The following is a 72,089-nucleotide window of genomic DNA, read 5'->3' on the forward strand; positions in this document are numbered from 1 at the left end:
ATGGATAGCAGTGGGTTGAACGAGCGCCAAACGAAGATGGTTGCTTTATTGGCAAAGGTGAGTATTCCAACGTTCCAGAATTACTAAAGTATGGGAAAATATAGACAATGAAAGATGACATATTTTTGTGGTAGCAGGAAATGAGGCTGGCATCTATCGGTGAAAAATTGAGTGAGGGACGAGCAAAAATACTGAAGTTCTTGTTTGACACTCAGCTGTCGCAAGGGTATGTACTGGATCATGGATTTGTTAAATCAACAGTTCTATTTTGTTTTATCCTTTATTTGAAATTGCAATGGCAAAGGGGACAGAAAAGTATTTGCAATTATAAGGTTGACTAAATATGTAGTATGATTATCCCCATAGGGGAGAGGGCATAGCAACGAAAATGTTGGAAGCAGTTAAAATTGGTTTACAAGTGAGCATAAAACTTACAATTTGTGTGCTGTCAATCATGCCTGCTTATATAAAAAGCAAGGGTAGGTAACATGCTTGCATATAGAAAAAAAGGTGAGTATTCAAGAAGTTTGAGAATGGAACTACAATGATAACTCAATGACCCTTATGGTGAGTACATAACCGCCTTAGGCTAACTCAATGACCCTAAGGACTGATTGAGTCATTGAAACCGTGATTGCTGGTTGTATTAGTGAGGAAGAGCGAACCTACTCTGGCCGTTTTAACTCTCATCATTGAAAATGATAATATCAAGTTTGTAGATTATGAAACCGTAATACACATAGGGAAAAGATTAATGTACCCTGTTGTAATGACAGGGAAGTACTGGTGTCAATTAAGGGGCAGACAGCAAGCCGGGATGCAATGGGGTCCTTGCTTCCTGAAAAACCCATGGCATGCGATGTGAGTAAATCGAGGGATTGAAATTGGTGGTGTTATGTGGACTGTTTCATGGAGGACGAAGTGATGTGACTTGAGTTTGGTGCAGATAATAAATTGCTATTGTGCGATGAAAACAGCAAGGCAGCAAAGGCGTGCTGTAGATCAGTCTATTCGATGGTGGTTAATGCCAACTTGGTTTCAGGTACAAGTGTTCGGCCAAAGTTGGGGGATGTGAGTACGTACATTCATATTAAAATGTCATATTTTACTGTCGTGTTGTAGCAAGAGATTTTGGAGTTAAACAAATCAGCAGACGAGCTCTACTGTACATATCTACAGGAATGTAAAGTAGGAGGTAATATAAAAAAGTGTGAGAAGGTACGAGAAGCTGCCTGTTATGTAGCATAATGGAATAGATACAGATTCCCATGATGATGACCAACTAACCGCTGCTATGCTTCAGATATTCGTGCTAATGTGGCACAATGAGCATTGGTATATGTGTGTGGTGAACATGGCAAACGAAGAAGTATTAATTTATGATTCAATGAGAGGACACGAGCAAACGGATATGAATAGGCGCAGCTCCGTGGAGACAATGGTAAACTAAGTTGGTTTGTCAAATATTTCATGAACATGACCATCACCTTTACAATTGGTGGCAGTAAACTTAAAATCGTATATGTTTTTCTTGTATGGCCCTCAGATTGAAAGGTTGGAAGCAGCGCTGACTTATGGTTTGGAGGGGCAGTATTCGTCATGCCTTTGGCTGTACAAAATAAAAGCTGCAGCCACATGTCCACAGCAACGGAATGCGTAAGTTGCACGTGCATAGGTTTGGAAGTTTTTTCCATGGTTCAGCAACGGTTGTGTCTAAATTTGTGGTTATGGTTTGTAATGCAGGTGGGATGGTGGGTTATTCATGCTAAAGTACATGGATATGTTATCAAGTGGAATTGGAAGCTGGAAATGGAATGAGGCAAGCAAAAAGGAATGGCACCGTGTGGTGTAACAGTAGTGTTTGCTTGCTTTGGTTGCGAACGATGGAGATAGTAACAAATTTATCGGTGCAGTACAATTCGGAGCAGGAGCGGCGCAAAGTAGCACTGTCTTTGGTTCTGGATGATGCCAACGTTGTCCGTCATCAAATTATGCGAAAAGCGAACATGCACAGGAGGTTGGAGATGAATAAAGTTGAGGTTGGATGAAGGTGGCAAGATAGAGAGACAAAGTAACGGCATTTTGTGGAAAGGGGCATGTAATAGGGGCTGTCATACTCGGATGCACGTCGTCGTAGCCCAAAATGTAGAAGACGGAGACAGAGTGCAAAAGCTGCCATAGTAAGGCAAGCGGTTGGTGTGTATCTATGAGTTTCATTAGAGGAAGGGAAAGCAAAGTTCAACCGAGCAAACTCGCCGGCGGTGGTGTGGGGAGACCCTGCAATGGGGATAACGAGTACCACAATCTTCATGTGGTGGAGAGTTAAGAGAAGATTCGTGGTTGGTTATGACAAGCGTACAGTGATCCATGGTATGCACTCATTAGAAAGAAATGAAAAAAGATTGAAATATTTGATTTGTGGTAATTAATAATTAACGCGTTTAAATTTATGTTTCGCGAGAGTTTATGAATTAGGTGTGTTGACGTATCCGAAACAATTTGTCTTAAAACGGAGTTTAAACCTGCAATAGGTTAGTTTCTTGCTTTGCATTCTATGCTAACGGGTAAATGGCACTCAAGTATAATATCGCTCCGATTTTATCGAACAAGTAAGCTGGTGTTTTATTACAAACCGTGTTGAATTAAAGTTTATCCGATAAGTGAAATTGTAAGTATGGGATATTGGTACTCTGTTGTCATAGCGGAGGAAATCCATAAAGAGCTTATTGGAAAAGGGGTTTAATTTACATTTAGCCGATAAATGAATATTTTTTTTAACGGAAAATGGTTACCTAGTACGGAGAAAGCCATAAAGAGCTGCTCTTTTACAAAGAGCTGATCTTTATTCAACAACGGCTTTAACTATATTTCATCCGGTAAATACATTTGTGTTTAAGGCACCTGGATACTACTTTGTCAGTGTAACAGGGTCGCAAGCCATAAAGAGCTGATCGACACTTTTCAACAACGGCTTTAACAGCAATTTCGTCCGATAAATACATTTGTATTTGATGCACGTCGGGGACTGTGTCAGTTTAACGGAAGAAAGCCTTAAAGAGCTACTCTTTTATGAACAACGGGTCTATTTTTTTGCTTTTTGATAAATGAATTTGTAGCTGAGGAATTTTGGTAATTAGGTGACTGTATGAAGGAAGAAAGGCATAAAGAGGTTGACTTTTATAACACAACGCCTTTAATAAATTCGGAAATTTCCTAAATTTCCCACTATATCCTAAAATAAATTTCTAAATGCACTGCAAAACTTTCTCGGTGGCCCTGTCACTGTGTCATGTACTTTCTCAACTTCCAGCAAGTCGAGGAATCAGAAAACTGGGCTTTGTTCCGTTCGTCACCCACAATTCACCAATAACTAAAATTTTAACGTTCTTCACCTATAATTCACCCATAATTCTCTTGTTCCGTTCTTCACCCATAACTAATATTTTATATAATTATAATTATATAAATATTAATATTATATACACATATATATTATACGGGATAATTTCACAAACCTCCCCTGAATTAGCGTATGGAAAAATGGAAAACTGGATAATTTATGAACGAAAGCCATAAAGAGCTGGTGTTTTATTAGACAACTGATTTATTTTTATTCGATAAATAAATTCTTTTATGGAAAAGGGTACTGTGTTCTTATAATGGACAAAAGCCATAAAGAGCTGGGGTTTTATTGGAAAACGAGTTTTAATATATTTTATCCGATAAATAAATCCATTAATGGAAAAAGGGGTGCTTTATTCTTATAATGGAGGAAGATCATAAAGAGCTGGTCTTTTATGGGAAAGTGATACATTACGGAAGTGACCGCGATTTGGTTTATGAAATTATCCCAAAATATTTAGAATTAGTTTATTTATTTATTTAAATAATTATAATATATATTTATATAATACATTATGTAATTGTACTAATATTTTTTATAATTATAGAGAATATTATATATTAATTAGTATAACTTTTAGTATATATTAGTATATTTATAATAAAAAATATAAGTATAATTATATAATATATTATTACCACATACACATATATATTATAAATATATGCACATATAATATACATTTATAAATATATATGTGGAATGTCAATGAGCTGAAGGTTAACATTTTGAGTAAAATTGGGCAAATAGGTCAAGATGCAAGAAAAAAATAGCAACTTATTATTTGGAAACGCAACTTATTATTATTCACCTTGTAGGAATGCATATGCAATCGTTTTAGAAATTTGTCTTGCTCAAATATTCTATTTATTGGAACAAGAAAACTAATCTTTGGACTTTGATTTAAAAATTGAAAGGGCAAATATGTAAAGTTGCATTCTCATAAAATTCTGTCTTTCCACATCTCTCCAACTCATACAGATTTCGTGTTGGTTAACAGATTCCATTGCTGGACTTTATTTTGGTACAGACGCAAAGCAAGGAGCCTAGCTCAATTAATGTGAACCATTGCTCCCTGACCAACTGTTAGTATTGCACGTATCCGAGAGGTTAACCAGACGGACAGATTTAGTGTGTGACATTTAGATCCTTAATGTTTAGACGAGAAGTTGCCAACAAACAATTAGAATGAAAACAGGCTAAACTTACTACATGCCAACGTTTGTAGCAGGAGTGTATGGCTGACGCATCCTGCATTTGACAACAATTACAGCCATTATCTGATAATTTTTCCTGATGTGCATTCGGGAACCTGCAGACAATAGGGTGATTTCCAACTGCGACATTTTTAGAATTTGCATAAAAAAACTCAGCTTGTATCCTTTGCAAACAAAAATAGAAGTAGGGGAAGAAAGTAGTACCAACATATATGAATTAGACAGGCCCAGTGTCTCACTAAAGCACAACAGTTTTGCTTGTGTGTCCCATCAGAAGAGAGGTTCTCTCCTTCCAATGGTTTGGAGAAGCCTCCGTACAGTGAACGGTCCATAAACTGATCTTCCTCATGCTTTCAAACTTTCCTTTTTTTCTTGCTCTGTGCATATGATCAGACGCAATTTTAGCTATCATAACGAGGTGTTGAACTATTGTGAACATAGTCCTGAACATGAATGCAATGGATAGCTCCGGAGAATATCTGTTTGGGGCTTCCCGTTTGCGCGTCACTTGCTTTGTTGTGTTATGCAGTCCAAGCTTGCTGACAACATTAACATAAAAGTGCCAATCCACACTGCCTTCTGTTACAGGTGATTGTCCAAAACGGTTTCGCTTAATGAAATCTTGTACATTATCAGCACTAGCCAATTTCTTCAGGTGTCGTACAAAATCTCCTTCAGGATCTGCAAATATGTTTTGTGTCAGGCTAGCTGAACACGCTGTGCTTACCGTAGCAAAAGCCACATTTCAAAGCATCGCGAACCGCGTTTTACCCAAATAATTGTCTTCTACAGTGTAACATGTATAAGAGGTGGGGAAGATGGCATTGTACGGCTGAAGAATGAGTAATATGGAAACAGTTAGCCCTGATCATGTTATTTGTGCATACCGGAACATATACAACATAACGATTAGTGGGTATGGTGCACTTACAGAATTAAGGAATGATTTATACGGAGAATCATCGACTAATATCGTGTTAGAGCTGTTGTACGACTTATATTCTCCCCACACATGTTTCAGGTCCTTAAACATCACCGTTTTGTTCGGATTTTCCCTAAGGCTGGTTTGTGTCATAGTGCACCGCGACTGATCCTGCACAATATTGATTGTTCCCGACTTTCCTTTATCAGAAGTCTTGCACACGGACTGACTACACACAATCGAAATAATTTGTGAATTACATCTCACCCAAACAAATAACAGTCTCTGCTCCAAACGTTCATTCATTTTTTTGGATAGACTGTCCAACACTGGTTGAATATTGTGACTGCAGAAAACACAAATGTCTTCAATTTCGATGATAACACAAAAACTTGTATTGAAGTTCCAGTTAATGAAGTAATTCAAATATAGGTTGGCGGATACCTTAGCTTTGATGACCAAACAGCCACCTCAAAATATGACAGACAGACCTTCAAAAATTCAAAACAATGTGGTCTGAAGTTAAAGTCCCGATTTATGGTCGAATGGGGAAATGCACTGCCCAGAACCACTCCATTCAAATCAAGAATAAGAAGCTTCTTCTTTGAATCATTGGCGGACGCAAGTTCTGGCGGGTTTTTTGTTACCCTTGTACCTTCGACTGGGGAAAAATTGAAGGCATACAGCATTTCAACACATGGATTTTGCATGTGAGATCCAATTTGAATGTCATAATGCGAAATCAAACAAGAGGAATTGGAAAGTGTAAAGCAAAGATCTGGGGTCGAGAATTTATTACAATGTCGTAAGCAGCAGCCCTGCAATAATGGAATAGCGGGAGTAGAAAAGCAATTTGTGAATGCGATGGTCACGGGGAGATGCATCGGAACAGAGGTACATACACTTTTTATGGTTTCCTTTATACAAGATTAATTTCGTACCAATAATTTGCAAATGCCCTAAAGAATTTAAAATTTAATATTGCCTTCATATGCAACGAACCAATTACAGTAAAGGCGAGACATAATGTACCGTTCCCTGTTTCCTGATGCCCCACATCGTTGGTAGCATCATCTTGCAAATCTCCTCTGGTTATAGCCTCATGTGCCTGTTTATTTTCTATCAGGAAAGCAGCATAAGCGAACGGGTCCGCAAGTTTCGCCAAAGCGATCTCCCAGGCAATAAATTTTCTAGCAATGACAGCATCAAGCTGTACATACATTCAGAAATAATGTCAGACGCAATAAAGTGAGCTTGCCACAAGGGGTTGTCCATTTGTGCACTTACAAATTGTGGCCGACACCCCTTTGCCCAACATTGCGCAAACTTCAAGGTGAAAACCCCGCAACTTGCTGCGTCTATCTGTTTTAGTTTGTGTTTTACAAGAATAAATGTCCAGGGTTGATTTTCGTGGAAAATTTCCATCAAAATCCATTCCTAAAAAAGAAATAAATACAGCAAGTATCGAATGTTAGAAATATGTTACCTTCTTCGGAAATGAAGCTAAGGTACGATTTTGATGTTTACTCACCACAGATTGCATCAAACCTTGGTAGAAGGTTTTGTAATTGTCCATAGAATCAACAATGTACACTTCTTTGTCCTTGACATGTGCAATCATGAGCAACCAATGATTTGAATAAATGACTGGGAAAAAAATCTGCAATCGCATACAACAAGCAATGTCGAATGTGTTAAAAGCTAAGGCATATTAGGCTGAATCCAATTCCACTAACATGCAGCTGCTACTCATATTGTATAAGAATGTTAAGGCGAGAATGATAGCTAATGTTTACCTTTTCAGGATTTGTCATGGAGTCGTCATTGCTTTGATCAACGAATGGCTTTTTGGTTGCGGGAGATATGCATGGATAGTCTAACACACATTTCAACTACAACGAAGTGATTGAGAAGCAAGTATTAGTTCCACATTTTGCAAGGCACAACAGCACATACAATAATTTTCCTTACGTACCCAAAACATAGGATTGAAGAAAACAAATTGCTTATATTGTTTCTGGAGTAAGTGAAGGTACTGGGTCACAACCTTCACAGAATGGAACAAATTCAAACATTCAATAAGAGTGGAAATACAAAGCGAGATCAGTGAACAAGGTAGGCCTGTGCAATCGCATAAAAAACTTACTTTGTCACTGAGACATGTCTCCTGAAGCATCACTTGCTCCAGTTCTTCTCTAGTAATATCAAAGAGATGCTGCCTATCTAGTGTACTGACACAGCTGTGAACAATGATTGACATGATTACAATAAAGAGATGAAAGCGAGATCATTGTTAGCCATTGACAGTACCGATAGTTTAACATACATCTGCGGGACGAGTTCTCTGACATGAAAGCATACGGCTTCTTTCAATTCATCAGGTGGTACGCCGGAAGCTTGTGGTAGACACTGGACAATAAAGGTATTAGCATATATAAAGGGGATTACAGGAAAGCGCAAGAGCTTGTCTTACATCTCGTAGAAATGGCAATGTCTCAAATCCGCAGTCCTTCACTTTGATGGCACCAACCCCTTGTAAAATTTGTTTCACTTTATCCACAACCTAGTCATACAAATATTGGGTTATCCTCCTGTGTTGCCATCGAGAAGAAGAAACAAGGAGTAAAATAACAATGTCACATACAGTTGCCCCTTTTCTGGTCTGTTCATATAGTATGACAACATCTTCAAGGTGTGCCTTTTCCCCCACAATCGGCCGCACCTCGACCCCAGCACACTTCCCCTCCTTATCCATCTCTTTTATTTCTACAAGTTTTCTATTCGCGTCCCCAGTCTGACCAATGACAGCATCAGAGGTATAGGATTTCTTCCACATCCAACCACCATCTTCACCTTTGAATGCCAGTCTTTTGAAGTACGATACTCCCATTTTTTGGGCGTAAAATCCTTTGTCAACATGGTCAGCCAAGAATGGCACATTAAAGCGCCTAAAGAGCCTGGTCAGCAACATACCAAAAGGGAGATGTGTTCTCTTATTCTCCCTGCTCTTAATCTTCCTAATCCTGTTGAGCATAGTTACAATGATCAAATTGCCTATGTTGACTGGTTGTTTGTGTAACATATGCCACAATATAACTCTTTCTAATGCACTAACGGAAGTGATACTTCCGGCTTTAGGTACAATGTTATGCGTTATTATCAGATGTAACAGCCGTGGCAACACTTTCATATACGGCGCATAAAATTTATTCTTTTTGCCCAAGTTCATAACTCTGTAACCATTTAGCCGAATCTCTCCAAGAAATTCTAGGTCATTGTACCCCTTCACAGCAACCTTATCTACATTCTTTCCGCTAATCCGTTTATAGTCAACAGTGTATCCACTGTCAACCAACCCAAACTCTGAACACAAAACCTCAGCAGACAATTCCATGTGTACATTCCTAACCACTGAACGCAGAACAGACTTCTGCTTATTTGCCCTACAGTTAGCATAGAATTCCCTAACCATTGCATCATAGCACTTGTCATTATTTCCCAGCAAATTTAACAAATTTTGGGCATTAAGATATTCCGTGATATCGATACACTCACCAGCGAGAGCTTGTACATCGACCCACATGCCTGCATACACTAGAAGACTCATACAGGCCTCCATTTTACTGCCTATGCTTGCTTCGGGATGCGATTCAATTGTTGAGTATGTTGAGCAACACAGGAAGTGAACGCGATAAATCTGATTTATTTGGACCTTGCCGCCTAAAACTCTTCGAACTGCTCCAAATTTCAGAAGGGGGGAAAGTTTAAACCGAAGCTTTTCAAGTGTGTTTACACAACAACGGAGCTTTTAATGGGCTCAACAGGAGAAACGATGAGAAGTTCAACAAAGACGAGCTTTTTGTGGGATAATTGATCAGGCGGGGACGGGCGTGGAGGGGAGGCAAACCCGATTTCGTCAAATAAAGATCAACCCGATTCGGTATTCCAGCGTGTATTCCGAAGCGGGTTATGCGGAAACCAAATTACAAGGGGTTATATTACAATCTATTCATAATAACAAATGTAATTATATATTTATATAATTTATTAATATTATATACACATATATTATAAGGGATACTTTCACAAACCTCCCCTGAATTAGCTTATGGAAAAATCAGAAAACGGATAATTTATGGACGATAGCCAAAAAGAGCTCGTGTTTTATTCAGGAACTTGTTTATTTTCATTTAATCCCATAAATAAATTTGTTTACGTAAATCGAATTTATTGTTTCCACTACAGCCATAAAAAGCTCCGTCTTTTATTGTAAATCGAGTTTATTTTTAATTTATCCGATAAATAAATTTAGTTATGTCCGAGAGGGTACTCTGTTCTTATAATGGAGAAAATTCATAAAGAGTTCAGAAACATTAACCTAAATCGATTAAATTTTTATTTCATCGGAGTGAAAAATTTATTTATGAAAAAATGGGTACTCTGTTCTTATAATGGAGGAAAGCCATAAAGAACTGGTCAATTAACGTAAATCGATTTTATTTTATTTTTACCCGATAAAAAAATTTTTTTATGGAAAAAAGGGTACTCTGTTCTTATAATGGAGGAAAGAAATAAAGAGCTGGTCAATTAACGTAAATCGATTTTTTTTTTTTACCCAATAAAAAAATTTATTTATGGAAAAATGGGTACTCTGTTCTTATAATGAAGGAAAGTCATAAAGAGCTGGTCAATTAACGTAAATTGATTTTATTTTTTTTTTACCCAATAAAAAATTTTATTTATGGAAAAATGGGTACTCTGTTCTTATAATGGAGGAAAGCCATAAAGAGCTGGTCAATTAACGTAAATCGATTTTATTTTTTTTTTACCCGATAAAAAATTTTATTTATGAAAAAATGGGTTCTCTGTTCTTATAATGGAGGAAAGAAATAAAGAGATGGTCAATTAACGTAAATCGATTTTATATTTTTTTTACCCAATAAAAAATTTTATTTATGAAAAAATGGGTACTCTGTTCTTATAATGAAAGAAAGGCATAAAGAGCTGGTCAATTAACGTAAATCGATTTTATTTTTTTTTACCCGATAAAAAACTTTATTTATGGCAAAATGGGTAATCTGTTGTTATAATGGAGGAAAGCCATAAAGAGCTGGCCTTTTACGAGAAAGTGATACTTTACAGAACATACAAGGGCGAAGATAAGCTATTTAGCTTTTCATACCAGTAATATTAACAGAGTAAGAAGTAGCGGTCAATTTATTGAAAAAACATAATTAATTTGTATACCATGGTGACAAATTTGTGCAGTAAAAGGAGTTGTCAACATTCTGTCTTATGCACTAACGATAAGGTAGGGCAGCACAAATTGCTCCAATTTCTTCATCGCAAGCGCAGCCTTCACATGTACTTTCCTCCACGTCATCGGCATCCATAGGCCATGAAGATGTTTTCCTCTCATGTGTCATGGCACAACAAATGGGCGTTGGGTTTAGAAACAAATGCTTCTTGACCCATATCATTTTCAGCAGCGCTCGCAAATTGTCACGACAAAGTTACTTTCTGGCTTTCAGAATTCTGGATTTCTTCAACCCGCTCAGCAGTCGCATACCTTTGCGCTTTAACTCGTCCCCACCAACAAAGATGTAAATTATTCCCAACGCATATGCAGCATCGGCATGGCCTGAATTGGCAGCTTCTTCCAGGCATTCCAATGCTGAGCCCTCATGCTTGTCCGTAAAATAATCAACCTAAACAGTGCAAGGTTGATATTACACTCTTCCGTAAAAGTCATGAAATAGTAACGAAAAAATCAAAAAAGTCCAGGCGGAACAGTGGCGACGGGACAAGAATTATTTACTGGGGCAGAAAGCTGCAGTAACCTGTTGTATATATCTTTTTGGGGTAAAGTGTGCAGACCAAAATCACAATAAAATTCAAATGAAATGGATGACGTCAGCTTAGTCTAGAAATTTTCGAGCAAACGGGACATCGGCCCGATGCTTACCACTCCTTTTCGATACAAGGCTTCTGGATTTTTGCTTTCTCTACACTTCTTCAAGAACCTCGACACTTGGTCATTTTTTGACCACGGAACGATTTCAAACTTGTCGAGTGACACCCGGTGGTAAATGTTGTCTGCGTCCGAAACTTCGTAAAACAATTTACAGCTGCAAAATAAGAGAAATGATCCATTAAACGCAAACGATAAGCACATGTCAAACAAGAAAACGCCTCTTCCTGTTTGTATCACCAATAGCAGAACGAACCATAGTTTTGCCCGGAAAAGATCAGTGGATGAACAAGATGCGATACGTGCAAGCACCTCGGATAGCACCTCGGTCGGAAGGGAGAGGATGGAGGTTGTTGAACTCCCTTTTTGTTCGTTGGCCATGTCCGGTTAACTCCTTTTACTGGCCACAGTTGAGTGAATCCGTCAAACGCCCAAGAATGGAGTAAACTTCAAACAACACCTACTTCCTAATAAAATCCAATAATGATTGATAAGGTGTAATATATACGGAGTTTGTGGGAGACCGACTAACCGTAGCGATAAACGAACAGAAATGGGAAAGTGGCGACTTCTCCTGCAAACGACGCAACATTCTGTCGTCAAAAAACAGTCATCCGAAACAATTTTACAAACCGACCAACGTATCTGTCAATACGGTTATTTCATACGAACGGTAACAAAACACCGATAGCAAGGGAACATGAACAGTCACGATCTACACGTACATCGTAAATTGGCGGACGTTCATCGCAGAGCAAAGGAGCTTCCACAGTGATAAATAGGGAGGCTTAGTTCGTACCTGTAATGGGTCGTCAACCAGCAATTCATGTTAATGATCGCTAGCACAGATTTGGCAGAGAGGTCCGGCGGGTTAAATGGCAACCAAAAGGTCGCGTCCGATGCATATACTCCCGCAAGATTGACTCCTCGTATGCTGCCACGGATGTTCCGTTCAGTCTGTCACCCCTTAATTGAGAAGAGGCATAAAGAGCCGGTGTTTATTCGCCAAGTGGGTTAAAAGTAATAAAGAGTTGGTGTTTATCCTCTGTAAGCCTTTTCTCTATTATAATATGATTATGTATTATTTTTTGTTATAAACTAAAATTCATGAAATACTATAATTCAATTCAATTATGAGAGAAAATGAGTAGAGGATTGTACCTGTAATGGATTGTAACTTCTATACATAATATAGAAATATTTCATGAATTAATCCTCTTGGGAATACATAGGGACATCCACACTTTTAATTGTTTCATAACATTTTTTATTTTATGTAACTTTCACATATTTGATTTATGTTACACAGAAAACATACTAGGTTTCCTTTTGGCCGCTATTAAACCCATTTTCCCTATAAAGAGCTGGTATGTTTCTAGCAAAAAATCGGATACAAAACGTACTACAAAACATGCCAGATTCCCATTCAGCGCTGGTATAGTATGCGTTGTTTGTTCAATTTTTCCTAATAAAAACCATACTAGTTCTGTCTTGGCCAGTATTTGCTGCTATAAAGAGCTAGTATGTTGCCCATAAAAAGTTGGTACAAAACATACTAGTTTTCCTTTGGCCGCTATGTAACCAAATTTTTCCTATAAAGAGCTGGTATGTTTCCCATAAAAAACCGGTATTTTATAGATAAAAAACCTGTCAATTTCCATAAAGAGCTGGTATGTTATGCGTTATTTCTGTTTCTTTTTAACTTTCATATACTCTGGATTTATGTTAAATAAATAAATTTAACTTTCACAAATTGGCGCCAAATTACTTCTTCTATTGCCGCCTACGAGTAATAATTTTTTAATCACCTTCATTACATATTAAATTTCTGTTATTCTAGTTAAATGTAATTACCAACCACCAGATACATTTGGCAATTACTTAGCGTAAGTAAAATTTAAAAGGTGATATACTAATATTTTTACGAAAGGAAAAGTAATAGGTTTTGTATTTAACATAATTTAAATACGTGAAAGTAAAAAAAAAAAAAGGTGATTGCCCAGTAATATATCCATTTTGTATAGGTTTCCACTATTACGAGTTTCTTCCATTTAATTAGTCTAATTAGTTACTTATTTTATGTTAAATAGATAACCTACTAGTTGACTTAAAATTTATGAAAATCGGCATTTTTCCTGCCACATCTGGTGCTTACAATTTTTTGTATTATACTTATAACCCCTCAACTTCAGTAATCATTCCAATAATTTATTCTTCTTTCAATCTTCTACCAATACAAGGACCAAAGGGGCATACAAAATATATAAAAATACCTTCTCACAGATGAAAATAATATTGTAATCAGATTTGGACTGCATTGTTACAAAAAACTGAAAATTAAGGGAGGTCAGTGAAATTTTGAGAAGCTCAGGGGATGCCAGTGAAAGTGTCAGAAACCTCAGGGACAAATTTGTGAGATTATTCATATTTATTGTATTCGTTCCGAAACGTCAACTAAACAAGCAAACAAATGTGTTGACTACTGTGAAGTAAAACCTATTCCTTCCAACCTCCAAATTCTTGTTAAAGGCGCTGTCCGTGGACACCGTGGGAGCGCCGTGTCCTTGTGTTTGGCAGGGATAAAGTTAGGCGGTGTACCGGAGGAGATTAACCTTTGCGAATGGCTTCTTCGTCTTCAGCCGGGTCGGCCAATAGCACGGTCTGGCCTACATTATATTGCAATTGTGGTCGAAGCTGTGCAGTTCGTGTTGTCTGGAAGTCTGAAGCAAACAGGGGGCGCCACTACTATCGCTGCGCTAACGCCCTGGTAAGTTCCACGGTAGAACTGTTCCGAACAAATATTTCAGATTGCTAACGTAGTTGTATTGCAGAGGCCCTGTCAAATGTTCATTGGCTGGTGTGATGAGTTTGCACGAGCAACGGGGTTTGAAGTTCCCGATCCCGCCCCGTCAAGTACTGCCCCCGTCAGCAATACACCTGCGGCGAAGGTGTCTGCCATCATAGATGAACTGAGAAGCATGCAAAGGAATGTGACGATCCTTAACATTGCTGTGGTAGCTGTGGTGGCGGTAGTCCTTGTTCTGGTTCTAAAACCGTGAATTAATGTGTTGTCGTTGATTGCATTCCCTCCAACCCCTCCCGTACAGTACTATTTCTATGGTCTCCATAAGGATAGAATGGGCATTTAGGCTCGTTTACAGCCTCTTGTATTTTTGGTTGCTACTGCTGTGGCATTGCCTTTTGTCCGTATGAAGTTGTCAACCGGTGGTTGCCGCATGTGCGACTGAGTTGGCCCAACCGGCGGAGTGTTACTGTGTAAATGGTGATTTTGCGTTATATAACATACTAGGTTTCCGTATTTGGTTTTTGTTTACATTGTGCATGATATGGTTTTCCGAAATGCCTGTTCCCTTTGTCCCCCGAAATGTGTGTGCGGATGAGGTACTACGGATCGTAGATGGATCAATGAACGTCATTAGTCACTGCGATGGCAACCGCTGCATTGTTAAATATGAACTTCAGCTTAGCCAGCCAACTGAACAAGCTGAAGCTTACGTACAACCAATTGGGATGTGACACAGCATTGTTAGGTTTATCACAGCGAAATTTGTGGAGTTGAACGACGAAACAAGTTCTTACTTATATATTTGGATTTAAGTACATCCGCTTACTACTTACATATCCGACAATAGGGTGCACGCCTTACATTTTCAGGCCTTGCATATTATCATCCCCTAACCCCTACCCTTCATACGCTTACAATCAAAACCATGCATGGTACGCCCAACAACAGCAAGGGCCATGAACAAAAAACCGCCCAACCTCCAAATATGATGTTCAACAAAAAAAATTAAAAGCACACCACTGTAACTGCGAACGTTCACTCGAAACGCTCCACAATAAGACCAAACATAGGGTTTAAGGAGGCAACCGTGGTAGCTACCCTGAGAAAGCTGCGGTATTTTTTGCGCCACACAGTGAGAAGAAGGCTGTCAATAGCATCTCTGTCTTCAAACGTGATCTCTACAGCTGATGGATTCCAGCAAATGGTTGCGGTGTGAAGGTTGTCCGTAATGGCAACGTTGCGTGTCATACTGGCGGGATACCCCTGTTCAGCCAGAAACCGTGTTACAGACCAGTCTTCAAAGTTGGCGCCGAAGAGGATCCACACGTCGGTATGGAGCAGTGGTTTTAGACAGACGAAATGTACAACAAATTCCTCCTTGCCCACAAACCAGGCATTGTAGGTCATGATGTAAAACGCCTTCAGGTTCTGCATAAGGGGGAGTGGACGACGGCGCCACTTGACCAGCGAATGGAATATTTTCTCGTTCGCAATGGGGTTGTGAACGGGGATGCAAGACACCAGCATCGACTGCGGAAACTCCGCTCCGGGAAACCTATCTAACCGCACCAGCGCTTCCTCAACTATCCACTTCACGCCAATGTGGTGAAGTGGTAAGACCTCATCTTGAAAGTAGCCGACCATGCCTCCGTTGTTGAGGACATGTATTTCAGGAAGTCGTCCATACCCTGCCATGAGTCAGTCTGAAAAAGGATTATGTTACGAGGAGGCTGGTCGGTTCAGGAAAAAAAACATACAGAACGAAGACAATCTACCAGTACTTACATGTTACGGGTGGTAAAAGGAAGATGCGAAACTTATACAACGGGGTTGTATGAAGCTCAAGCGGCATGCAATAGGGTACTCTGTTGTGCGAAACCAACGCCGGGGTGAATGGGCATGCAAGGAAGAAGTTTAGTTGTGTGAACCTTTTATAGGAGGAGATATGGGTACGATGGGTACTCTGTTCTTATAATGGAGGAAAGCCATAAAGAGCTGGTCAATTGACGTAAATCGATTTTAATTTTTTTTTACCCGATAAAAAATTTTGTTTATGAAAAAATGGGTACTCTGTTCTTATAATGGAGGAAAGCCATAAAGAACTGGTCAATTGACGTAAATCGATTTTAATTTTTTTTACCCGATTAAAAATTTTATTTATGGAAAAATGGGTACTCTGTTCTTATAATGGAGAAAAGCCATAACGAGCTGGTCAATTAACGTAAATCGATTTTATTTTTTTTTACCCGATAAAAAATTATTATCACTTACTAAAATGGGTACTCTGTTCTTATAATAGAGGAAAGTCATAAACAGCTGGTCAATTAACGTAAATCGATTTTTTTTTTACCCGATAAAAATGTTATTTATGAAAAATGGGTACTCTGTTCTTATAATGGAGGAAAGCCATAAAGAGCTGGTCAATTAACGTAAATCGATTTTTATTTTTTTTTCTCGATAAAAATTTTATTTATGCTCCTTAATGGGTACTCTGTTCTTATAATGGCGAAAAGCCATAAAGAGCTGGTCAATTAACGTAAATCGATTTTATATTTTGTTTACCCGATAAAAATTTTATTTATGCTCCTTAAATGGGTACTCTGTTCTTATAATGGCGGAAAGCCATAAAGAGTTGGTCAATTAACGTAAATCAATTTTATAATTTTTTTACCCGATAAAAAATTTTATTTATGGAAAAATGGGTACTCAGTTTCCCTTCTACAGATACATTTAGTTGTGGGTCGAATAACAATGCAACCGTTTTCGAAGAAAATAGCAGCTGTTTACGACATTCCTCCATTACAACAAAAGAGTACACATTGTTCCATACACAACTTAATTTAAGGGATAAAATATAAATAAAAAAATATTTTTGAAGCGGTTGTACGAGTTAGTGGGTTAATAAGACCCAACTAGGTTCAACAACTGGTGTAAGGCACAACACTGGCTTTTTTTTAAGCCGGCAGAAAATTTGGCTCTCTTAATCATACGACTCACATGGCTTACAGGGAGCTTATGTTAGAGAGTTTCCATTAGCTCGGTTGGGGTGTAAATCTGGTGCGGACAAGACTGGCGCCAGTCTTGCTTATAGGAGAAGATGCAAAAGTTGTACGGTTGCCAGATAATGAACGGTCATACGTCAATGGTGGCCCACCTTTGCTTGTGTGAATTCCAATGTGAGATTTCACTACTGTGAAGCTTTTGAATGACTACTGCAGCATGGCCCTTCACATATGCTTTGAGGAGCAACACTGGCGGTCCCAACCCCGTATGGCGAAAGGACGAAACCATGTTCCCGCCCAAAAAATTAGTCCAATCTTTGCAGACCATATGCACTGTGCAGCCGCAGATATCAGTCATGACAAATCAGCAAAATTCACAGTTTTCTTTACATTTGATAAACTTAAGTGTTAGTAATTCACAATTCGCGGCTTGTGAAGATTAGCGAAAGAATTAAAGAGTTGGGTTCAGCAAATGGGTTGTTCATTTTATTTGTTTGCAACGGTAGAATAAGCGATGTTGTTCATTTTATTTTGTCATGGTCCCCTACGAGTTGATTGCGTAAATTGAAATTTACAAATTCGGCTGCTGAATCATCCAAAAAAAAGTTTCATTATGCTCCTTAATTATCTAACAATTATTCCATAATTTTTCCCCAAACGTATGCGTAGTTCGACACAGTAGTATTTTGACACATCCTAGGCCTGGGATTGTATTCAAAATGAAAATAATATCTTTACATCTTTGTATATTGTGGTACAGAATAATAAATAAAATATATATACATGTGTATATATGTATATATATACACAAAATTTGGAAAAAGTGATGCATGACATGCTAAAAAAAATGTATCTGCCATAATGATTTACATAACAGAAGGCTTGTTAAATACAGTGAATGAGAGGGTTAGGTTGGTTGGGAAGATTAGAAATAGTTTTTAAAAAATGTATCGATATCCGACAAATTATATTAAGAAATACCCATCTACCAGTACTTGCACTATTATAAAAAATTTATAACTAATTTGATCATTGCATTTCTTGACAAACAAGTGTAAGTGGTATGATGTGTAAAATAAAATTGTTGACTGTGAATATTTACGGTAGCAGTTCCGATAAATCTGAACACAAATTTAAAAAAAATGGTGTTGTTTACTGATATGTTCGGGTGAGTTTTCAAAAATGTGAAAACGCATCTTCATTTCCTTCTTCGTTTATCTGTCCCCTATCCATCAGACGCCTCCTAGTACATTCATATCTTATATCATGGTACAACTCTCTCTAAATATGCGAAGTTGGTATGAAGTTGACAAGTGGAAGGGTAAATAATAGGAGAGCATTGTCAAACTTATTAGTAACAGAAAAAACTTAGCTGTTAATATTTTATGAAGTTAACTTAATAATCTTAAGTAAAAGTGCAAGTTTAACTAGCAAATAAAAGGGAAATAATGTCATGCATTTAAAAGATCAACAAACATGGCAGTATTAAAAATCTAAACTTGCACTAGAGGTGATAGTACTACAATAGAGGACAAAAAAATCTAATAAATGAAAATCGAAGGTAAACGATGATCAGGAACAAAAATATGATGCTTATTAAATTAAAAATTAATCAGAATCTCTTAATTTATGGATAGGTAATTATATTTTAATTTATATAAAGTTTATTAATTGTGAAAAATGCTTAGAAAATGGATAAGGTGGATGACGTGTAAAATAATTGTTGGGGCTAGCAATTTAGAATGTGAAGATAATATTTTATATCTCTTCATTCAACATTTTGAATGACTAGCTTGTATCCATGATAAGTAGTTAATTTTCATGGTTTTAATTTTAGCAAATGATAGCTTGGAAATAAAAGAAGTGCAAAATTAGATTTCAGAATCTTTTACTGAAACTAGTTCTATATGACTTACTCTTATCCTTTTCTATTGCCCATAATGATAGATAATGTAATTAGAGTTTGAGCTGATTGTTAGGCATAGAAATGGACATATCATTACTATTTGGCTAAAGAAGTTAATAATAATTTGTTCATTTGACTAGCTAAAACAATTGCAGTTTTCAAAGGAATGCATTTGGTGGTGGAAGTTAGTATTCAGGCTTTTAGCTTAGAGTGTCACTCTACAAAATATTATTAGAAAATTCTATTTTGATTAAGAAGACATATTTGCAATCAAACAAATTGTTGGATTTTAATTTGCATATGTAGATTTACAAATATGGCAATTCATGTTTTTATTTAAACTTGCTATACATATTCTATAACAAGTTCAGCCAGAAATGTTTTCATCTATTTGTAATGCTATTAGACATGATTTAAATGGATAGCTTAACTCGCTATTTCTCTCAAAAAAGAAAGAAAAATATGCAAGTCTGTATTTTTTTTGATTGATGTTGAAGATAGTGACAGGTTTTTTGTGGCTTTCTATATTTTTTCTAATTATTAAAATTTTAGAAACATTATCACTACTCTTTATTTAATTACAACTAAAACTATGCTGCTATTAAACCGATAATGCACTCATAATGGATTTGCTTTCTTTTCTTTTTTGGTATCATTACGTGCACATAATAGTGGTTAAAAATTCTTTTTCCAAATCACAATAAATTGGGGTTAACTTTATATATGAAATTTCTTTTCACAGCAAATTGAAAAAGTGTTATATTAATATTTCTATGGAAGAAAAACTGGTAGGTTTTGTATTTAACAAAAATTAAATATTTGAGAGTAAATACAAATCTGTATTTGAGAATAAATATTTGTAATAAAGTAAATGTTTGAAAGTAAAATACCCGTAAAGATTTGGTACTTTAAATAAATAATACATATTTGCCTATAAACTAAGCTTTTTAAAGTTTATTAATTGTTAATTATTTTGTAATACTTTGTCATTCTTTGGACATGTAGCACAAAGGACAAATCAGGTACAAAATCCTAATTTCACTCTCTAAAATAATGTTTTAATCATTTGGACTGAATTTGTAAAGGATTAGTAACAAATGGAATGAGATCAGTGTAATTGGTCAAACCACAGGAGAGGTTAGTGTAAATGTCAGAAACCTCAAGGGAGGTTTCTGAAATTATTCCTTTGAAACAGAGCCACAAACACACATTTTTTGTGGGAGGCAAACCTCCCACCCCACCAAAGCCTTAAGGGCTCTGTGCTGGCCACCAGCCCAAGAGCTGGTGGTTTTGGCCTCTAGTATGAATATATGTGAAATGTTATTTTTATTTGAAATATTAACCCGTGTCAACATAGTAGTGTCATTGGAGTTGTGGCAACCCGTATTCGTTTATCGTCCGGACCATCCATTATAGTTGCTTTTCAATTTTAGCTGTTAATGTCCCGAAATTGAAATTTTTGTTTTTAAATTCAAATTTTTGCATCTTTTCTAATCCAATTTCCCCCCTTGCTATAATGAAACGTTCGGAGACATTTAATTGCTTACGACACGCAGGTTGGCCACAATACTGTTTCCGTAGTCGTCCAAGTAAAACTGAAAAGGGTATGTATGTAAAGGCCAATGAAAACATGCTATTTTACACGCGCCGACCGTCACTGTAACACATATTTCCCAATTTGCAACCCTACTTAGAAGGTACAAGGGCATTGCACGCCCAACCTGGCCACAGCCGTCCAAAATGTCTAACTATTCAAATTTCTGACCGAAGAAAGACGCCTACGCACATACAAGGCCGCAACACTTAACGGCAAAGCTGTTCATAATCGCGGGTGGGGCGACAGGGATTTTGTAATAGGCTGCGCCGTCACAATATTCGTCCAAAATCCAACTACAACAGCCGTGCGATGGGCAGGCTCCATCGCTACCGGCCACCGCGTGATGAAGAACACTCGCAAGAACTGCTGGTTGATCGGAAAAGCCACATATCACACATTTTCCTTGCACAGGGGGTAAATGTTGCAGAATCAATGTCGACAATTACTTGTGCTTATTTTGTCCTAAGTCCTCATTTGGTTTATACATATATAAAAATGGCTGAATTGGTTCTACATTAATGCACAGGAAGTCTATTCAATTTATCCTAGAGGGTCGTTAGTCGAAATTATGGAGTGGTGGAAGAGGCTGCCTCGTAAAGTGGCCGCGAAAGTTGTTAGTGCTGGGTTTGGGGATTTTCTGAGCCACTTGCCCGTGGCCGATAGAGATAGGAAGTTGTCTGTCGCACTTGCGGAGCGATGGTGGGACTCAACAAACTCCTTCCACTTGCCTTTCGGAGAGATGACACTGACACCCTTGGACTTCACCTGTATAACCGGTGTTGCAGTGGGCGGCTTGCCCATTCCGTGGGATTACAATGTTAGGGAAAATGCCAATTACATCAAGGAGCAATTGGGTTGGGTGCCAGCTTTTGCTTCTGCCGGTGCCATCAGAGTTACCGATATATTGTCATTCTACAAAGACAAGGCGATTGACGAGAACGACGACGTCCAACTGGCACATCTGACTAGAGTTTTCTTTCTATACATGCTTGGCCGCACTTTACTTAGCAACACGGCCGAAACAATTCACCTGTGCTGTCTGCCTGCGCTGGAGGACGTAGATCGTATAGGGGATTATAATTGGGGAGGGGCGGGGATGGCAACCTTGTACAGATTTATGTCCGCCGTCTCCCGACGCCTGACGAAAAGCCTAGGCGGCTACAGCTTCGTTTGGGAGGTAAGTCCAGAATTGCCTTCACTTTGTGTCAATTCGACATTTTCATGTTCCGTTTCATAAACTTTTCTGGCAGTTAGTGTTCATCTCGAACGGTGGACATAATTTGTACGATCACGTGTAGGTGTGGGCTTACGAAATTCTTCATTTAAGTCCGTATAAACTGAAACAGGACGAGAGGGACGTATTGCCCAGAATGTGGCGATGGCGCTCGTGTAATAGAGCCAACCGACTATCACCGTCTACGGTCGAACATTTTCGCCGCGCAATTGACACCATTAACCCGGAAAACGTTAGTTCCCCTACTTAGAACATCCAATAGTTTCTACCGCCTAAGTGTTAACAGTTGTTATGAATTTGTTCCGCCTGTTGAACAAACCAATGTTACATCGCTTGTTAATTGTGTGTCATAGGTGAACTGGCTGCCCTTCCCTGCAATGGCATTGCCGAGTCGGTATCTCAAATCCAAGGAACTAACTGCAACGAGATTGCTTTTGGATGGCCCCATGGGAAGATTTTACTACCTGGGCGAGAGGGTTATTAGGCAGGTGTATGTGCAAAGCAACCTCCCCATCGGCCATCAGATATGTACAGCACTGATACAATTTCGGGAAACAGGCTACATGATGTGCTTCGTGGACTGCCCATTGCAAGCCTATACCCAGATCCCCCTCCATATGCTACGTATGACGAGTTTGTGCGCAGCAGGCTAATGAAACCAATGACTTCCTCCACGTTGGCACCCAGTGGGAAGGAGTGCGTAATTCATATATGTGACCAGTTGCCACTAAGTGAGGCCACAACACCGTCACTGAAACATCCAATTAATTACCCTCCCTGGTCTGTGTTGTGCATACAAACTGATGGATCACTGGAGCAAGAGGGCATTCACAGAGTTGGTGGCGATGTAATAGGGTTGCCTCTTCCATGTGCTGTTGGTGATGTGGTATGGCATTCTTCGCCCTGTACTTCACCCGCCATTTAATTTGCGCAATTTGTGTAAAATTAATACAGCCATCTGTGTTGTTTCCGCTTAGGTGCCTAGACACTGGTACGAGGACCTGCTTGTTCAGTGCATGTCTTGGCCTGAGAAAGAAAGTCTTAGAAAAAAGTGCAGAAATATTTCGTTTGGCATCCAATGTGTCGGACAACTCACAAGTGGTGGACCAAAGGCTACATCAAATACAGGTAATTTTGGAAAGTGCATTGAAGCTCCAAAAGGGGACAGGGAAACGCTGCCTTCGCGGTGAACTTGGTGGCCGGAAATCCTGTGTTTGTAAGCGTCCGAACACAAGTGCCGGGACGCAGACATTTACGGATGAGCTTGGTAGAGCCAAAGCTCACGAATGTCAGGGAATTCATAATGCCAAAGACTGAGCACCCATGGCCCCAAACCGCAAACAAGGTTGTGTAGCCGGAGGAATGAGTATGCAAACTTGTTGGTAGTGCCCACCAACAAAGCTAAGCTGTGAGCAATCGCCACGTGTGTTGCGTAATTCTGATACAATTTTAAACTTGAACACGGAAAATGTTAACAGTTGACAGATAATTCCCACAACTAATTTATAGTCCTGTTCTTATTTTTCGTCTGTCCCAGATTGTTCTTCACCTACAATTGAAGTTTGCAGTGAAATTAAATATTTACAACAAAACAATTTAAATGGAAGTTGTTGTTATTATAAATCTATCACATTTAATGCATTACATTTTTCGAACTTATTTATATCATGACAGAAAAGCCTTTTGTATGAATGCAACTCCAACACAAGAATATGAGTTCAAGTTTGTGCAAACTAGTTACGTGAAATATTGTACTCCATTGGAAATGTACAAATGGTGTAAAAAAAATTAATCGTTTTCAGCTCTGTTTCGTTACTTTGTGCACAAGACACATTTCCCTTTTTCTTTCACTTCAACAACTTCCTCTGCAAATTTCCGAGACTAAGCTCCTACTGCACATTTTTCCGAGAGTAAACCCCCTCAAAGAAATTATAAATATCTATCTATAATTACATAATATATATAAATACTAATTAACTAATATTTTACACAGTTATAACGTATATAAGATATTAAATTAAATCATTTTGCAACCTTATATGCATAATAATAAACATATTTATTATTATATAAATTATTAATCTTACATACACATATATATTGTAAGGGCTAATTTCAGAAACATCCCCTGAATTAGCTTGTGGAAAAATGGGAAAACGGATGATTTATGGAGAAAAGGCATAAAGAGCTGGTGTTTTAGTGCAGACCTGGAGTACTTTTTTTACCCGATACATAAGTAGGGTTTGAATTCACTGCGCTAGTTAACCAATTTTTCATATATAAACAAATTTACTAAAATTAAAATAGCGTATTTCAAAGTTGCGCTTCTATTTCGAAGTCAACTACTCTTAAACAGCTACTACTTAATTCATATAATGGAACAAACCCGTAAAGAACTGGTATATTATAGCAAACAATTTTTTTTGTTTACTTTAAAATATTTCATTTATATTAAATAATTCAAAAAATGCTAGTTTTCCTTTCGTAAAGATGTTTCTGTAACGGCTTTTGAATTTTATTTGCAAATTTTTATGAAAATTAAATGATTTATAATAAAAGGTTCATACAAAACGTGGTACTTCATTCATGTAATACAGAAAAGCCATAAAGAGTTGGTACTTTATGGGATATTTCCTTTTTAAACTATTTTTTACATATATTACGTAGATAACCTACCATTTTTTTTTTCATAAGAAATTACTGTACCATTTTTTGAATGGCATTTCAAAAACATTTCTAACTGAAACAGCACCCACAATAATGGCACAAAAAAGGTGCCTTACTCCCTAATCCAGCTTTACTTCATGTATTACTCTCACAGTTTGTGTTATTGTTGTTAGGCTTCATTAATCACTGTAGATTCCTTTTTCTCCGACTAAACGGTAATAATAAACCCCAACATCAGTAATAAATCCCAACTTCATACCATATATTTGTAATTTTGGCCTTCATGATGTCAGCTAAGGGACCCAATAACTCAAAGGCAAGGGAGGTCAGTCAAATTTTGACAACTTCAGGGGGTGCCAGTGAAAGTGTCAGAAATCTCAGGGGAGGTTTCTTAAATTATCCCTAATAAATATATTACAAACCACATTGTAATTGATAGTTATTGGCTAATTAAATATATTAGTACAAATGTATTAGTAAAGTTACTCGAACTAATTAATAATTTCTATTAGTAAATATGTATAATTAGTAGTATAATTCATAATATTAATTATATTACATAAATTAATGTACATATATAATACATATAACTAATAATACCATTGTTATTGGTGCACTGAAGAGACGCATAAGCATTGTGAGCAATGAAAATAGATGGGGAGAAACAGAAGTTACTGTTCCTACACATGAATGGAACGATGGGCAAAAGAAAAGGCGTTGGGCCTTACGGTCATTGGTTAGGATAGCAAGGCGAGGAACAAACAGCCCAATCGTAAAAGCAGTTTATAGCAGCAGCGTACGGCACCAGTTTACAAAAGCTGGGCAACTGAAGCTGATTCCCAAGTAGCCACTTCGGAAAACGTCTATCCCACGAAGAGATTTTGCGCAACATACGCTTCCACTTAATTTCGTATTTACAAAAAAAGGAACAAGTTTGGCTCGTCTAATAAACAATTTGTCAACTACTTACTCTCCTATTAACCAAGTGCAGTAGCGGTATTTGCTACAGCAGTGCTTACGACGCAACCTTGACAGTCATGCATCTGGTGATCCTTCTGTGCATGACCCCTTCGGTGGAACTACAATGACTTACCCATCTACACCTAGCAACCTTGAATACTCTTCACCCCACCGATACATAACAAAACACAATCCCTAAAGCCGGTGTTGCTCTGTAACCTGTCTGTCGTCACGGCTGCTACTTCCATGCACAACCATACCATCTCTTTCAACCTCTGCATTTCACACCTAGAAGAATATATAATAGGATTTACACACGCAACAGCAGTGAAATAAGAACAACAAAGCCATTTACCAACAGGTACTGCATCAGTACAATGACTGTTTACTACCTTTCAGTGGCTGTGGTGATAACAGCTTACAATGGCCCATGACACATTCAAACTTACATTATTTACACTTCAATGGTAACGGAATCAAATTTTTTTAAACACTATACCCAGCTTTCCCCGCATTCACGAATACCTTGTAGCCTTCTCATGCTCAAGACAAATTAATGCGAAGGAAAGATACAAACCCTTCCCCTTCTACAATTTCGTACTTGTTTCATGGAAAGACTACTCTTGCACCTCTACTCACCAAAACCTGCCTTATTTATTGCGTAACTGCAAACCGAAGCATCACAACAGTAGTGCCTCATCTTTCTCCTGGACTTCTTTGTTGGCCACCTGTGTCCCTTCCACCGCTACCGAATGGTTGTGGTACAAATGCTTGTCCTCTCCATTCGCCTGAGTCGCTCCAGCCCGTACCAATTTCAAATGATTTTTCCAGCGAGTCATCCAAACAGTTTTTCATATAATCATCATGAACTGCTGTGTTGTACGAATTCTTTTTGTATGGGCATGTTCGTTGGTTGTGGCCTGCCTGCAATCTTCAACCCATATATCACATGTCAAATCATTTGTGACTGCAAGTAATCACGTTAACTGAGCACAATGCTAACATTACACCACTTCAACTTTCTTGCATTGCCAATAACTTTGTATACTTTGTATGCACTTTTAATTATGTGTTTATTTACTACTGTTGTTAATAAGAACGAAAAATACCCACTTCTTCATTATTACCTTCACTGTCCACTTCATGTATTTTATCAATTAACTACTGTATAACTACGTATGCAATTCCGATAGTACCTGCAATGACCACACTTTCTTTTCTTCTTTGCTTCTGCATGCTTGTGATCACCTTTAGACCGGGACACCCTGGGATCTAACAGCCCGAATGTTCTTCTACTTCTATCGTTCCTCACTCTTGAATCCATTGCAAATCCATCTCCCCCATATCCCCTATCAATCCACTTCTCCTTTAGGTCCACAGAATGCTTGTCAAACATCTGTTGCAGGTCATTAAACGCATCATCCATGTAGGAGGCATAGTAACACATAGTATTACAGCTGGACTTTAAAGTGCCATATCTGGCCATTTGTGTCAGCTGTTCGTCTGCAACAAATGCTTTCATTCCATTATTAGTACAGTGAACTCCCTTTGTCCACCGCTTCGAAATGCATGCTTCTGGGATCCTGTTCATTCCTTCTACCACCATCACGCGAAACATGTGAGCACAAGGAATCCCCTTTGACTCGAATTTCATGCAAGAGCAGATTAGCTTCTCCATTGACCTATCATAATCCACCCTCCAACTTATTTCGTGTCCACCATATTTCGAGTAATAATATGTACGACTCCCTCCATCCTCGCTCCAGCCCTCAGAAATTAGAAGTTCTTGCCTGTTCAAATGCTTCCTCACCATGAAGAACACATTCCTTGTAAACACCTCCGCTGCGCTCCCCTCTAATTCGGGCAGGATTGTGGTTAAGACTGGTTTTGTGTTTTCGCTTGTGTGAACTGCTTTGCTCTCAGTATGTCGAAGCCATGCTATTGCCAAATCAAAACTTCTAACGAATTCATATAGTCGCATTTTTTCATTCAAGTACTCATTCAAAAAAGCATTCATTTTCTCACACCTTTGAGTACTTCTCATACCTGCAAAAAAATGACCGCGTAAATAGGCCTCTGCCCATAACCTTCTCCTACGGTACAACTTCTTCACCCACTCATTCTCTACCACCCCACATTCATTAACCAACCTAGCCCACCGATCCTCAAACTCAAGAGTGCTACACTTTCTCGCCATCAGGTTATAGAACCTGTTATTAAACTCCTCGCAGCGAATATTACTCCGTGCATTTCTATGCAAGTGCCACGAACATAGCCTGTGACAAGCATCCGGGAGAAGATTCTTTATGGCTCTTCGTATTGCACTGTCCCCATCTGTCATCACTGCTACTGGCTTTCTACCTTTCATAGCCTCTACAAATGTACTTAGCACCCATTCATATGTTTCAATCCTCTCATCTGATAGCAGTGCACAGCCAAAAATAGTACTGTTCAAATGGTTGTTTACCCCTGCAAGTACAACTAGTGGCTTGCGGTATTTATTTGTTTTGTATGTTGTATCAAACACCAATACATCTCCAAATACACTGAAGTCCGCACGAGATTTAGAATCTGCCCAAAACAACCATGCCAATCTTCCTTCGTTATCTACATGATATTTATAAAAGAACATGTCATCGGCATCCTTCTTCGCTGCCAAGAACCCAAGTGCCCCTTCTGCATCGCCATTAAAAATATCTTTTCTACGTTCCTCGTCCATTCGGTTATACAAATCCTTAATGCAAAATCCCACGTTACTATACCCTCCGGCTTTGATAACAAAATGTTTCATTATCTGGCATATTCTGGCCCCAACCAACTTTAGACTTTTTGCCTGCGCATATTCTGCATCACTCACTTTTCTATGCGACCTAATGTGTTGCACACTTGCCTCTGATGCCAGCGGGTGATTGTGCTCCATAATGAAACGTGTCACCACATACTTTACCGATTCTATGTTATATTTCACGCGAAAGCAAGCCCCACACCCGGTTCTTGTGATTGGTTTTGCTTCTCTTTTCCGGTCTTCATAATTAAACCACTTTTCATTCCTATAACCTTCACAGCAACATACCCATTTTCTAAATCTTGAAATGCCATCTGCATCTCGTTTGGCATTACTTTTACGAATCCCAAATCCGCTTAGTTTCGCATACAAATTATAGAATTCCCCAGCTTCTTCTTCCGTGTCAAATGTTAATTTCATTACGTCATCCATGCCTATTGCACCCACCAATTCATCTGCCTCCTCATCTTCGTGTCCTCCTATTGAACCACCGCTTTCTTCAATGAATGTGTCTCGGTCACACTCAGGTTCTTGGTTAAGGTCAAATGACCTTAACCTGCCGCAAACATCCAACCCCATTTTTCCGTTCTCTGTTTCCTGCACCATGTCATGAGTTTTAAGCGCCCCATCCTGCCCCATAGTTACAACCCCTGTGTGGTTGTTCAATGTTTTTTCTAACCATGGTCGCTTAACATTTTTTTTTCAGCCTCCCCATATGCTTTCGTTTGTAACATAAATACTGCTCGTCTACTAATGGAACAAAACATATATACACGATCATTTCAGTTAACAAACCATACTTTACCTCACAACTTTCACAAAATGCAGACGATAAACATTACTCTAACATTTATATACACAGTTTTTATAAGTGTGGCTGATGCAATTATATCAACCTTTAGCATAAAATACCACTATCGACATGCATTTTCATTAACACCCACAAACTCAACCTCTACTGTGTGTTTCTTTAATTCTTTTCACATAAGCATTCGCAATGCAGTATGGGGGCCATTATCGATATCCACACGGCCATCCAAATCACTCTGTTTTAAGACTTTAGTCCTGTTACAACGTCTTCTTCACGTCTTCACTCATTTCTGCTTAATTTCCTTTACACAATTTAATACAAATTAGAGCACCAACATTTCTTACGTACGTACACAAAGCTCGGTGCACAAACAAACTACGATAATTTCCCGGTTTCGTTTCATCTTTGTTCGAAGACGCAGGGTCTTACACCCCGTATTTCGTATTCCTTATTCCTCTATCATTGCCTCTTACAAGAACTGTAGAAATCACCCTACTAGACGTACTTTACTCGTTATTCTACTCCATTTTTCAAAGTTATGAACAAAAGTACTCACCTTTGATTTCTCTGCTTCTGTTCCACGCCGCTGCAGTCTGTCACCACAGCTTCGGAAGGGCCTTCCTCAGATATATCTACCGTCACCGCCTGCGCCTGAATTTACGCCAGCAGACACCACCTCTTTACCAAATTTTTGCCTTCCATTCCGACCTCGCCACCTGTCTTCAAACACACGCATCACCGCGGGCCCCAACATGGCTGTACTGTTTACGCTTCGTCTTCGGTGTTTTATACAACAGAACCGACACCGGCGTGTTAATTTTTATGCTTTCCGATAAATAATTTTTTATTCAAGGAAATTGGGTTCTCCTGACTGTCTAATGGACGAAAGCCGTAAAGAGCTGGTCGTTTATAAGACAACCGTTTTAACTAAATTTTATCCCATACCCGAACATTTGTATTTAAGGCACGTTGGGTACTCTGTCACTGTAATGGTTGAAAGGCACAAAGAGCTGGTCTTTTACTCACCAACGGGTTTAATTTCATTTTATCCGATAAATCAGTCTGTCTTTATGGCACCTTGGGTATTATGTTGCTGTAATGGAAAAAAGCCAAGGGGAGCTGAAACTTTTAAACTGAGACACCCGTTTGAATATAATAATGGTCCTCAAAATAGATTTAATCTTTAGTTGTAGTGCAGGAAAGCCATAAAGAGTTGGCTCTTTATTCAAAAATGCATTTAAATATGATATTGTGCAATCGCTAACATTTGTATTCAACGAAAATGGGTTATTGCGTTGTTATTATGGACGAAAGAGTTGAAAATTGGGGTTGTTTTAATAAAGTTACGGGTTTATTTTTACTCCTTAGCCCATTATATTCATGTTAATTCCGTTTCACCCCAATGCATTTCCAGCTTGTGCAGTACGCTACATTTCCAATGTCCAAACCGCGGTTATAGGTCATCACTTCCTTTTCTGGAATTATTCCCTTTCGTCGTCCGTACTTGTCAGGTTGCAACGTGGAGGCTTCTTTGCCATATTATTTGCTTTCCACACCTGTCTTCCAACTTCGTGAATACACTACAGAAATTACCGTTGAAAGGATGAAATTTGACTACGAAAGTAAACTCAACTAGATGTTGAAAACTTCCAAGATCAGAAAAACAACGCTTGCTGAAAGATGAGAAGATATAGCATCCGGAAACTGTTAGACGGGAGGAACTCGGTCTTATAATTGTTTGAGGCATTTTTTTTTTTTGGTATTAAAAGGGACTATATATTGAAAAAAAACTTAAGTTATATGGAGGAAAGGCGTTTGAGGACAAAAAGAAATGCCTCTTGAACTAAAATTATGTATGATTTCTCTTCTCTACACATCTAATTTCAACTCTTTTTTTTCCCTCTCTTCTGGAAGTTCCATCTTGACTTGAGTTCTTGATTAATTTTTGGTTACTTTTTCCGTAGTTATTGTTCTTGAATATATTCTTCTTGTTAGCCGCAATTGGTGGTAATATGAAAACCAAGTGATAGTGCATTCTCTTTCGATATTTGTTCATGAAAAAACAAGAAAGTTTGTCGCCTAATAATGGTAACAAGGAAAAGAAAGATTATATGAATATATGGCCATTTACAATCCATATTAAAGTCGTACCTTCGTCTAGTAGTTTTGGGGTCTAGGGTTGAAGAGATCCGAAAAATTATTGATAGGGGGAAACACCACGAGAGAATCTATCAAAGAGTCCAATAGTTTTGGGGTCCAGGATTGAAGAGGTCTGAAGAATTATTCATAGGGGAAAGAGCCCAATATGTAAGTTAGAAACCCAACTCTAACCCAAAACCTTAAACCATTAGGTCTCGGACCCTTACTTATATATTAATCGTTCTTTCTCTATTTTTACTCAATGCAATCCCACCTTATCACCTAAGATCAACTCTTCTTCCAAATATGGACCCACTCTTCTTCAACATCCAAACTGGATTTTTGGACCTCCCTTGGCTCCATCTCAAACCAATATGTAAGTTAGGAACCCAATTTGATAGGGGAAAATATCACGAGAGAGTCTACCAAAGAGTCCAATACGTAAGTTAGGAACCCAAGTCTGACCCAAAAACTTAAACCATTAGGTCTCGGGCTCTTATTTACATATTAATCGCTCTTTCTCTATCTTTCGGACCAATGTGGGACTAACCCTTTACTCATGAATCTAACAAATTATGAGTCAATTGACTTGGGAGGTTTCGTTTAATAAACCAGTAGAATTCCACGAACGATACTTTAAAAGCTTATAAATTCACCTAGTAATGAAATCAAATACATACCACCAACCTGTGAATCAATTTTGCATTGGAAGTTTTAGAAGTGAGAAGAAAATGAAGCTATTTTATTTCTTCATTTTATTATCCATGATGAATTTACGTGATGCCTCAAGCAAGAAGACTCAGGTCAGGAAAACGTTGAGCAGTTCAAAGAAGATCCCTGTCAAGTCCATCAAGGTTATTCCTTCTTCGCTCACTTTAATATTCATGGTGCCTGTGTTCATGTTCTTGTGTACATCTACGTACTTGTTTTTCTATGTCTTGTTCTAATTTCTTACATAACAAATTGAAATATTTAAGTGCGCTGTCCACATTTTTAGGACTCACGTACATGACTAACTGATGCATGATTGTTTTAAATGGCAGAGCCCTGATGGTGATATTATTGATTGTATCAACATTTATCATCAACCAGCGTTTGATCATCCTTTGCTAAAAAATCATACCATTTTGGTGAGCCTTTCTATCCCACCCAAAAGCAAGACAAGGGAAAAATCTCTACAAGTAAAAATTTTATGTATTTTTTGCACGTTGCAGATGAGGCCTAGTTTGCAGCCTCGGAAAGGACCAATTGGTGGAGGTGAACTATTCCAATCCAATGCTCATGGCCAAGAGGATAAAAAACCAATTGCTCAGTTATGGCAGTTGGGTGGGAGATGCCCTGAAGGAATTATTCCTGTTAGAAGAAACCAGAAAGCAAGATATGCAAAGAAGAAGCACAGAAACTTTCCCCAGCTCGCTGACTTTTCCAATCACGAGGTACCATAAACAATTGGAAATTTGTTGTGTACCATAAACAATACGACTCTTGTAGAATTTTTTTTTAATGTGTTGATATGCACCGTTGTCGGAAGGATGACCTATTCCGTGTCACGTAGTCGTACACCATGCCATCAAAGGGTAGAACCACCGTCGTGCGTTTCACGACTCACTAGTTAGCCATGAGAACGATCATCGTACATTTCTTAACGTTGTCAGCGGAGTATCATGCACTGGCGGTTAGAACCAACGGAGAATCGTTGGTAGGCCGTTTTTTAGCGAAGGCAAGAGAGCTACTACGTGCGACGGCTGTGACAGAGTCACTCGAAACATCTACTCATACTATATTTTTGCTAGAATTTTGTAGCAACACACGCCTGCATGTTTACATAGGTTTAATACTTGGTGTCTGCTAATTTTCCTTTGGAGTATTATATATCAAAATTCCTTTAACAGGAAGGAAATTTTTTAGTTTGTTTAAATCTCTCTCATTTTTAGCTTATTAATTTTATGGATTTCTCATTTCCTTTTTTCTTCAATTCTTTAGCATGCATATGCATATGTCCAAAGTAACAAGTATTTGGGAGCAAAGGCAACAATAAACCTTTGGCAACCCCAAGTTCAGGGCAGTGGTGAATTTAGCTTGGCTCAAATATGGGTTCTTGCAGGTGCTAATTCAGATCTGAACAGCGTTGAAGCTGGTTGGATGGTACTTCTTCCCTATAATAAATACATCTGGCCATGCATGTGTCTTGAACTTTATTGTCTACTTATTTCGTTTGTTAATATATACAATAGGTATTTCCAAGTCACTTTGGAGATAGCAACACAAGACTTTTCACTTACTGGACTGTAAGTCACAAAATATTATCAACCCTAATGCTAATATAATATGTTTGCCTGAATCTAAATTTTTATCATTATGTATGTATCAAAATTTGGTAATACTAACAGAGAGATGGTTATCAAACCACTGGCTGCTACAACTTGGACTGCCCTGGCTTTGTTCATACCAGTAATTCAATTGCATTAGATGTTGCCCTTTCACCAGTTTCTACCTATCATGGTGCTCAACATGAAATCATCCTACAAATCTTTAAGGTAATGACAGCCAGAATTGATTAAGATCCCAGCATATTATGTACAACATAGCCCTAATTTTTTTCTGGGATTTGAAAAACTCATAATATAGTGGTATAATTTTGTTTAGGACCCAAAGCAAAATGTGTGGTGGCTACAACACGGGAATGACGATGTAATTGGTTATTGGCCTGCTTCCTTATTTACAGACCTAGCAGACAGTGCTTCACTAATTGAATGGGGTGGAGAGATAATAAATAATGCTCAAGATGGGCAACACACCACAACTCAAATGGGCAGTGGCCATTTTGCTGAAGAACAAGCTGGAGGGGCAAGTTACTTCAAGAATCTTCAAGTAGTTGATCAATCCAACACCTTAGTCCCTCCTGGTGATATCACTACCGTAGCTGAGAAGCCGAATTGCTACAACATAGTATCTGGAAAGAGTGATGATGCCGGAGATTACTTTTACTTTGGTGGACCAGGAAGAAATCCTAATTGTCCATGACCAAAAGATGCAGAAATCTTGATATGCGAGAGGCAGAATCTTGTTATGCATTTGATCATCTGAATACAGAAATTGATTACATTTCTTTAGGCATTAAATCAAATTGTAGAAGGCAAACAATGCCAAAGCAATACACATATTCAGAAGCAAGAAAAATCAAACTGTACTACTCTATTATCATCATAATATTTACTGTATGCCTGAATAAATAACCTTCTTATTCTCAAGCTCCTCCTTCTCTTTCCATGTCATATACGCCTAAGACGTAAAATGAAACCAAATAGCATCCATGATGAAATGATAGAGACTGGGGAAATGAGAGTTACCAATGGAGAACTAGATTGTTTCCTTTATTAATTTTTGGTACTCAATGGCTCGGTATCCCTGATTATCCAATATGGTTCAAGGAATTTTATTCAAACTGAACCATCACATCCTGTCATCAAGTCTTAGTGAGGAGGTGTTGTCCTTCAAAAACTAATAACCCCATGCAGATGTTCTTTCTTCTGGACTCAAAAATCGAATGTGATAAAATAAATTTCTAAGTTGTTCAGTTTTTGTTGGATTAACCATTTTTTTTTTCTCCACTTCCCGTCATATGATAATTCGATTTTTCTACTTGCAAATAAACTTTTTATATTTGTCGAGAGATTGTTGGAGCAAATATGGCCAGTAACATGTACATGAAGGATCCATTGCTGTCAAATTGAAAATTTCTTCCTTAAAGAGAAAAATGATTCGTTATAACCAAAATCTTTTTTTTTTCCACATCTTTACAGGGGAATGAATAAACGAATTGTTTAAGTTCCATGTATAGTAACTCAAATTGGTTAAGTAACTTTAAGCTGCGCAGATGAAGATGAATAAACGAATGAACAAGGATGATATCTGGCAAAAAGTTCCATTGAAGTATTATTCATTGTCTCTAAAGGTGCAAAGAACATAGTTCAATGGCAACACGGTATACCTATGCAATTGAAATGCATACCTAATTAGAGATTAAAAATCTTCTTTTACATTACATCAAGTCAAAGATACGTAATTGAAATAGGAGGCAAAACTCGAGACATGAAAGTAGAATATAAAATGTCTCCCCCTAGTGAGGAAAATAATAAATACCAAATTATACATTCTTTGATGAAATTACTACAAATGAACAGCAGTCCAACGGATTAAGTTATCAATTCAAAATATATCCCATTGTCGTTTGCAGAAATAGGAAAAAACATTTGACAATAAATTTTTTTCGTTGTTCACTTTTGTAATAGTAAATTTACATCCCTTATAAAATTAGGTCAATAAAAGTTGGTTCCAACATAGATTTTTGACCATTTTTTTATTTTAAATGCATGATAGGGTATTATTTGTTAGCAATTTTATTACTAATTTTTCCTTTTATTCCTGCCAAATATTGTTTTAATTATTAATATTTACTTATATTTGGTATTTGTATTTAATTTCAGAGAATGGAGCAGAAAACTACAAAAAAAAAAAAAGAACTTATTCCATAAGTTGGAGACTTCAAAAAAATCTCCATCGACCTGGCCCACAAGGAGAGAACAAAACTAATTTCCTACCTTTGTGCTGATAAGGAGAACTCATACGAGAAGTCCTACTATCAATAGAACACAATAAGCAATTCGGCAGGCCCCACCTCTTTGTATCTTTTTTCTCTTAGTCGGCTGGCTTTTCTTCTAGAGTTGGACTCTCAATTTCTGCGGGGACCACGGGACTAGATAGCATTAGTCATCTTTGGCTTTAAAAAAGAAACGGACGTACAGAGAACTCTTATCAAGAGTTTTTAGCTTAGCTTTTAGCAGAGTTTTAGTTTGATTCTTTCTTGGTTCCTTTGATGGCCTGGACCTCAATTAAATTACGTGGAGATTTTCTCATGAGGCGTGGCTAAGTTCATCTAGTCGAAGGTCAATTTGAGAACTTGGTTCCGAACATCTGGGAGATCTAATTATTTTACTTATTTCTTTTATTTATTGGTATTTGTGCATTTTCTGATTTAATTGCTTATGCTTGTTATGTTATTTGAATGTCAAGGGCCCGATATTCGAATTAACTTAATGATCTAATGCCAAATTAATTGATTGAATCCGTAATTGTTCAATTGATTAATACCAGTGACGACTAGCGTGATTGGTTTCATGTTAGGGAAATGTATGATCTAACTTAAACAAACCCTCGTAGCGTGTTTGTTGGTTAGGGTTGGGCTTTTCTAATTATTAATGCAATCGAGTAATTAAATCCTATGGTCGTACCTAGGGTTATTTTTTGGTTAGGGAAATAGTTAACGGTCGTACCTTAACTATCAAGAAATTAAGGAAAGACTGGTTGTTCATCGCGTGTATGACAACTATAACCAATCTATTAATGAATAATTGAATTACCTTTGCATCGATGATCAGTTACATGAACCGTGTCTGAAAAGTTGTACCTTTGGCTAGAGTCATATTGGTTATTGAGTAGTAGGCTCGACGACCTGTTGCCAGGGACTGGTGCCTGACTAATTTGTTTCTTTTTGAGTACATCTTGATTTTTTTTCTTTCTCTTATTTTTTTTATATAGTTTATGGCTGCTAACATTCCGTATTTTGATGATAGACTGGACTTTATTCCTGAATGGGGTTATGAGACTCGTGTTTTTCCTAATGATCAATGGGCCGTTGCAAATTGTGGAACTTATTTTGCCTCAAGTTATTCAACCGACACATGCCCCACATTTCAAGATAATCTAAGTGCTCCAATTGATACTTTTGGAGATTTTCCACCTCGATTTCAAACGTGGTATGATCCTTACCCAAACAGGTATGATCAAGGATGGTGGGATAATTCCAATTTTAATTATGCGACCGGGCCAATGGATTTTCAACAGCAAGAGTCTCAACAACCATCATTCGTGTCAGGTATATCTCTTGAAGAAATGATTGAATTACTAGCTGCTAATACATATCGATTTCAACAGGAGACACAAGCGATGGCGGATCAAGTGCAACTATTGACATCCGAGATGACGGATCAAGTGCATCTATTGGCATCCAGGATAACGCAATTAGCTTCTTACGTGAGTGAAAAATTGCCCTCACAGACCAACATCGACCTTGAAGAAGATGAGAGTGCAATTATCCTAACAAGTGACATGGAGCTACAAGAGTCTCAAGAAAATGGATCTAAAAATACAATTGAAAAAGAAGTTGAAGTGCAAGAAGTGAGACCCCAGTATCAACTCGTTCAAATGAATGAATCTGGTGAACAATCTCCAAATGCGGTGACATCTCCTCCATTCCTTAATCAATATTCTCCTGACTCTTATTCTTCAATTCCTGTTAATGAAATTGACTTTATTATATCAGAAAATTTTGAATTTCATTACAGGAATAAATTAAGAGTGGCGATGGCAAGATATCTTGGACCAATAAATGCACGTGAGGGGGGAGTGAATGGAGAATGCAAATTATCGTTGACCTGTTTGGCGTCATTTACTCGTCCATGGAAGCCCGTAACTCGTGTGCCCAAGAATTACTCTATTTACGAGGGCTATCCGGACTATATAGAGGATGAAACATTAAGACGAGTCACAAGATTTTATCCTCCCTGAATAAATATGATAATGTCTAGCCAAAAATATTAAACAAATGCGCTCTTTTGGGAGGCAACCCAAATATTGGTTTTATTGTTTTTAGTTGTTCATTTCTTTCGTTTTGTCATTTTCCCGTTGGGTAGTATCAGTATTAATATTTTCCTCCACAGTGACCAGGAAGTGCAATCTTGGCGTGCCCACCCGGTGTTTGTGTCTCCTGAGATCAGTGGATGTTTACCAATCTTGGCGTGCCTACGCGGTGTTTGTGTCTCCTAAGGTCAATGGACGTTTTATAATTTTGGTGTGCCTACGCGGTGTTTGACAATCCAAAACATGAATTAAAAAAAAAAAATTTTCCTTTTAAACCTTCAGTTTTGTGTTTTCTTCAAAAATGCAAATTTTGAAAATTAAATTCAAAAAAAAGTAAATTAATTCAAAAAAATATATATAGAAAATTATTTCTTCTTCTTGACCTTCAGTTTAGTTTTTTCTCAGCAATTCATTTTTTTATTGAAATTTAAATTCGAAAAAGAAAAACAAAAAAAAAAGAAAAAAAATAGACCAAAAGCTATTATTTTTTTTCTCCTTTCTTTTTCTCTTTTCTTTCTTTTTTCTTTCCTTCTTTCTTTTCTTTCTTTCTTTCCCTTTTCTCCCTCTTCTTCCCCGCTTCCCCTTTTCTCCTTTTCCTTTCTTCTTCGGCCGACGCCTTCCTCCATCACCGCCGCCCGTCCTATCTCCCTCTTTCCTCGCCACCAGCTCTCCTTCGCACTCTGCCGCCTTGGACCCCTCCGTCGCGAGCTATCAGGCGCTGTCCACCGCTGCTGCTTAGCTCACCTCGCACCACCGCACGCCGCGAGCCACGGCGGCCTTTCCCTCACGCGCGACTTCAGCTTCAACTCCCCGAGCACCGCCAACTCGCGCCACCACTCCAAGCTCCAAGCTCCAAGCTCCCTCTCACCCACCGCACTTGCCCACCCTGGTGCCAGGTTTTTCATTTATTTGGTGGAACCCGTTATTTCGATTACTTGCTATTGATGAGGTTTGACTGATATTGGGGTGTTGTTCAGTGTTGTTTGGATTTCTTAGTGGGTTGGGTTAGCCTATTTGAATTGGTATTTGAGGGGACCTCTGACCGTATTCTCCTCATTCAAATTGCTTGAATCCATTACTTTGTTGAGGTCGTCTATGGTAGCACTTGAGCTCTATTTTGTTGCTTTCTGTCTTGAGACCATTGCTATGCCTTTGGTCGGGTTACTTCTGTTATTGCTCTTAGTTGCTTTTAATTGACTTGTTGGGGGCGTTTGCCACAATTTAGGGTGCGCGTTTTGCGGCCAACTACACCTTTGGAGGCATTTACTGAGAATTTGTGTGGAAAGGTTTGGTATTTGTCTGCATTTGCGGACATCATTGCTTATTGAATTGTTTTTGCTGGTTCTTACAATAGTGGGGCTTCCTGTGATTATTGATTATTTTGTTGCATTGTTGGGAGCCGTGTTCTGATAGTGTGGGCAGCTACTTTCTGTGGTTGTTTGTTGATTTGGGAAGCTACTGTGACACTTCCGTTGCCTATTGCTCATTTGTTGCATCTAATTGACTTGCTTGGATTAATTGACTTGCTTGGAGTAATCTGCCCATCAATTTTAATTACTCAAGTCTTTGGAGCAGTTGTTGCACATTCGGACTGCTTTGTTTCTACATCTGACTGAATTGGGACCACAAGTGCTTATCAATTGCATTTGCTATAAGTGTTGGGGTATTTGTATGTCCTCTGGGTGATTAAATTGTGCATTTTGTTCGTTGGGTTGGTTTTAAAATTGTTATTGCTTTGAATTTCCAGCTTCCATTATTTGTTGGCAATTGTAGTCTATTGTTGCTTAGAGTGATATCTAGAGTCCATGGTGAAACCACGAATGGCACCAACTCTAGATGCGAGTTGATCCACAATTTCCACCTGAACCGCCCCTATTTTGATGACTTCAGGGAAGTACCGTTGCCCCTCTCCTTCCTTCTGCTTTTACATTATCACATTGAGGGCAATGTGTGAATTAGGTGTGGGGGGGATCGTTGTGGTGCTAGTATTTTTGTTTTTAGTTTCTAGGGGCTTTTCCTTTATTTTTAGTTAGTTTTTGCCTATCTTTCATTTATTTTCTTTTCTTTTTCTTTCTAGTGATCAGTTTTTATATGAATACCAAGTTTTGATGCTGGATTGTTGTCTCTAATTCTGCCATTGCCAAGTTTTAGTAATAAAAGGGTATCAAGTTGATGTGGTTAAGTTCAGGAACATCTCTTTGGTGAATATCAATAATTGCTTAACTTTTCCAATTTTTGGTTAACTTTTCTAGGTATAGGGAATGATTATTGGCATTTTTCATGTGAATTGGTCCAGTTATTAATTTTAGTTCTCCATGTTTGGAAATTTGAGGCTGGCTGCTGTTATTTTTGTGTTATTTTTAGTTATTGTGCTATATGGTTGTAAATAAGAGTTAACTGTACTCCGCTAGTTATTACTACTGAGTAACCGGGGATCTTCACCTAAAGTGTCGATTCTCGCGTCAAAAGGTAATAATTGCTATGATTGTGTGGTCGCATAGCGATCGAAACTGAGTAACCGGGCTCCTTCATCTGGCAAATGTTGGAGTTCGCGTCAAAAGGCTCTAATGGCTAGAGATTAAGTCTTTTGCTATTCTGAAAAAAAAGAAAAAAAAAAGAGAAAAATAGAAAAACGTGATAAAAAAGGTGAAGGTTGTGTAAGTGTGTGTATAAAGTTAGCCGTCTGATCTATGGGTTTTATGTTGAGAATTTGGTTAATAGTTGGACCATTTGCTGATAAATGTTGATCGACCATTTTTTTTTTCTTAGAATAGTTAGCCATAAATTAGAAGAGTCTGCGGTTTGGAAACTAACCGAGGAGATGTCTCTTGGATTTTGACAATTGATGCTTGATATGTGTTTTCATGGTATCTTGGCAATATGGTAGTTGGAGCAATAGCTATTGTCGAATTTTTGGTGTTCAATTGTTGTTCCTATGCTTGAGGGCAATTCAGGTGTGGTGGGAATTGATAGGGTATTATTTGTTAGCAATTTTATTACTAATTTTCCCTTTTATTCCTGTCAAATATTGTTTTAATTGTTAATATTTACTTATATTTAGTATTTGGATTTAATTTCAGGGAATGGAGCAGAAAACTACAAAAAGAAGAGACTTATTCCATAAGTTGGAGACTTCAAAAAAATCTCCATCGACCTGGCCCACAAGGAGAGAACAAAACTAATTTCCTACCTTTGTGCTGATGAGGAGAACTCATACGAGAAGTCCTACTATCAATAGAACACAATAAGCAATTCGGCAGGCCCCACCTCTTTGTATCTTTTTTCTCTTAGTCGGCTAGCTTTTCTTCTAGAGTTGGACTCTCAATTTCTGCGGGGACCACGGGACTAGATAGCATTAGTCATCTTTGGCTTTAAAAAAGAAACAGACGTCCAGAGAACTCTTATCAAGAGTTTTTAACTTAGCTTTTAGCAGAGTTTTAGTTTGATTCTTTCTTGGTTCCTGGTAGAACGGTTATTTGGCGTATTTTGCACTACTATCTTGTCCTAATTTTGGCTATTCACGGTACTAAGAATTGGAATTTCACTCATATTCGATATTTGTGTGAATTGTAGGTGGTAGGCATGAAAAATGATCTCGCGGGGTGAATTTCCAGAAGACTTGCCGTTCCAGGGCGTGGCCACGCCTTGGAAGGTGGACGAAACCGAAAGACGGACCGTGGTCCACGTGAACCCGGAGCGTGGGATCAAAACTCTGGAGACAACACTAGGCTTTGCACCAGACGTTTCTTTTTTTGACTCTTCTTGGACGGCGGCTATAAAAAGAAAAGGACAAAGCAAGATTGGGGGAATCTATTTTTTTAGGCTTAGTTTTCTTTTCCTACGTCTGTCAGCGGTCGGACGCTTTTTTCTCTTCTTACGATTTCCGTCGTTTCTTTTTGGTTTTCTCTTCGGCAGCAAATTAGATAGCTAGATTGACATTGAATCAAAAACAGGAGCTTTAGTTTTCTCTTTCCCAGGCGCTAGACGTCGCTTTCCTCTTCTGACTTTCAACTTTTCCGCTGGACAATTCATTCGTAGCTTTGGCTTTGTAATTGGGACCCCGAAGCAGGGACGAAGGCAGGGCCTTTTTCGGTTGTTATTGCAGTTAATTTCCCTTTCCCAATTCCTTGGCAAATAATTGAATGAATTCAATTAAATCACGCGGGATTGAAACGATGAGGAGCGGCTAATTTCCCCCTCTACCCAAAGGTTGACGCAAGGGCGCGGTCCATAATATCTGTGAGATCTAATCAAGCTTTCATTATTTCCTCCAATTTTGTTGCTATTCGTGCGTTTCCTGAATTAATTGTTCATGGGTATTTGATTAATTGAATATCAACGGCCGGGTATTTGATTTAATTTAATAGCCTACTGCCACGTTAATTAAATAGAATCCGTAATTGTTCATTTAGTTGACACCCCGTGGCAACCACCATAATTGGCTTTATGATGGGAAAACGCAAGATCTAATTTAAATAAACCCTCTTAGCGTGTTTATTGGTTAGGGTTGGGTTCTTCTAGCTTTAATGCAATTGGATAATTAAATTCCTACGGTCGTACCTAGGGTTGTTATCTGGTTAGAGAAGCAGTCAATGGTCGTACCTTGATTGTCGAAAAAGTAAGGAAGAGCTGGTTGTCAGAGCTTATTGATAGCTATAACCAACCTAGTGAAAAATGAGTGAAATATCTTTGCATCGATGAGCATTTAATTGGACCGTGCCTGAGCAGTTGATCCTTTGGGTAGAACTTTTATTAATTGCTATTTTTAGTGAATTGTGCTTTGTGAGTTAGTTTTGAATTTTGTTTGTTTTATTTCATTTTGTTTTTGTTTGCCTCCCATTGAAAATCCCCCAATTTTGTTCTACTGATTTGGAAAGAAATAATTTCCTACCTGCTCCCTGTGGAATCGACCCTACTTGCCATTATACGCAAAATTAGTATTTTTATAGACAGACCCGGTATATCGGATCAAGCAAACTCTTCGGGAACAGGGTGAATCAAGTAACCCATTGCACACCTAGGGTCCCTGCTCCAGTACTTGGATTTGTTCTATAACTATTTAATTGATGTGGTAATTAGGACTTTTTAGTAATTATTATTGCACAAGTTCGGCACCTGTCAATTTTTGGCACCGTTGCCGGGGAGCTGGCGTTTGGATTATTTGTTTCTTTTCAAATTCAGTTTTTATTTTTATTTTTATTTTATTCTATTCTTCTTGGTACTTTTGCTAGTTTATGCCCCGTTCTTCTCGCACAGGTGAATTAGTATACGATCCTGAGGTTGAGAAGGCAGCGCGTAGGCGGAGGCAAGAGACCAAGAGGCAAAAAGAAGGACACTTATTTGCTGCAAACGAGTCAGCGGAAGACGAAGTAAGCATGGCCAACAACCAAACATTGAGGGAGCTGGCTGCCCCGGAGCTGACTCACCAGCCCTTATGCATCACATTCCCGGCTTTGGCTGAGAATACCGCTTTCGAACTGAAGTCGGGGTTGATTCAACTCTTACCCTCTTTCCATGGTCTCTCTGGCGAAGAACCCCACAAGCACGTAAAGGAGTTCGAGGTGGTTTGCTCTAGTATGAAACCTCCTGGGGTCACTGAAGAGCAAATTAGACTGAGAGCCTTCCCGTTCTCTCTCAAAGATGCAGCTAAAGATTGGCTGTACTACCTACCAGCAGGTAGTATTACCACATGGGCGCAGCTGAAAAAGAAATTCTTAGAAAAATTCTTCCCTGCATCCCGGGCTGCAAGTTTGAGGAAGGAGATCTGCGGCATTAAACAATACCCCGGTGAGTCCTTGTACGAATACTGGGAAAGGTTTAACAAGTTGTGCACTAGATGCCCGCTGCATCAAATTAGTGAGCAACTGTTAATCCAATACTTCTACGAAGGGCTCCAATCAATCGATAGGAGTATCATCGACGCTGCAAGTGGGGAAGCACTGGCAAACAAGACACCAAGGGAAGCGTGGGAGCTCATCGAAGCCATGGCAGAGAACTCCCAGCAATTTGGCTTCCGTGATAGCAACCCTCCCCGTAGAGTCAACGAGGTAGAGACTTCATCCTTACAGCAGCAACTGTCAGAATTGACGTCAGTTGTTAGGCAATTAGCCATGAGAGACGCGCCGCGAGCGAAGGTGTGTGGAATATGCACTAGCATGGACCATTGCACAGACTCGTGCCCCATTTTGCAAGAGGACGGGGCGGAACAGGTAAACATGGCCGGAGGCGTGCCCGCGCCCCGCAGGCAGTACGACCCATACTCCAATACGTACAATCCAGGCTGAAGGGACCATCCCAATCTCAGTTATGGGAACAGGCAACAAAATGCATTTCCAAATCGTCCACCAGGATTCCACCAGCCATGGCAACCAAAATCGCATCCCTCGTCCTCCAACTCAGGAAGTTCTCTGGAGGACCTAGTCAAAAACCTGGCCACGACTACTACCAACCTGGCCACGACTACTACCCAACTTCAACAGGAGATCAGATCCTTAGCCGCGAATACCGCGCAGCTCCAGCAGGACACCAAAGCTGACAAGAAGGACCAAGACGTTCGAATAAGCCAACTGGCAACTGCCATCAACCGCTTGGAGTCCCACGTTTATAGAAAACTACCATCGCAACCCGAGGTAAATCCCAGAAATGTAAGTGCCATGACGCTGAGGAGTGGCAAGGAACTGGAAGGGCCTAAAGTGGAAAGTTCAAAAAGCAAAAGTGAAGAGGAGATAGAGAAGGAAATTGAAGAGGAAAGGCGTATTCGCAAGGATCCTAAGGTAACCTTCACTCCTCCGCCCACTATTAAATCTAACTTACCTCCTTTTCCTTGCAGGCTGGAGAAGACAAAAAAGGTAGAGAAGGAAAAAGAGCTTTTAGATGTGTTCCGAAAAGTGGAGATTAACATCCCTTTACTGGATGCAATCAAGCAGATACCGAAATACGCTAAATTTCTCAAGGATCTGTGCACCCATAAGAGGAAACTGAGAGGGGACGAAAGAATAGCGGTGGGAGAGAATGTGTCAGCAATGCTCCAAAGAAAGCTTCCACCCAAGTGCGGAGATCCAGGTATGTTCACGATCCCCTGTAAGATCGGGAATACACCGATCAGGAAAGCAATGTTAGATTTAGGGGCGTCAATCAATGTGATGCCAAAGACCATTTTTGCTTCTCTAAATCTTGGGCCACTTAAAGAAACAGCCATCATAATCCAACTAGCTGATCGCACAAATGCATATCCAGAGGGGCTAGTTGAGGATGTCTTGGTTCAGGTAAATGAATTGGTCTTCCCTGCACATTTTTACATCTTGGACATGGGAGATGAAAAATCATTAAATCCTTCACCTATCTTGTTAGGTAGACCATTTCTTAGCACTGCTAGAACTAAGATAGATGTGAATGAGGGTACTTTGTCAATGGAATTTGATGGTGAAACTGTGAATTTCAATATTTTTGATGTGATGAAGTATCCAGAGGAATCTAACTCGGTCTTTGCTGTGAGCGCTATTGAGCCTTTTGTGCAGGAAACTTTTGAATTAGATGGCAAAGACGCATTGGAAGTGGCTCTAATCAAGCATCTGGAGTTGGGTGTAACTCTTGATGTGGACCTAAGGGAAGATTTGCTCTATGCTGTTGAAGCCTTACACTCACTTCCACCCGTATCCCCAAGGTATGAACTTGCTTCTCTTTTTGTGCCAGAGGCTCAGACAAAGTTGCTCCCTTCAGTTGTGCAGGCACCGGAGTTAGAATTAAAACCTCTCCCGAAGCATCTAAAGTACGCATTCCTAGGAGACCGGGATACACTCCCGGTGATCATCTCTTCACACCTATCTCCAAGTCAAGAGGACAAACTGGTGCGAATCCTTAGGGAGCATAAGGAAGCAATTGGATGGAGCATAGCCGATATTAAAGGGATCAACCCGTCCTTGTGCATGCACCGGATAAGACTCGAAGATGATGCAAAGCCAGTGAGGCAAGCACAGCGAAGATTGAACCCTCTGATGATGGAAGTTGTGAAAAAGGAGATACTCAAGCTTCTGGAGGTAGGGATCATTTTCGCTATTTCAGATAGTCCGTGGGTGAGTCCTGTCCAAGTGGTCCCGAAGAAGGCGGGGGTGACCGTGGAGGAGAACCAGGAGGGTGATATGGTCCCGGTCAGAAAAGCTACTGGCTGGCGTCAATGCATCGATTACCGGAGGCTAAACTCCATGACTAAGAGCGGGGCTGAGAATTTGGTGGCTGATCATTTGAGCCGGTTGCTCACAAATCAAGAGGATCTACCGTTAAGAGAATCATTTCCTGAGGAACAATTATTAGCCATTGACTCGTCAATACCTTGGTACGCTGACATTGTCAATTTTTTGGTAACGAATCAATTACCTGCAGGGTGGTCAAAAGCTAAAAGAGATAAGCTAAAGAGTGATGTCAAATATTACCTTTGGGATGACCCCTACCTGTGGAGGCAACGTTCGGACCAGGTGATAAGAAGGTGTGTAAGTGCCGGTGAGTTTCACTCTATTTTGACTTTTTGTCATTCATTTGCATGTGGAGGGCACTTTGGTCCTAAGCGGACGGCTCGTAAGGTGTTGGAAAGTGGTTTTTACTGGCCTATTCTCTTTAAGGATGCATATTTGTTCTGCAAAACTTGTGATAAGTGTCAAAGGGTGGGGAATATTTCTCGTAGGGACCAAATGAGTCAAACCCCCATATTATTTGTTGAGATTTTTGATGTCTGGGTATAGATTTCATGGGTCCTTTCCCCTCATCTTTTGGTTTCTTGTACATTATACTTGCTGTTGACTATGTTTCCAAATGGGTGGAGGCAAAAGCCACCTGGACTAATGATTCTCGAGTGGTTGCAGATTTTATAAGATCTAACATCTTCGTCCGTTTTGGAATGCCGAGAGCCATAGTGAGTGACAGGGGCACCCATTTCTGTAATAAGACGATCACTGCTTTGTTTCGTAAGTATGGTGTGCTCCACAAAGTGTCCACTCCCTACCATCCCCAAACGAATGGTCAGGCCGAAGTATCGAATAGAGAGGTTAAGTCGATCCTGGAAAAGATGGTGAGGCCTGATAGAAAGGATTGGAGTGTGAAATTGGAGGATGCTCTCTGGGCTTACCGCACCGCGTATAAAACGCCAATTGGAATGTCCCCTTACAGGTTAGTCTTTGGGAAGCCGTGCCACTTACTGGTAGAATTTGAACATAAGGCATTCTGGGCGCTTAAGCGGTGTAATATGGACCTTATGGAGGCCGGAGGAAATAGAAAGCTCCAATTACAAGAGTTGGAGGAGCTAAGGAATGAAGCCTATGAGAATGCAGCAATTTATAAGGAGAAAAACAAAGTCTTTCATGACCAACAAGTCTCGAGGAAGTCATTTGTCGTTGCGCAAAAAGTCCTACTTTATCACTCGAGGCTTAGGCTTTTTCCTGGTAAGTTGCGTTCCCGTTGGATTGGTCCATTTGTTGTTACTAATATTTCTCATTATGGCGCAGTGGAAATCCAAAGTCTCAAGACGGAGAAAAAGTTCGTAGTCAATGGTTATCGTTTAAAGCATTATTATGAAGGGTTTAATAGCGAGCAATTGGAGGTTCTATTTCTTGATAATCCAAGTGGTGAAGTCTGAATAGTTGAAAGCCGTGTCTAGCCAAAGACGTTAAAAAAAGGCGCTGCTTGGGAGGCAACCCAAGGATTACAATATTAGTTGTGATCATTTTTCCTTACTTTATGATTTTTCAGTTTTATCTTAATGTTTTGATTGTTTTTGTGGTGTTGGACAGAAGAGTAGAGATTCCAAGGCGTGCCCACGCCTTCCAACCCCTCCGATATCGAAAAAAATTTTCGTTTGGACACCATTTACATGTTGTGGGCAGAAGCAAATGCCCTCCAAGGCGTGCCCACGCCTTCCAACCCCTCCGACAGCGAAAAAGTTAAAAAAAAAAAAGATTTGACCAGGCCTCTGTTCTTTTCCACTTTTTCCTTCTTCTTTGACTGGTCTTGGCCTCTTTCCTCCAAATTTCTTTCGGCCGCACTGCAACAACTTCTCCTTCCTGTTTTGGGTCCAGCCGCTGCCGCCGCCGCTCGCCGCCGCCTGCACAGCCCGCCGCCGCCAGATCCGTCACTCCAGCGCGCGCGAAGCAGACCAGTAGCCCAGCAGCTCGCGCCTGCTGCGCGGCTACCCCAGCGCGCCAGTCTCGGGCAGGCGCGCACCTCCAGCGCGCGACCGCCCACGCGCGCGAGCGTCTCCCCTGCCAGGCCCAACCGCGCGCCTTGCAGTATCCTCGTCAACATCCGCGCACGTGCCCCACCTTGCAGACAGCGACACCGGCCCACCGCACGGGCTTTCTTTCTTTCGTAACCTCCTCCCGCGCCTCGCCAGCACCACCCAGCGCGCGAATACCAAATCTGCGTGCGGCCTTTTTCCCCTCGCAGCGCGCGGACTTCCTCCCACACGCTCGCCCGCCCGACCAGCAACCGACCCCAGCCCACTGCGCGACCTCGCCAGTCGCACACCAGCGCCCGCGACCTGCTCTGCCGACCAGTCCTCTGCGCGCGCGCCCAGCCTCAGCTCTCCTTCTCCGCCAATTTCTTCTTCAGCGTGAACGAAGAGAAAAAGTGGTACGCCTATTTGCCTTTCTTGTTGAACTGGTGACTTCGATTGGGAATTTTAATTGCTGAATGTTTGCCTCCTTTTGGGTTGCTATAATTGTTGGTATTGTCGGGGGACCATTTGGTTGTTGTCTGGCTGGGAGAGCCCTCAAATCTGCCTTGCATTCATTATCTATTTTGGGAAATCTGTGGGCTCTAGTGAATTTATTATTTGGAACAAGTGGTCAGTTGCTCGTTGATTGTTGCATGTTATTGACTGATATCTTGTTTTGAGGGGAGTTGGAGTGGTCTTCTTTATTGTTGTCGGCTATTTAACAGCAGTGGGGCATTGGTTGGTGTTTGTTGACCGGTTGCTGTTTGGTGGAGACATTGTGTTCCCTCTTTGCTATTGGACTGTTGATTGTTGAATATTATTTGTTACCTGTCGTCCCGTGTCTTCTTTTGGGTAATTGATTGGCTGTCTCTGGGCTGCTTTACATTTCATTTCTAGGCATCCGAATGCCTCCAAAGAAGGCGACAACTTCTGGGCCGTCTGGGTCCCAACCTCGCAAGAGGCGAGCCCCGGTTCAACCCACCATTCGGTCTCGTCTGGGCCTGAATAAGAGCACTATGTCTCCTGGAGGAGGGGGGAAACGTCACTAATCTTACACAGGCACAAGTGGAGCGGTTTAATAACTTGGCAAACCGTCCTTTTACTCCTTGTAGGTGCTTTCATGCCCCGACCTTGGACCATTTGCGAATTGCACGGGAGGTTGAACAGTTATTCTCAGCCATAGGTTGGCAACAATATCTAACCATTAACTATCCTACGTTTGAGGAGCTGTGTTGTGAATTCTTCTCCACATTCGAGTTCAACAGAAATGAATTCATCACTTTCGATGAGCCGGAGGTCATTAATTTCAGATTGGGAGGTACTCAGTATGGTATGTCCATTAATGAGTTTAACCTGACTTTGGGGTTTGCTAGTGAGGACACCATTGCCTCTGGGGCATATATAAACAGTGCGTGTGACTACACCCGACCGTTCTCTACTGACTACATTGACATTTGGAGGGAGTGGTCCACGGATCGTCAAGTTTACAATCCGAGTCAGTCGAAGGCTTCCCATCTGAAGGATCCGGTCTTGAAGGTTGTCCACAAGTTCTTAGCTCACAATTTCTCGGGGCGAAAGGATACCTCCGGCACACTTACCAAGGTGGAATTCTATTTTCTTTGGTGCATGCGCAACAAGGTTCAGGTTAACTTTGGATGTTGGGTGGCCACCCAGATGGAGATGGTCATGCAAAAGCGTAATAAGCCGGTGATACTGGGATCACTCATTACTCACTTGACCATTCGAGTGGGAGTGCTTGATCTGGACAAGGAGCACAACTACACTCTAGCTCGAGAAAATGAACCCCTGGATTTGCGTAGCTTGGAGAGAATGGGGGTTATTTTCAAAGTGGGCGATGTTTATCAGTTTACGCCTCCTGGTGAGGGCGGGCCGCGGCCTCGGGTGCCTACCACTGCACCCTCCACTGACTCGCCACCCCATCCGGACCAGGCGGGTCCGTCCTCCTCTCATCCTCCTCCTGTTGGAGACCCCCGTTACCCGGACCTCCAAGTGGGTCTTCATGAACTCAACACCCAACTGGCAAGGATAGATGGCCGGCTTATGGCGCTCCAGGTTTTCGCCCGCATTCAGGCAGAGAATCAAGCAGCTTACTATGCTCATATTGGCTTCCAGCCGCCGCATCCGCCGCCTCCTTAGGCTCCGGCCGCACCTTTTTAGTAGTCAGGGAAGTTCTCGCTCCCTCTGCCCTTGCAATTTATTTTTCTAGGTTACATTGAGGACAATGTAGATTTTAGGTGTGGGGGGAGTGGCTTCCATTACTTTCTTTTTCATTAGTTCTTTTTGCTTTGTTACTTTAAAAAAAAAAAAAAAAAAGAAAAAGAAGAAATGGAAAAAATAAAAAAAAACATTGTAGTTAGTCGCCTTTTTGGTTATTTTTATGCTTGTTAGTGTTGGGGCATGTTGTTGTGATGAATGACATAATCAAAGTGAGTGGGTATGTGGTCGTATATGCTAGCCGTGCATTTTGTTTCCCTTGGCAATGTCATCGAATGTTGAGTATACTGGAATTCACCCATTTTTGTAACTCTTGGGGAGCTTTTGGGCCTTACTTGAGCGTATTATTCTTGTTTGCTCTATTTTGTTTGATTGAGTGGGTATCGCACATGGTTTGAACATTCTAGAACTTGCTGTTTTGTACATGTCAAGACCGCATTTTGATGAACTAGATGCATTTGAAATGATAAGGGCATTTAGGATTTAACCCTCTTCAGCTATCTAAAAAAATCAAGCCCTCATTTTATATCCCAATAGTGAACCAACTTGAGCTTCTGTCCTTCGTTTCTGGTTGATATCCGTGTTTGTTAACCCGAGACCTCTTTAAACTTTCTTGTTCACCCCTGTGTTGTCAAGGGATGTCTGAAATCCATCATTTGCGCAAAGCAAACGAATTTGGGGTTGAAAGTGCTGTTAGATTAGGAGCTATATGATGCTATCTTTGTGTAAAGGAGGGGAAATTGGAAAAGGTCACTGACCAGAGGACTTCGGCTTACAGGGCGTGCCCACGCCTTACAGGACTGTCTCTTAAAAAAAAAAATATCATGAAGAGACCTCGTGACCAGAGGACTATGGGCTACAAGGCGTGCCCACGCCTTGCGAGCAGTTAAAAAAAAAAAAAAATTTTGGGTCACTTGTACATGGTGTAGAAACTGCCTTGTTAGTGAAACCCCTCCGGTAAAGCACTGTGGTTATTAGTGAGTTTCGGACGTTCTCTTGACACTTTACCCCGTATCTATACCTCGTTAACCCGCCTTTCACCTGAGCCACATTACAACCCTATTAAAGTCCCTTTGATTTATGTGTTTAGTTCACTTTTAAAGGGTGGAGATGTGATAAATGTGCAAGCCTATGGTAATGGCACTCCGTGATGTTGAATTGAGCGTTTCTAGTATTCATATATATATTCTTTGAATTACAACATGTCCGGTGTGTTCAACTTTTGGTGATATTGTCAGGGACCCTAGATGCTTGTGTTAGTATAGACTATTACATGACCTTTGCTCTCTTGGTTGTACTTCTGAGCTCCGAAATGCTTGAGGGCAAGCATTGTCTAGGTGTGGGGGGATTTGATAGAACGGTTATTTGGCGTATTTTGCACTACTATCTTGTCCTAATTTTGGCTATTCACGGTACTAAGAATTGGAATTTCACTCATATTCGATATTTGTGTGAATTGTAGGTGGTAGGCATGAAAAATGATCTCGCGGGGTGAATTTCCAGAAGACTTGCCGTTCCAGGGCGTGGCCACGCCTTGGAAGGTGGACGAAACCGAAAGACGGACCGTGGTCCACGTGAACCCGGAGCGTGGGATCAGAACTCTGGAGACAACACTAGGCTTTGCACCAGACGTTTCTTTTTTTGACTCTTCTTGGACGGCGGCTATAAAAAGAAAAGGACAAAGCAAGATTGGGGGAATCTATTTTTTTAGGCTTAGTTTTCTTTTCCTACGTCTGTCAGCGGTCGGACGCTTTTTTCTCTTCTTACGCTTTCCGTCGTTTCTTTTTGGTTTTCTCTTCGGCAGCAAATTAGATAGCTAGATTGACATTGAATCAAAAACAGGAGCTTTAGTTTTCTCTTTCCCAGGTGCTAGACGTCGCTTTCCTCTTCTGACTTTCAACTTTTCCGCTGGACAATTCATTCGTAGCTTTGGCTTTGTAATTGGGACCCCGAAGCAGGGACGAAGGCAGGGCCTTTTTCGGTTGTTATTGCAGTTAATTTCCCTTTCCCAATTCCTTGGCAAATAATTGAATGAATTCAATTAAATCACGCGGGATTGAAACGATGAGGAGCGGCTAATTTCCCCCTCTACCCAAAGGTTGACGCAAGGGCGCGGTCCATAATATCTGTGAGATCTAATCAAGCTTTCATTATTTCCTCCAATTTTGTTGCTATTCGTGCGTTTCCTGAATTAATTGTTCATGGGTATTTGATTAATTGAATATCAACGGCCGGGTATTTGATTTAATTTAATAGCCTACTGCCACGTTAATTAAATAGAATCCGTAATTGTTCATTTAGTTGACACCCCGTGGCAACCACCATAATTGGCTTTATGATGGGGAAACGCAAGATCTAATTTAAATAAACCCTCTTAGCGTGTTTATTGGTTAGGGTTGGGTTCTTCTAGCTTTAATGCAATTGGATAATTAAATTCCTACGGTTGTACCTAGGGTTGTTATCTGGTTAGAGAAGCAGTCAATGGTCGTACCTTGATTGTCGAAAAAGTAAGGAAGAGCTGGTTGTCAGAGCTTATTGATAGCTATAACCAACCTAGTGAAAAATGGGTGAAATATCTTTGCATCGATGAGCATTTAATTGGACCGTGCCTGAGCAGTTGATTCTTTGGGTAGAACTTTTATTAATTGCTATTTTTAGTGAATTGTGCTTTGTGAGTTAGTTTTGAATTTTGTTTGTTTTATTTCATTTTGTTTTTGTTTGCCTCCCATTGAAAATCCCCCAATTTTGTTCTACTGATTTGGAAAGAAATAATTTCCTACCTGCTCCCTGTGGAATCGACCCTACTTGCCATTATACGCAAAATTAGTATTTTTATAGACAGACCCGGTATATCGGATCAAGCAAACTCTTCGGGAACAGGGTGAATCAAGTAACCCATTGCACACCTAGGGTCCCTGCTCCAGTACTTGGATTTGTTCTATAACTATTTTATTGATGTGGTAATTAGGACTTTTTAGTAATTATTATTGCACAGGTTCGGCACCTGTCAGTTCCTTTGATGGCCTGAACCTCAATTAAATTACGTGGAGATTTTCTCATGAGACGTGGCTAAGTTCATCTAGTCGAAGGTCAATTTGAGGACTCGGTTCCGAACATCTGTGAGATCTAATTATTTTACTTATTTCTTTTATTTATTGGTATTTGTGCGTTTCCTGATTTAATTGCTTATGCTTGTTATGTTATTTGAATGTCAAGAGCTCGATATTCGAATTAACTTAAGGATCTAATGCCAAATTAATTGATTGAATCCGTAATTGTTCAATTGATTAATACCAGTGGCGACTAGCGTGATTGGTTTCATGTTAGGGAAACGTATGATCTAATTTAAACAAACCCTCGTAGCGTGTTTGTTGGTTAGGGTTGGGCTTTTCTAATTATTAATGCAATCGAGTAATTAAATCCTATGGTCGTATCTAGGGTTATTTCTTGGTTAGGGAAATATTTAACCGTCGTACCTTAACTATCGAGAAATTAAGGAAAGGCTGGTTGTTCATCGCGTGTATGACAATTATAACCAATCTATTAATGAATAAATGAATTACCTTTGCATCGATGATCAGTTGCATGGACCGTGTCTGAAAAGTTGTACCTTTGGCTAGAGTCATATTGGTTATTGATTAATTTCTATTTATTTCTATTAGTTGTTTTATTAGTTAGTTAATTAGTTGTTTTATTAGTTAGTTAATTAGTTATTTTATATTCTCCAAAAATCCCCCATACTTCGGACTTTAAAAGAAATATGTTATCCCAAGTCCCTATGGATTCGACCCTACTTACCGCTATATACAGAATCTGTATTTTTTTCTCGAGTAGGTAATTATTATTGCACAAGCTCGACACCCTGTCAATTTTTCACATGACCTATGATCATTTTTCAGGAGCAAAAAAATTAGATTTCATTTGTAATTAAACAAATGACGATCCATTTTTACTTTTACCTCTAAAAAAGTAGAATCTAACCTAAACCATATCTATTTTTATCCAAAAAAGGTGGGATCCAATCTAATTGATAGGGATATTGTAGTGCATTTATAGGTTTAAATTTCTTGTTAACCATGTTATTTGAGCTTTATCTTAAACAGAAACTACTTAATTTTGCTCTTATATTATTCTAATAGGTGAAAAACTCAATTAGAGAGAAAATGGACTGAAAACGTGGCGTGAAGAAGCAATGGAAGAGGAAAAAGTCAAGAGGAATGGGTTTGGCAAAATTGACATGTTTCAATATTTTGGCAGTAACTTGAGTTACACAAATCGGATTGAGATTATTCTTGATTCAATTCGAATCTAAGAGAATACTCTACAACTTTTGTGAAAACATCAAAGTCCAGTTCTTAAGTTTTCATAGTCAAAAGTCCAAATTACTGAAATATAGTTGTGCTGTGATGCTCTTAGGATCAGGTCTCAGTATTTTAGGCATATCTCAATGTCCAGACTTCCAAATTACTTGATTGTTACGGTGTTCAAAGGGCTACAACTTTTGTCTTTTGAGCAAGAATTGATTCAGCCTATTTGATGGAGTTTTGGGGCTTCAAAAAGGATCCACGCGCGGAGCCGTAATGATCCGCTGACGGATCCATGTTCCGCGCCGAACATCTCCAAATTCTTTGGCTTAGCCCAATGACCGGCACTGGACATTAAGTCGGTCTTCATCGGAAAAATGGGTGGAAACGCGATTTTTAAACTCCAATAAAGCCTATTCCTACCCTGTTTAGGATATATTTTCAAGAAACTATAAATAGGGTTCTTTAGGTCATTTTAAGGTGGAAAATATTAGTCTAGCCTAGTTTTAACATCTTTTCATAGTTTTACTCTTGATAGATCAAGATCAAATGAAGGCAATTCAAGAAGCATGCAAGGAGAAGATCGGAGCAAGCAAATAAAAAGTTTTCTTACTCCTTTTTTTTTTTTATCTTTGTAGCAACTCTTTGAATTCATGGTTTTTATTTCTAAATCATGTTGAACTAAATTATTTCTAGAGTTAAGATTTTTATGAAGGAATTAGATCAATTCTTCTAGTTTAATTTCTTGCATTTTGCTGTGATTTATCTATCTTGATTTAATTATATGTTTGTTATTGGCTACCATAGACATGCTCTTATGGTCTGTATTGAATTGAGAAAGGAAATACAACCGTGCACTAGGTAGATAAACATAGTTAACCTATTCACGAGAATATGTTAGAATTTGTATGACGCACTTATATCACCGAAGTTCTTAAAGGGTTTAATTGAATACTTGCGATCTCAAGAGAGACATAAGATTTAATTAGACACACTTTAAATGTATCGAAAGATAATCTAAAATATAATTGTGTGATGCATTCATGGTTTATTGAGAAATTAACTAGATAATTGATTCAAATTCTGAATTAAAACCTAAAACACTAGACTTGCATCTATTGTTTTCTCACCACTATTCTATTTGAATTGATTATTCCTTTATTGTTCAATTAGAAAAAAATCACTCTTTGAATTTAAATTTTGTTATTTTGGAATAATTAAAGTAGAAATTTAACTTGTTTCTATGGGTTTAACCTTAGAATACTCCAAGCAAATTATTACTACGATCAATCCTGTGCGCTTGCAGGAAATCGTCAATCACTAATCTATATTCATTTTTGGTCACTACAAAAGTGGAATTTGATCTTTTCATATATAAAAAAATAACTGCATGTGTATCATGTGGTGATTTTAAACTAAAAAGTGATCGTAAAATTAGGTAGGAACCAAATTTTATTAATTTGAATTTGTAAGAAGTGTAAAGTTAACATTTTAAAAGTGAGAAATGACAAAATTAATTTGATGAGAAGTGAGGGACGAAAATATTTATTTGAAGAAAAGTAAGGGACGTTTTAAATGATTTTTCCTTGATTATGATTATAGAATAGTTATCCACCAATGACTATTAAAAAAATCCAAGCTCACTATTTTCTTTCGTTCCTTGGAAATTTTGATCATATGTTCTACTACATCAGTTAATTAATTCTGTATTAGTTTATTCTTAGTCGGTCAAAGCATTTTTTCTGAATTTTTTTTTTATTTTTATGCAGATAACAGTACCTTTTTTTTTTTCATTGTTTAAGCTCCTTTTCAACTAGCTCAAGTTGATTCCTTGAACTTCTAAAGGACCCGATGAAAATGAACAGAACATTGAACAGGGGTGATATATGGTAAAATGATTCATTCATATCGTTCATTGTGCAAGTTCTAAAGTTGCAGCGATGTAGATAACGGATTGGGGAAGATGACAAGCCTTGTGATTTGCACTTTGACTGATTAGATTTTTGGTCATTATTATTTTGCTCCTTGTGTTTTGGCTCACTTTTAAACTTTAGCTCACATGTTATCTAAATTGTGATTATCCTGAAAAAAAACATATTTTATTTTTTATTTCACCATCTTTATATAGCACTACTACGTGCAGTAATATTTAAATATGGACTTTAATATTTTAAATGTCATAGTCCTTTATCATGAACTTTTACCATGTTTTTCATAACTATTATTACCACTATATAGTTTATCTACGATTTTATTATATTTATTTGTATTTTAATAATATTTTTTTTTGTAATTTTTATATTTTTTATACATTAAAAATTTAAATTTTGTGAGGCTTGTGCCCCACATCTTGAGGCTTTCACCCCATTTGTGTGAAAACAAAGTGTTTTACTTAACACCTTTACTTTTTAAAACACTGCTGCTGACCGAATGCGTTAGAAGCTAAATACTAAACTACTCTCACAGTACAAGTCCAATTTGAACCATACCTTTTTTTTTTTTTTTGGTTCTTGAGGGATTTGAATCTTGACTTGGTTCTGAGTCTTTGTATTTTTTTCCATTTTCCCGCCTATTCTTCTCTTGCTATTTGTTTTGTAAGAAAAAAAGATATTTTCTTGTTAGCCTACATTGGTTTGATGGTAACATGAAAATGATGGGAGAATACATTTTCTTTCATTATTTGTGCATGAAAATACAAGAAAATATGTAACAAATTAAATTCAAGAAAACACATGCCCGTCGCACAGGATTTGCCTAGTGCGTCTTACCCCTTCGTGTGATTGGCGGTCTATTGAATAGGATGGACTTTATCTAGTGAGCACTCTTGAATAGCAGTTACAAGTTCCCTTGTCAACAAAAAAAAAAAAAAAAAATGTTCTGCCAACCTGAATGTGGCCTTTCATGATCCATATCAAAGTTCCAAAACTAGATTTCTTTTTTTTTTTTTTGGCTTTTTTCTTCCTTAAGGGAGTCCAGTCTAGACTTTTGATGTTCTTTTTTAAGCAGTCCAACATAGATTTATGAATCGAGATTTTAACCCCAAAAAGAGAAAATTTAAAAAAAAAGAAATTATTCAAGTGTAGTCAGTTACTGGGTGACAGGTTGTCGAAACCTGTGCAATAATAAAACCTACTCAAACTAAAAGTGATTTCTATAGATGGCGGTGAGCAGGGTCAAATCCACAGGGACTGAGAGTAATTGTTTCTTTTCAAATTCACAGTGACAAGGGGGTGTTTTTATATCAGGGGTGATAATCTAAGCAATTCAACTAAAAGTAAAATAATAAAGATAAAATAGCCAACTAGAAATTAAATAACAATTTACTAAAATCAAACGCGTGATAATTAAGGATCTAGCCAAGGAATAACTTCAGCAATGGTTCACCTAATTGATCATCGATGCACAAGCCAATTCCAATTATTTACTAATAAATAGGTTATAACTGCCAAACAAGCGATGACAGTCAACCCCTCCTTACTGTGTCGATGATTAAGGTACGCCCGTTAATCACTGCTCTAATTGAGAAATAATCTTAGGTACGCCCATAAGATTTAATTTCCCAATTGCCTTACATATTAAAGGAGCCATATTCTAACCAAATAACGCACTACCAGGGTTATTTTAGGTTAGCCCGCGTATCCCCCTGACACAAATCTAATCATGCCAGTTGCCACTATTTTGAGACAATTAAACAATTACGGATTCAACGTCTCAATTGACAATAGATTATCAAATTAACTAATTATCCGGATTCAAGACAATCAATTAATTAAATAATCATAAGCACTGCAACCAAGGAATATGCGAATACCAATAAATAGAGAAAAAGATAAAATTAAATCGATCTCACAATTTTTAGGCAACCCAAAGCATCCGTTGTTTCCTGACTAGAGTGAGGGAATTAGTTCATATTTGATGAACAAAACCCACAGGAAATTGAAGCAAAAGCTGCGGCCATCAATTGGAAAGTTGGGCGAATTCAATTCGTCTATTCAATAAAGAAAGAAAGCTACAGGAGGCAATTCATTGTTTTTGCTTCTTCTGACATGCGGAGGAAAAGATATTACTAAAAGCTAAAAGGGAAGTCAAGTCCCCAAGCTACGCGACAAGACGAAAAACTAAAAGAAGACCAGGAGATAGTGCCTGTTCTCTGCACCCTTTATTCTCATTCCTCTCCAAAGATGTGTGGCGGCTCTTAGGAGAAAGAAACCCTTTGTCCGTCATTCCTCTGCAGAAATTACAGAAATGGGCATGACATCTTCTTTTCCAAAAATGCCCCTGGGGCAAGCTCTATTACTTGGGCTTCTTTTTTGCTAAATTGGTACTTATTATCATAATTTCGTTCTACTCCCTGAAATAAATGCAAAATACTAAAAAGTGAGTAGAATATAGCAATTAATCCACATCAGATCAGGTAATAGGAGAAATTAATAATAAAATAAATGATAAAATTGTAACCTATCAATTCCCCCCACACCTAAACCATGCTTGCCCTCAAGCATGAGAACAGCAAACAAACACCAATATTTGATAGTGGCTATTGCTCTATCCAATAAATTGCCAAGATACCAAGAAAAATAATAATCAAGCATCAATGGTCAAGTCCAAGAAACATCACTCCGGTTAGTTTCTAAACCACAAACTCCTCTAATTTCAGGTTAACTAATCTAAGAAAAAGAAATGACACACAACATTTATCAGCAAATGGTCTAACTATTAACCAAAATCTCAACATTAAATCCATAAATCGGCAAGCTGACTTTTATTATACACTAACACAACATTCACTTTTTTTCCATGTTTTTCTATTTTTCTTTTTTTCTCTCTTTTTTTTTTTAATAGTAACACAAGACTTAGTCTCAGGCCATTCAAACTTTTGACGCGAACTCCGACATTTGTCAGATGAAAGAGTCCGGTTACTCAGCTCCTATCGCCACGTGACCACGCACTCATAGCAATTACTACTTTTTGACGCGAGAATCGACACTTTTGGTGAAGATCCCCGGTTACTCGGTAGTAAAGACTAGCGGAGTACAGTCAACTCTTATTCACCACTAAATAACACAAAAAATTCAAAATAACACAAAAACCAAAAGAAAATTTTCATCAGCTAGTTTCATTTTCAAGCATGGAGAACTAAAGTTAATAATCGGATCAATTCACATGAAAATGCCAACAATCATTTTCAATGCCTAGAAAAGTTAACCAAATATTAGAAGAGCTACATAATCCGATATTCACCAAAGAGGTGTTCTTAGACTCAACCATGTTAACTCGATACACCTTTATTACTCAAACTTGGCAAAAGTAGAAATAGAGGCGACAATCCAATATCAAACCTTGGCCGGCACATGTGAGCTAAGCACCAAAAACAAAGAAAGAAAATGGACGAAAGATGGACAGATAACAAACTAAAAAGAAAGCAAAAACATCTAAAAGACTAAAAAGTAGAAAAACTAGCACAGCTGATCCAATCCCCCCCACACCTAAACGATACATTGCTCTCAATGTAGCAAATAAGCAGCAAAAGTAGAAGTAAGGGCAACAACACTCCCCTGAAATTGGGTCAAAGTGGAGGGCGAGGCGGGACTTGGGGCGGAAAATCCGTTTGCTGCATGAATGCCGCCGTGCTCCAGAACTCCCATCCGCTCCAAGCGTTCAGCATTCCGATATTCCATGTCGCAGGCCAAATGAAGGTCGTGATCCTGTAGATTGAGAATTCCTAGCTGGATCGCTAGGTGGGTGATATAGGACCCGAGGATCAGGGGCTTGTTCCTCTTTGCCAGAACAGTCTTGGGCACCCCTACCCCTGCCTAACCGGGTTCAGACACCGGAAGTGAAAGGTTGGTTGATAGGGGTATTGACTGGAATGGAGGGTTGGGGTGGAGGCTGAGAGAGAGCGAGAGGTTCTAGACCTAGAAGACGATTTGGGTCTCACCATGGCTTCAAACAGTCAACCCAATTAACCAGAGATAAAAACTCCAACAATTACAGCAACCCGCAGATGCAATTAGTAGAGGCACAATAGGATCCAACAAAAGCAATTTAGTAGTCACCAGTGCTGCCCAACTCAATAATCAAAAGCAAACACGGGCCACTCAAGCCCAAATATGGTCAACAAAGCAACAGTTGCACTCCAAAACTAACAACCAGTAACTATTATCAACAATTGGAAACTAGCAAGGTCACGTCAATAAGCACAGGGGCTATCCAAATCAGTCAGTCAACAAACAAACTCAGGCCGTCCACGATCTCAACAAATGCACTCTAAAATTTTAACGAATGCCCCCACCAGTCAAACCATGACAATTGCCCCCGATTATATGCTAAATTCAGCAATAGAAGTGTAGAAAATTAGCAATAGCAACACAGTCACACGGTATTGGCAATTGATCAAATATCCAACCAACTAGAGTTAACAAGTTCCAGATAAAATATTCCAATAATAGCACCTAAAGACTCAACAAATGCCCCTAGCAGTGAGCCTCAAGAAGTGAACAAGTCAAGCAATAGTAGTGAAAAACGATGACATTAACAACTGAATCTCAAGCCCCCAGCTTCCAAGCAGTCAGCCAGTAGAGTAGAATTAATCTAGTGGAGTTAAAATACCCACAGAGTTGATGAAACAATTCCAACGGCTGGCCCAAAGTAATGAGAACTCCAACTCACAGTCAAAAGTAAACTCGGCCCAACTAAAATTTCAACAAATATCCCCAGAAATTTCAACAAATGCTATAGCAGATCAAAGCAGTAGTAAAGCAATAGCCCCAAGTATCTACTAATCCACCAGTTGGGAACCCCGGCCACTGAGGTCACAGACAATGGTCCCGAAATAGCAATATTAACCAATCACCAGGATGTCCCCAACAATTAAATGAAATTCTACCACCCTCAACAAGCAAATCAAGCAGCACAGGCTCCCAATTCAACAAATAAAAGTAGGATTGATCAACTCAAAGTCCCAACAGAAAGCTCAATTGATTCCAATCATCAAACCCAGCAACATACATTCCAAATAAACAAGCGAGTGTTAAGGAGAGGAGGTACCACCACGTTGTGCGAAAGAGGGGGCCGTGAGGTGAGAGCGTGCGCAGCGAGGTGGAGGCTGCTGCTGCGGAGGTGGCGTGCGGTTGAGCGAGGGAGATGAGCGCGGAGCTGTGGTGGCGGCGAGCGAGAGGCTATGGCTGGTGGTCGGCGGACAGTAGCGGGGGCAGCAACATAAAGAGGCGTGCGGTGGAGGTGAGCTGGGGGCAGCGGAGCTCAGCAGAGCTAGAGGGAGATGGAAGAAAGCCGCGCAGTGGGCGGCAGATCGAGCTTCAGCGGCCAACAAGCTGGAGTGGAGGCGGCGTGGGTTGCTCGGCCGTGGCGGTCGCACGAAGAGAGAGAGAGATGGGAAGGGCGCGCCTCGTGTGTTGAAGCGGCAGTGGCTGCGCAGAGGGCAGTAGCTCGCGGTGGCTGCGATGGCAGCTCATGGCGAAGATGGTGGCGGCGCGAGAGAGAAGAGCAGCGTGCGCAGGTGGAGGAAAAGAAAGAAAATGCGAACAGGGGCAGCGGGAAGAAGAAAGAAAAGAGGAAGAAAGAAGAAGAAGAAAGAAAGAAAAAAAAGAAGAAAAAAGAAAGAAAGAAAGAAAGAAAAGAAAAAGAAAGAAAGAAAAGAAAGAATAGGGAAGAAAGAAAAAGAAAATAGTATTTGTGTTTTTTTTTTTTTTTTTGCTTTTCCATTTTTTTTTCTCTTTTTAGAAAAATTTTTTTACAGGAAGACTCTCCCTTTTTTTTTTTAATTACTAAAAAAAATTTTTTTTTTTTGAAAATTTTTTTTTATATATATATAACTTTTTTTTTATTATTGACAAAATTTATTTTTGAAATTCAAATGTAGAGATTAACAGAAAATCAATAATCATTCTTGAACTTTTTGAATACTTACCTTTCCCGCGAACATGACGCGGGCACGTCATGAAGGCACTGAATCTGGAACTCTCCAGATTACTTGATGCGAGCACATCATGAGGGCAAAAACTCCTTCTGACGATTCTGACCATGAGCTCTCCATACGTCATGACGCAGGCGCGTCATGACAGAAGGACACCTACAAATCATCAAAAACGAAAATTGAAACCATAAATCAGTCAAATCCAAGGAAAAATATTTAAACTAACGAACAAAAATGAACAAACAACTAAAAGAAATTGGGTTGCCTCCCAATGAGCGTCTTTCTTTATTGTCTTTAGCTAGATATTATCATGTTTTGTTCATGGAGGATAAAATCTTGTGGCTCGTTTTAATGTTTCATCCTTTATATAGTCCTGATAACTCTCGTAAATAGAGTAATCCTTGAGCACACGAGCTACGGTCTTCCATGGACTAGTTGATGGCGCCAAATAATCAAGCAGTGATCTCCATTCTTCATCCACTCCTCCATCAAGAGCATTCAACGGTTCAAAATATTTGACCATAGCTACTCTTAACTCATTTCTGCAATGAGACTCAAACATTTCCGATATAACAAAATCAATCTCATTAACAGAAGTTATAGAGTAAGAGTCAGGGGAATATAGATTAAGGGATGGAGTGGGTGTCATCGCATTTAGTAATTGCTCACTGGATTCGTTCACTAGGGTAATTTGATGTTGGAGTCTCATGTCTTCCACTTCAACTTCCTTTTCAACTGCATCTTTGGATCCTCCTTCTTGAGACTCTTGCAGTTCCATATCACTTGTCAGGATAATTGCACTCTCACCTTCCTTAGAGTCATTGATGGTTTGTGAGGGCAATTCTGACATGAATGACGATTGTTGAGACTTTTGCTGTTGAAAACTCATTGGCCCCTTTTCATAATTAACGTTAGAGTTATCCCATCATCCTTGATCATATCGGTTTGAATAAGGGTCATACCACGTTTGAAATTGATGTGAAGAATTTCCAAATCTTTTTTTGAGATAGTCACTCAGGTAGTCTTGATATTCGGGGCACATACCGGTTGAATGATCCCTGGCATAACAAATTTCACAGGTTGCAGCTGCCATTCTTTCTCTAAGAGAGTTTAGTGCCTCTAAATATGCAAACTTAGAAAGAAAACAAGCCTCATTGTCTTCCCTGGAAACAAAATCCAGTCTGTCACCAAAATACAGAGTGTTAGAAGCCATAAACTATATAAAAAAAATAAGAGAAAAATAAATAAAAAAAATAAAAACAAGATGAATTCAAAAGGAAACAAATTAATCTGACACCAGTCCCCGACAACGGCGCCAAAAATTGACAGGTTGTCGAAACCTGTGCAATAATAAAACCTGCAAACTAAAAGTGATTTCTGTAGATGGCGGTGAGCAGGGTCGAATCCACAGGGACTGAGAGTAATTGTTTCTTTTCAAATTCACAGTGACAAGGGGGGTGTTTTTATATCAGGGGTGATAATCTAAGCAATTCTGACAGGTGCCGAACCTGTGCAATAATAATTACTAAAAAGTTCTAATTACCACCTCAATTAAATAATTATAGAACAAGTCCAAGTACTGGAGCAGGGACCCTAGGTGTGCAATAGGTTACTTGATTCACCCTGTTTCCGAAGAGTTTGCTTGATCCGATATATCGGGTTTGTCTATAAAAATACTAATTTTGCGTACAATGGCAAGTAGGGTCGATTCCACAGGGAGCAGGTAGGAAATTATTTCTTTCCAAATCAGTAGAGCAAAATTGGGGGATTTTCAATGGGAGGCAAACAAGAATAAAATAAAATAAAACAAACAAAATTCAAAACTAACTCACAAAGCACAATTCACTAAAAATAGCAATTAATAAAAGTTCTACCCAAAGGATCAACTGCTCAGGCACGGTCCAATTAAATGATCATCGATACAGAGATATTTCATCCATTTATCACTAGATTTGTTATAGCCATCAATAAGCTCTGACAACCAGCTCTTCCTTACTTTTTCGACAGTCAAGGTACGACCATTGACTGCTTCTCTAACCGGATAACAACCCTAGGTACGACCGTAGGAATTTAATTACCCAATTGCATTAAAGCTAGAAGAACCCAACCCTAACCAATAAACACGCTAAGAGGGTTTATTTAAATTAGATCTTGCATTTTCCCATCATAAAGCCAATTATGGTGGTTGCCACGGGGTGTCAACTAAATGAACAATTACAGATTCTATTTAATTAACGTGGCAGTAGGCTATTAAATTAAATCAAATACCCGGCCGTTGATATTCAATTAATCAAATACCCATGAACAGTTAATTCAGGAAATGCACGAATAGTAATAAATTGAAAGAAATAATGAAAGATTGATTAGATCTCACAGGTGTGATGGACCGCGCCCTCGCGTCACCCTTTGGGCAGAGGAGAAAATTAGCCGCTCCTCATCATGTCAAGCTCATGCGATTTAATTGATTTCATCCACGCAAACATCCAAACAATTAATTCCAAGGAGCGGAGCGATGCGAATTAACTAAGGAACAAATGGGAAATTCCCTTGGTTCATTTTCTTATATTCGGTCGCTCCTGGAGCAGAGTCAAGAAAAGGGATAACAGCGATGGAAAAATTGTAGCAAATCAAAAGCGAACGTCAAAGGCGTCTACAGCAAAAGATTGAAAAGGTGAACTCCTAAACTAGTCTAAGTTGCGGCTGAAGAAAGCCAAAAGCCCCCAGTCAAAAGCGTCTGACTGCTGACCAACCTTGGAAAAGAAAACTAAGCCTAAAAAGTAGATGCCCCCTGAATCTTCCCTGTTTTCCTTTTTATATCCGCCGCCCAAGAAAGTCAAGCAGAAGCCCATAGACGTCTGGCCCTTTCTTTGCTTTTTAATTGAAGCCTTTGGAGTTTTAATCCTGTGCTCCTCGCGGTTCACGTGGACCAGGGTCCGGCTTTCGGTTTCGTCCGCCTTCTAAGGCGTGGCCACGCCTTGGAACGGGAAGTCTTCTGGAAATTCACCCCGCGAGATCATTTTTCATGCCTACCACCTATAATTCACACAAATATCGAATATGAGTGAAATTCCAATTCTTAGTACCGTGAATAGCCAAAATTAGGACAAGATAGTAGTGCAAAATACGCCAAATAACCGTTCTATCAAATTCAACTAAAAGTAAAATAATAAAGATAAAATAGCCAACTAGAAATTGAATAACAATTTACTAAAATCAAACGAGTGATAATTAAGGATCTAGCCAAGGAATAACTTTAGCAATGGTTCACATAATTGATCATCGATGCACAAGCCAATTCCAATTATTTACTAATAAATAGGTTATAACTGCCAAACAAGCGATGACAGTCAACCCCTCCTTACTGTGTCGATGATTAAGGTACGCCCGTTAATCACTGCTCTAATTGAAAAATAATTTTAGGTACGCCTATAAGATTTAATTCCCCAATTGCCTTACGTATTAGAGGAGCCCTATTCTAACCAAATAACGCACTACCAAGGTTATTTTAGGTTAGCTCGCATATTCCCCTGACACAAATCTAATCATGCCAGTTGCCACTATTTTGAGACAATTAAACAATTACGGATTCAACGTCCCAATTGACAATAGATTATCAAATTAACTAATTATCCGGATCCAAGACAATCAATTAATTAAATAATCATAAGCACTGTAACCAAGGAATATGCGAATACCAATAAATAGAGAAAAAGATAAAATTAAATCGATCTCATAATTTTTAGACGACCCAAAACATCCGTTGTTTCCTGACTAGAGTGAGGGAATTAGTTCATATTTGAAGAACAAAACCCACAGGAAATTGAAGCAAAAGCTGCGGCCATCAATTGGAAAGTTGGGCGAATTCAATTCGTCTATTCAATAAAGAAAGAAAGCTACAGGAGGCAATTCATTGTTTTTGCTTCCTCTGACATGCGGAGGAAAAGATATTACTAAAAGCTAAAAGGGAAGTCAAGTCCTCAAGCTACGCTACAAGACGAAAAACTAAAAGAAGACCAGGAGATCCTGTTCTCTGCAGGATACCTTTATGGTAGGAACGCGTTGACCGTGCCTATGGTAGGAAGGTCTTCAGAGGCCGACACGTGTTGCAGGTGGATGGATTGCAAACGGAGACATTAAACCGTGGAATCGCGCGTGGAGATGCAACGTTAACATGTTGTCCGCGGCTGCAAGGTAAAAGCACAGGTTCGGATATTGCCTATTATATGAATACAATAGTCAATTGTTTTGAAAGACTAAGTCAGCCTAGATATTGCCAACTAATTAAAGATAACTTTTATTTAACATAGCAAATACATATTTACATATGAAGACGGTAATAAGAATACATAAAATAATTAATGATACCAAAAGTTATCCTTAGTGTTTGGGTTTTACATTCTTATTCAAATCTAATCATGGTCAAATTTGGGTTAGATATATACAAATTAAGTAGTATTTTAGGGTCGAATGTTCTATATTTTTTTCTTAAACTATAATGTTACTTTTTTTAAAATTTTTGGTAGAATTGGTGTTGTTATTATCATATTTATCAAAAATAAAAATAAAAATTCCACGTTAAAAGGCCAGTAGTACTTTTTTTTTTATTCAGTGATTTCATAATTTAGATTTCATGAATGGTACCATTCTTGATTTTTTAAATCCACGACATTATTTTCTTTTATTTTCTGTATAATTTTGCTATTTTACTTAGGATTACTAAGTTAAAAGATAAAATATTATTATTTACTTTTTTACTTTTACTAAGTTTGGTAATGTTTTCTCTTTATTTACCTTCCCACTAATAAATTTCAAACCAAATTCCTATATAAGTGGAGCCACTTCTTACTTATTTAAATTAGAAAGGCATGGAAGGCACTTCTTACTTAGAAAAATGTTATTTGCACTCCTTTTTTATTATTTGTAATTCCACCATTTGTTTTATCATATAGTCTAATTAATGAAAACTATATGATCAAAATGATTATTGAAGTGTGAATAACAAAAATATAGTGTAAATAATCTTACTTATTTAAATTAATAAGAAAGCATGAAAGGATGTCATATTTGTTATCTCTTGTTATGGTCTTATAGAAGTTTTAATTGGAGTAGAATCATAAATAACGCAAGGTAATCGAAAACGTGATAGGTTGAAGTACAAATAAGATAACATGCACATTAACCAACAATTTGAAATGAAATGATTTTAAAAAGTAACTAACAATTTCAAATGTGAAGAGTAGATGTGGAAGTTAAGAGAAATATATTTTATAAATTAAATTAAATGTGAAATGCTACAAAAATAGAATTGGTAGTGGGAAGACGTGTGAAGGCTTGTTGCTAAAAATTCTTTCTCAAATTTATATAGATATAGATAGATATAGATGTCTTTTTTTTAGTGGTTCAATCTCATATTCATGAACTATCTGCAGAAAAAAAATATTCTGGACTATACTAATTTTGTTATACCAACTCTGTTATTCTTATTAGTGTATTAATTGTTACGCTATTTCTCTCATTTTGTTGGGTCTACATTAATACAAGTGTAATTGTTATTATGTCTCGTGTCCCAGAAAATACATAAATATCCTATTCAGGTGGATACGTGCAATATATAATCAAATTGATGGTAAAAATTTAGAATGAATAAGTTGCTTTTGCATAACGGTTGTAAAGGTTTCTTGAGACTTTATGAATTAGGTGTCTTGCGTTTGCAAAAAGAATTTCAGAAGATTTTTTGTATTGGAAATGGAGTTAAAACTTGCTATAGGTTACTTTCCTGTATTTCAATCTTATCGTAAAGGGTAATTTGCTGTTGAACCTAATTTTTTTTCTAATTATATCCAGCTAATAAATTAACTTAAGAAAATAGATAATTTATGGAGGAAAGCTATAAGTAGCTGGTGCTTATTTTGAAAAATAGATTTATTTTTATTTTATCCAATAAATAAATTAGTTTATGAAAAATGGGTACTCTGTTCTTATAATGGAGGAAAGTCATAAAGAGCTAGTGTTTTATTCAAAAAGGATCTATTTTTATTTTATCCGATAAATAAAATTTTTGTATGCAAAAATGGGTACTCTATTCTTATAATGGAGGAAAGTCAGGAAGAGCTAGTATTTTATAGAAAAATGTGTTTATTTTTAGTTTAGCCGATAAATAAAATTTTTTATTTATAGAAAAATGGGTACGCTGTTCTTATAATGGAAAAAAGTCATAAAGAGCTAGTGTTTTATTGAAAAACGGGCTTATTTTTATTTGATCCGATAAATAAAATTTTTTATGAGAAAAACGGGCACTGTGTTCTTATAATGGAGGAAAGTCATAAAGAGCTAGTGTTTTATTAGAAAATGGGTTTATGCAGAATTTTATTTTATCCATAAATTTTTTTTATGGAAAAATGTGTACTCTATTCTTATAATGGCGGAAAGTCATAAAGAGCTAGTGTTGTATTCAAAAACAGGTTTATTTTTATTTTATCCGATAAATAAATTTTTGTATGGATGTCTAGATAAAATTTATTGATCGGATTAAATGAAAATTTATTTTAACACTCATTTTTCCAAAAACAAATTTTCTTTTCGAAAAAAAAGAAAATAAGCCCGTTTTCTAATAAAACAGTCGCTGTTTATGGCTTTCCTGCATTATAAGGAAAGAGTACCCATTTTCTCAAAAACAAATTTATTTATCGAAATAAAATAAACATAAAGGCGTTTTACAATTAACCACCCACTATTTATGGCTTGCCTCCATAAATTATCCACTTCACTATTTTTCATAAGTTAATTTACTAGTTGGATAAAATGGGAATAAAATTAGGTTGAACAGCAAATTACCCTTTAGGATAAAATTGAAACACAGGAAAGTAACCTATAGCAAGTTTTAACTCCATTTCCACTACAAAAAATCTTCTGCAATTGTTTTTGCAAACGCAAGAAGAATAATTCATAAACTCTCAAGAAACCTTTACAACCGTTATGCAAAAGCAACTTATTCATTCTAAAATTTTAGCATCAATTTGATTACCTATTGGACGTATCAACGTCAATAAGATAATATGTATTTTCTGATACACGAGACATAATAAGAATTAAACTTGCATTAATGTAGACCTAACAAAATGAGAAAAGTGGCATAACAAATAATACAATAATAAGAATAACATATTTGGTATAACAAATTTGGTATAGTCTAAAATTTTTTTTTTTTTTTTGCAGATAGTTCACGAATATAAGGTGCAACCACTAAAAAGAATGACATGCATATGTAATGTAAAAATGAATATAAAATGAATGTAGTTACATTGTGTCATCCGGTATTCGGGTCCATAGTGGAAACCGAACTTCAATAATGGAAAGCCAAAGTTGAAGCTTACTTCAGACGCTATGGGGAAGAAGTGGGGTCACCAAATATTTGGTACAAAGGAAAGACTTGCAATAACATAGTACGGAAGTCAGTCTGCTGTTTGCTTCCATCCGTACACGCTTCTACTTGATTCCCTATACACGTGCTCTCCAACAATTTAACGTCTCCGTTTGGACCGTTTTGCCCCCAACACGTGTCGCTCTCTGCCGGCATTCCTACCATAGGCAGGTTCTTACCATAAAGGTATCCGTTCTCTGCACCCTTTATTCAAATTCCTCTCCAAAGATGTGCGGCGGCTCTTAGGAGAAAGAAACCCTTCGTCCGTCATTCCTCTGCAGAAATTACCGAAATGGGCGTGACATCTTCTTTTCCAAAAATGCCCCTGGGGCAAGCTCTATCACTTGGACTCCTTTTCTGCTAAATTGGTACTTATTATCATAATTTCGTTCTACTCCCTGAAATAAATGCAAAATACTAAAAAGTGAGTAGAATATAGCAATTAATCCACATCAGGTCAGGTAATAGGAGAAATTAATAATAAAATAAATAATAAAATTGCAACCTATCACTGGGTCTACTGATCTGCATGTTATATTGTAAATTCAGAGTCACATCATTATTGTGATGCATGATGAAGTAAAAGTAGTTATAACAAATTATCTTTTTTAAAAAAAAAACCTTGTTTGAGGATAATTGGGCTCCTTTCACAGTACAAATCTAATTTGAACTTCTTTTGTTTTTCTTTTTTTTCTTTTAAGGCCGTCCAGCAAAGACTTATGAATGGGCATTTTAGCCCCAAAATGGGAAAAAAGGGAAAAAGATTGACATGAATTAAATTAATATATGTATGTTTTGAGAGCCATAACATTGGTTGTGATCTGCTTCTTAATTGGTTCGTGGGGGCTTATAAAAAATCCAAGTCCAGCTATAGAATTTCAAAAAATTTCTACTAATTTATCAATATGCCCCTATTGATTGAGACAATTGTAGATTCCAGGGGTTGGTTGTACAAAATTTTTTACTTTACTTTGATTATTGGTGGAAATTAATTTAATATAATATGTGATATGAGTAACTTGATAATAATTTTTAATAAAAATAATAATAAACATAATTCATTAATACCTTGCCTCTCAAGGTACATAATTAATTATCGTTATGCTGGCTCGAATGCTTCCTAGTTACAATGTCAAATGAAAATCAGAGATTGGAAAACCCAAATACGTACACGGTGGTACATATCAAATGCAGAAAGTGTGGCCTGCTCAAAAGTTCCAATTCGTTATTGCAACTTTAATTGAGATTGATCAACCAACCTGCTCCATTTCTAGATCAGCTATAGATTCACAGAGGGGATAATTTCAGAAACCTCCCTGGAGGTTTACAAGAATTTCATTCAGCTCCCTCAAAGTTTTAAAATTACACATACCTCCCTTATCATATGAATTGACAATATTGCCCTTAAATATTTTAATGAAATTCCCTTGTTTTGTCTGTTTATACTTAAAATTATTTTTAAAATTATTTCTTTCATTCTTTTTCCTTCTTATTCCTTTTTTTTTTTTTTTGCCAATAAAACTATAAAACGACCACTATTAGCTCTAGTTTCTATTGTAATTAAATGTCGAACTATTGATTTTTTTTTTATAAGTTAACTTTATATGCAATCCAATGTTTTTGTTGATCATTGTTTTCTATTTTTTTCTATTAAAATTAACAATAAATAAAAAAGAAATGACCCAAAATCACTACTAAATTATGATAATTCTACTACTCAAAAAATTCATAAACTCTAAATGAATTATTTCCACATTTTCTTTTATATCTTATATATCTATCAAAAGTATACTATCATAGTGATAAAATTATTATTATAACTGTTTATCAAATAGTAGGTATGGACATAAAAATTTTGGCACAGTTTCCTTATAATT

General features: G+C 38.3%; 4 protein-coding genes and 1 long non-coding RNA gene across 5 annotated transcripts; 3 read left to right on the forward strand and 2 right to left on the reverse strand.

The window, feature by feature from the left end:
- Positions 1-11,055: 11,055 nt before the first annotated feature.
- LOC140017093 (putative F-box protein At1g67623) lies at positions 11,056-11,894 on the reverse strand. The gene is made up of 3 exons (XM_072071468.1): positions 11,770-11,894; positions 11,508-11,670; positions 11,056-11,250 (listed from the first exon to the last, which is right to left on the reverse strand). The coding sequence occupies exons 1-3, from the start codon at positions 11,892-11,894 to the stop codon at positions 11,056-11,058; spliced, it is 483 nt and encodes a 160-aa protein (XP_071927569.1).
- Positions 11,895-23,356: 11,462 nt separating this feature from the next.
- Positions 23,357-29,109, reverse strand: LOC140017097 (protein FAR1-RELATED SEQUENCE 5-like). Its single transcript, XM_072071473.1, has 3 exons — positions 26,882-29,109; positions 25,837-25,973; positions 23,357-23,496 (listed from the first exon to the last, which is right to left on the reverse strand). The coding sequence occupies exons 1-3, from the start codon at positions 29,107-29,109 to the stop codon at positions 23,357-23,359; spliced, it is 2,505 nt and encodes an 834-aa protein (XP_071927574.1).
- Positions 29,110-32,186: 3,077 nt separating this feature from the next.
- LOC140004390 (protein neprosin-like) lies at positions 32,187-33,949 on the forward strand. The gene is made up of 4 exons (XM_072055978.1): positions 32,187-32,274; positions 32,464-32,856; positions 33,404-33,565; positions 33,655-33,949. The coding sequence occupies exons 1-4, from the start codon at positions 32,188-32,190 to the stop codon at positions 33,745-33,747; spliced, it is 735 nt and encodes a 244-aa protein (XP_071912079.1). The 5' UTR covers position 32,187; the 3' UTR covers positions 33,748-33,949.
- Positions 33,749-34,450, forward strand: LOC140017111 (protein neprosin-like). The gene is made up of 3 exons (XM_072071474.1): positions 33,749-33,754; positions 33,811-33,957; positions 34,067-34,450. The coding sequence occupies exons 1-3, from the start codon at positions 33,749-33,751 to the stop codon at positions 34,442-34,444; spliced, it is 531 nt and encodes a 176-aa protein (XP_071927575.1). The 3' UTR covers positions 34,445-34,450.
- A 4,126-nt stretch (positions 34,451-38,576) lies between these two features.
- LOC140009710 (uncharacterized) lies at positions 38,577-42,242 on the forward strand. Its single transcript, XR_011817249.1, has 2 exons — positions 38,577-39,015; positions 41,200-42,242. It is a non-coding gene; the product is annotated as an uncharacterized lncRNA (long non-coding RNA).
- Positions 42,243-72,089: the final 29,847 nt, after the last annotated feature.

This window comes from Coffea arabica, chromosome 1e, assembly GCF_036785885.1.
Source record: "Coffea arabica cultivar ET-39 chromosome 1e, Coffea Arabica ET-39 HiFi, whole genome shotgun sequence".
In the NCBI taxonomy this organism is placed as follows: domain Eukaryota; kingdom Viridiplantae; phylum Streptophyta; class Magnoliopsida; order Gentianales; family Rubiaceae; genus Coffea; species Coffea arabica.

Bases quoted from the DNA above. Each gene is read 5' to 3' on its own strand.
- LOC140017093 (XM_072071468.1), bottom strand. From the start codon at position 11,894: ATGGCCAACGAACAAAAAGGGAGTTCAACAACCTCCATCCTCTCCCTT. The intron at 11,671-11,769 runs GTTCGTTCTGCT...CTTATTTTGCAG, and splicing joins CTTTTCCGGGCAAAACTATG to CTGTAAATTGTTTTACGAAG. The intron at 11,251-11,507 runs GTAAGCATCGGG...TGCACTGTTTAG, and splicing joins CCTTGTATCGAAAAGGAGTG to GTTGATTATTTTACGGACAA.
- LOC140017097 (XM_072071473.1), bottom strand. From the start codon at position 29,109: ATGGGGCAGGATGGGGCGCTTAAAACTCATGACATGGTGCAGGAAACA. The intron at 25,974-26,881 runs GTACTATCGGAA...ATATTCTTCTAG, and splicing joins AGAAAGTGTGGTCATTGCAG to GTGTGAAATGCAGAGGTTGA. The intron at 23,497-25,836 runs GTTGCTAGGTGT...AAATTGTATCAG, and splicing joins TGGGGTGAAGAGTATTCAAG to AATTACGCAACACACGTGGC.
- LOC140004390 (XM_072055978.1), top strand. From the start codon at position 32,188: ATGAATTTACGTGATGCCTCAAGCAAGAAGACTCAGGTCAGGAAAACG. The intron at 32,275-32,463 runs GTTATTCCTTCT...TTTAAATGGCAG, and splicing joins TCCCTGTCAAGTCCATCAAG to AGCCCTGATGGTGATATTAT. The intron at 32,857-33,403 runs GTACCATAAACA...TCAATTCTTTAG, and splicing joins CTGACTTTTCCAATCACGAG to CATGCATATGCATATGTCCA.
- LOC140017111 (XM_072071474.1), top strand. The intron at 33,958-34,066 runs GTAATGACAGCC...AATTTTGTTTAG, and splicing joins TCATCCTACAAATCTTTAAG to GACCCAAAGCAAAATGTGTG.